Source organism: Gopherus evgoodei, chromosome 5 (genome assembly GCF_007399415.2).
Source record: "Gopherus evgoodei ecotype Sinaloan lineage chromosome 5, rGopEvg1_v1.p, whole genome shotgun sequence".
In the NCBI taxonomy this organism is placed as follows: domain Eukaryota; kingdom Metazoa; phylum Chordata; order Testudines; family Testudinidae; genus Gopherus; species Gopherus evgoodei.
This window is the reverse complement of record NC_044326.1, coordinates 50479703-50551791: the sequence shown is the minus strand read 5'-3', so window position 1 is coordinate 50551791 and position 72089 is coordinate 50479703. Positions and strand designations below refer to the sequence as shown.

The window sequence follows — 72089 nt, the reverse complement described above, 5'->3', positions numbered from 1 at the left end:
TTTGTAAAGAGACGTGTGTGGAAGGGAAGTTAAAGGGGGTGATGGAAGAATGGCATTCCTTTGGGGGGGCCGAGTTAAGGATGAAATGTGTGCCTGTGGTGCATGATAGTTGTAGTAAATGTGTGCTTGTAATTGAAGGGGTAGAAATTACTACTGCCAAGGTAGCATAACTTTTCATGTCCTTGCTTTTGTGTCAGATACTTTGTGTATAGGAACTCTAACTGCTTCACAACCAACCACATTGTTTGTGTATTATTTGCTTGTTGAAAAAAAAATGGGGGTGGGGGAGAAGCTGAGCAAGAAGTAGTTTATCAGGGCCAGGGCATGGGTGGCCTGGCATAGGGGTTAGCATCAGGCACAGGCTGAAGGGTAAGTGGGCCAGGAGCTAATTACCAGGAATCAGGCTGGGCTGGAATGCTAGAAGGTGAGAATCAAACTTGGAGGGCAGGGATCAAGAGTCAGTTACCATTAATCAGGCCGATTGAGGATACCAGGAGGTCAGGTTAAGGCAGGAGTCGGCAACCTTTCAGAAGTGGTGTGTCGAGTCTTCATTTTTTCACTCTAGTTTAAGGTTTCGCATGCCAATAATACATTTTAACATTTTTAGAAGGTCTCTTTCTATAACTCTATAATATATAACTAAACTATAGTTGTATGTAAAGTAAATAAGGTTTCAGAAAGTTTAAAAGCTTCATTTAAAATTAAATTAAAATGCAGAGCCCCCTGGACTGCTGGCCAAGACCCGGGCAGCGTGAGTGCCACTGAAAATCAGCTTGTTGCAGCCTCCAGCACCCATGCCATAGGTTGCCTACCCCTGGGTTAAGGTGACAAAACCAGAGGGCAGGAACCTGGAGGCAATTACTAAGAGTCAGGATACCAGGAGGTCAGGATCACAGGGCAGGATCTGGTAAACACCAGCCCAGTAGTCCACAGCAGGATGAAGTCCAGTTATATGGACAACTTAGTGTTTTGGCATAAATAGGACTGTGACCCAATCAGGAGCCTTGGAGCTCTCCCAGTCAGAGACTAGAGATTAGGCTTGTACCCCAGTTGGACTTCATGGACCTGGCTCCAAGCTGCTGTCTCTGAGCTGGGTGGAAGATTGGAGTATGGTGGCTCTCAGGAACCCCACAAACCTGGGGTTTGAGACTGGCAGGGCCTGATATGGATGGATCTATGAGGAGGGAGAAGTACAGCTACTGACAGGGAAGATTTTATCCATCAGCAGTTCCACATGAATGCTTAGGTAATTTTTATGCTGTAGGGAAAAGTCTAGCTCCTGACAAAGGAGGAGCTATGTGCACATAGCCAAAAGCAATCAGGTTTAGGTTCATGGCATATATATATTCAGCTATAACTAGTAATTGCTGAAAGTTACTTTAAATCCAGATTAAAGAAAGAAACTTCACCAGTTGCCCCAGATCTGCTCAGGATTCATCTCTCTACCAGCTTTTGTGTAGATAACTTTTTTTTTAAAAACAAGCCAGTCAACAATGAGAAGTAGAAATGCCACAGGCAAATTTCAGCCAGAGCCCAATTTTCAAGAGTTCTTATTAAATATTATAAAGAAAAACCAAACAAAAGCTACTCAGAAAATTCAAAGGACATAAAAACTGACCCTGGGCAAAATTACACATAGATAGGTCATCTACTTTTAGAGAAAAACATGAATTTATATCCCATTTTAGAATGCAGTCCTAACTATGGAGTCATATCCATCAACTCCATAACATATTTGGGTAGAAGTTATGTATAAGTGTCAATCTACATGTCTATTTATGGGATTTTGAGGGGGAAATGGGTGCTTCCATATTTTTGCAGCTATACCCATTGTGTCTCCTTTGAAAAATATGCCTTTACAGGCTAGTCTGTTGTTAAGGGGTATTTCCAGGTCCCTGAAAACACTAAAAGGATATTGCCTATAGTAAAGTTTCAAAATCAAGTTCATAGAGTATAAATGTTTATAGTTATCCAGAACCATTTTGGGGCAGAACTTATAATTTATGAGCGTCCTGTCTGTGGGAGAGCAGAGCCATTGTTCCACCCAGTGGTGTATGAATGACTCTCTCTGGTTTAATCTCTGGAAACATCAGTTACAATTAATATAGGAAATTCATTGATTTGGGTTGTTTCAATGTCAACTCCATGCCAGGAATGGGCATTTCCTGCATGACCACTAATATGTTCAGAAGTCGCAGGACCATTTGAGGTGTTCTTACACTTCTTGCACCACATTCTAAGGCACCCATAGAGCAGTACCATGGCTAGTATGATGAAAAGGACACTGCTGATGAGCCAAATAACCATAGCCAGGTCAATCATCTTGCTGGCTGGAAACACAGAATCTCTGGCCATTGTATGAAAAATGGTACACTGATGTCTAGAAGGCTCTATCCCCTGGCCGCGTAACACCAGGATATAGTTTGTAGATGGTGTTAGACTCTGCAAGGCCAAGAAGTCATGGCTCAAAAGGTATAAGTTCCTCCTGGTGAAAATTCTGTCGCAAAACACCAGACAAGATGCTGTTCCAGCTGGGCCAATATATGACTCTTTAAAACGCGTTAGGACAGGTATAATGGTCATGTGACCATATTACCGAAGCTGAAGTAAGGGTGACATTCTTAATGTTAATTTCATCATCATAATTTTTTTACATATATATTAGACCTGGAAAGAAGAAACACATATTTGGTATTTTAAAATGTTATACAATACACATTTACTTCTGTGCAGATGCATCTAAAGTAATTTATCTAATATACATTTTAAATACAGACCTAAATGTATTTCAACACTGGGAACAGAAATACCATAAACTATTTGTAACACTTAGCTGGCTAATGAAAAAGTCTGCCCAGTTATACAAAAGATACAATTTAATGCTCATGCTGGGTTTAGATTTAGTATTACTTTGATACCAATGTCATCTTGTGGCTACCTATTATATAAGAAAACATATGTTTTATGGCAGAAAAAGCTAGCTAATCCATCTATGACTGTCTCCTTCTTTGTGTAAGCAGTTCTATGTCATAGCATCTTTTCACATTAAAATATACACCACCTTTAAAGGTGACATATTTTTGCCAGTTACTTCTTTTATACATTAGTGGTTTTACTTATGAAACAGAAAAAAACAGCTGTGGCATTAATGCAGGAAAGTCCCCAACAGTCACATTCACACTTTAAAGCAAACACTACTACAATGCTTTATTATGAGCCACAATTAGACTGTTTAATGTTTGTTTTTATTAGGATCTAACAGGTGCTATTGTTATTGCTTTCCTGTTGTCTTAGAAACGCCCCTCTGCTCTACCATAGTCCATATCAGTAAAAAGCTAAACTTTGGAATGGATTGTGCCAGAAACTGGGAATGAGCAATGGGATGGATCACTTGATTACCTGTTCGTTCATTCCCTCTGGGACACCTGGCATTGGCCACTGTTGGAAGACAGGATACTGGGCAAGGATATTGGGACCTTTGATATGACCCAGTTTGGCCATTCTTATGTTCTTATGTGCAGTGAGCTGGACTGGAGCCATTTGCATCACACTTACCTTGACACACATGCACCACATAAAGAGATTATTTATCTCCATACAGCAGAGAGAGAGTGAGTGTCACAATAATTCAGAAGAGCAGGTTCCTTTTTCCTGGGTAGAATTCATGTCCTTGAGAGGACAAAACAAACAAACATACAAACAATAGGTTATTGAACATTTGTGGCTCAGTTCTGCCTTCCAAAAATACGACATCCCTGTCATAAACAGATAGTTAAGGGTTAATGTCTCTTTTACCTGTAAAGGGTTAACAAACAGGGAACCAAACACATGACCAGGGGACCGATCAGGAGACAAGATACTTTCAAATCTTGGTGGAGGGAAGCCTTTGTTTGTGTTTTTTGGGTTTTGCTTTGTTCTCTCTGGGCTCTGAGAGTGACCACACGTACCTACAGGCTCTCTAATCTTCTATTCCAATTTTGTAAGTATAAAGGTAGAAAGGCGGTATAGTCTTCTTATTTGTTTTCCTTTATTTGCAAATGTGTATTTGGCTGGAAGTATTTTAAATTGTATTTCTATTGGAGGAGGCTGTTTCTCCAATTTCTTAAGCTGACAGACCCTGTAACTTTTTACCATCTAAATTGCAGAGATAGACCTTTTACTTTTTTCTTTCTTTTTATTAAAAGTTTTGCTTTTCAGTCCTGTCTGATTTTTTTCCCCTTGTTGAGGCTCAAGGGAATTGAGTCTGTACTTAACAGGGAAGGAGAAGGGAGGGGAAAGGGTGGAATCCCTTTGTTTTAGATTCACGGAGCGTGAATCTGTCTCTCTCTCCAGGAGACCTAATTTCTCTGTGTTGTGATTCAAGAAGTTTGAATCACAGTAATCTTCCAGGGTAACTCAGGGAGGGGAAGGCTGACAAAGGCAATGGTGAGGAAAGGATTTTACTTTCCTTGTGTTAAGATCCAGGGGATCTGGGTCTTGGGGGACCCCAGGGAAGGTTTTGGGGCGACCAGAGTGTATCAGGCACTTGAATTTCTGATTGGTGGCAGCTTATCAGATCTAAACAGGTAATTAAGCTTAGGGGAATTCATGCTAGTACCTATATTTTGGACGCTAAGGTTCAGAATTGGGAAAGATACTATGACAATCCCTCACTCTACAGATTGCAAAACCAGCTGCCATACTCAGATGTCGGCACTGTAGCTGATTTCACAAGCTTCACGGCAATGGACACTTACATGATGGAGAAAACTGCTGTGTTAGAGCAAGACTTAAAAAGAGAGTACTTAAACAGGGGGTCCTAGGTCCATATTTAGATACTTAAATAAGTGACAATTTTCAAAAGTACTGAGCATCCAGCAGCACCCTCTCAGAAGTAATATGTGACCACTGAACTCAATGAGACTTTGATCAGGAACCAAAGAACAACTGAGAGAGTGAGAACCCAGCAACATCACTGAAACTTACTTCCAGGGCAAAGTTAAACTTATGCATGAATGCCAGCATGCAAAAGGTTACAAAAGGCAATATCACACCAAAAGATATGATCATGAATACAATGCCTTACATAGATTAGAGTCATTATTTTCAATGGGAGCTGGTGACATATGAAAGTGGATAGGCAAAATGGAAATATAATAGGTATACTCAAAGCCAGATCACAGCATTTGATAAAGACCTATTTGTCTCAGAGTCCAAACTATGTAAGGAATGGCTATTGATTTCTATAACTTTTATTATTTTTATTTATATTCACACTAATGGTTCCTGGCTATGTCATCACTTCCTTTGACTCTTTACTATTGTATCTGCTTCTGCAGTATCTGTTTTATCAAGCTTTAAGTGTAGAATATTTAATTTATCTGTTCAATGCCCCCTTTGTCAGGGGACAGGATTCATTATAAAGGAAATGTTTAGGAACAACATCTTGTCACAGGAGAGTTGCAATTGCCAGATAACGTGAGTCCGAAGTACATAATATAAAGCTACAAATGCAATTGGTTAATGGTAGCGAAATGGATATGGATGAGAGGACATTCAGGGTCCTGACACCCCAGGGGGGAAAAAAGGCAGTTGAATCAACTGATTACAATATAATAATATCGTACTACAAGTGTGTATTGAGTACGGTCTTTCATGAAAACTGATGAAACGCTTGGTCATGCATATTATTGCCTGAGGTATGTACAGGTAGTGTATAAATGGTTATGTATGTTTGCTGCAAATATGTTTCTAAAATATTTTGTGGAGAGAGTTGATAAACAAGCCTGCCTTAGACAAAGGAATATGGATGTATTTGTCGGGATCAAGCTTTGTAAGCCAGAGGACAATGAAAATACATTCACATATAAGGTAACAAAGCACTCAAGCTAACGAGCGGCAGCTTGGTGATCACACCAGGGGAAAAAAAAGAAGTCTGAATCTCTGGGAGGAGGTCTTCCTGGCTCTTGAGGAAAAGACAATGGACTTTGGGAAATATAAGAGGAACAGAAAGACATTCTGATAATCCAACACTTAGGGAACAAAGGGGACAGCACCCTCTGAGTTTGTGAAAGTTGGATCTTCTAGCCTGGAGGGCTACAGATGCTGGTATCCTGATGCAAGTGAAAAAACTGCTTAGGCAAAGATTGTAACTTGCTAAGATTAAGTTTTAGTCACTAGAAAGCATATTATGTTTTGTTTTGTTTGTAACCATACCCCTCTTTTCTCTTGGTTAGTATCGTTTACATCTCTTTTCTTTATTAATAAACATTCTTAGTTTTACTGTGTACCATCTCAATGCTGCTATACTGAAGGATAGAGTGAGTTCTCAGCTAAACTGGCAGACTGGTGTGTGCTCTGTCTTACTCTGGAGGCAGTAAACTTAATTTCTGAGAGCATCTAGTGATAGCGACTGGATGTTGCAGTCAGACATCTCTGGGAAACTCTCTAAGGAACTCGGGTTCACTGACTGTTACCTGCAAGGCAAGGTTTAGACTGGGAGAGTCTTGAGCAGTTTGCTGGCAATGAAGATAGACTGGTGTATCAGGGAGATGACACACAGTCAAGCCCCAGAAAAGCTCTCCCTTGATGAGGCAGAGGGGTAATACAGTGGCTTACAGTTCTTAGTGTCCTGAGAAGAGTGTCACAATGAGTTAAAGATTATAATCAGGAATATCACTTTAATACAAAGAAGGGCCATCAGAGATTTCTCTCAAGCTGTTCACAACAGTGGAAGTCAGTGATTCACTTTTGCATTTTATGGCTTTTATTGCCCTAAGAAAATTATTCATATTTCACCACTTAAGGTAAATCAGACAAGCATAGATGGTAGAAACTAACATGGGAAAATATACTCTGGCTGAATATCTTTTCTATATGTTTCATCAAGGTAAATTATTTAGCAACTTAATTTCTGTTATGGTTCATAGTTACAGAGCAACTGGGAAGCAATACCACTGATCAGCCAGTAAGGGTCAAGAAAAAGCAGGATGGGAAAAAGTTAAAATGAAAAATGTATATATTCTCTCATACCTTTGAATTTTCCGTGTTGTAAATGTCCACCTTTTCCTCCTGGATTGACGATTTCACAGTTATACTGAGATGTCTTAAAGGAAAGAAAATTCAGTCTGTTCTATATTTATCAGAAAGATTTTTTCTCTCCTTCTTTGAAAATAAGATCTTCTACCATGTCTGAAGGGCTGAATGGAACTCTAGTTCCTGTAAGAGACATGCAGATGTTTAAACATCCAAGACCCGCCTGTGGTGATATCACACAACAGCAAATTAATTCAATAGTAAAAGTTCTACTGGGGGAGGTGGAAAATGACTATTATTCATCCAGGTTGTCATTTACACAGAACATGCAGTAAATATAGACTTGAAATAAATACATGGATGGTTATTGCTACATAGGGGAATGAATTATTTTGATTTGTGTAGAAATGGCAAAATTTCTTGAACATTCTTTTAGATCCCAATATGAAACTAAGTTCTAAATAAAACAATATACAGAAAAAACATAGTATGCCTATGCATCCTCCTCACTCTCTACTCACTGTAATATCCATTTAGCGTTTCTCTAGATTTGGAAGAGAGCTTGATTTTAAATTGGGATTAGCCAACTCTGACCTAACCACTACCTGATCAACACATACCCTTACAGAACCTGGTGTGTCCTTACCTCTGTTGTCAATGCCTTCACTTAACAATGATTTCAGATTTTAATAGGGCAGCAGTTGAAGAAAAGATAAGACACGGGGGTTCGGGGAGAATAGAAATGTCCAGATAGGAGCAATGGAAGCTCTCTAAAAGTGTGTATGTGTGTGTGTGGGGGGCATGGGCACCCAAACCATAGCCTCGTCCCCTGCACCACCCCTCCCGCCGAGGCCCCGCCCTCACATCGCCCCTTTTCCCTGAGGCCCCGCCCTCATGCTGCCCTTTCCCCCTAGGTCCCTGCTCCCACACTGCCTCTTCTCCCAAAGCCCTGCTCCCATGCTGGCTCTTCCTCCCAAGACCCTGTTCCCTGCTCACTCCTCTCCACCCTTTCCCCCTGTCACTCACCCTTACGGCAAGTAAAAAGTGGGGGGGGGGCATGGCCCCCTAACTGCCCTTGTTCTGATGCCCTGTGTCCAGACACAAAAATTACTTAGGAGATGTAGACATACAGGATGACTCATGGGACAAGCTGATAATCCATGGCTTAGTCATGGGTGCACTACTAGCTAATAAATCATAATTCTACAACTTTTCCCTTTATGCTGAACTTTATCAGTCTATTAAGTTACAGCTAATCTCTCCCAATGATATACTACTGTTATCTTGGGTTTCTTGTGTTAAGGTCCTCTTGGCCTTAAAGAGTATGTACATTAAGGTGAGGTGGTAAAAAAGAAGATTATAATAGAGCTCAAGGGAGTTTTGCCTCCTCCATCTACAGAACAACAATTTTCTTAAACTCAGTTACAGTTCAACATAGATATATAAAAAAGTGCTTTGGACCAAATATTATATTATTATTATTAGTAGTAGTAGTAGTAGTAGTAGTAGTAGTAGTAGTAGTAGTAGTAGTAGTATTACCATACTGCTGAGGAGCCTTAGTCATGGAGCAGGAACCAAATATGCTAGGCACTGTACAAACACAGAACAAAACAACCTTCTCTGTCCCAAGGGATTTACAATCTAAGAATAAGACAAGAGACAAAAGTTGGATATAGACAGATGGGGGAGTACAAGGAAACAATGAGACAATACTGGTCAGGATGATAAGCAGTGGTCTTAGCATACCAGCAACCTAACTGTTGTCAAGTTTGTATTTGTATGTGTTACAGCAAAGGAGAGTTTTGAGGAGGGATTTGAATATGGTAATAAGGTAGTTTTGTGGATGTTTACGAGAGTGTAGGGCAGCCTGGTATAAAGCACTGAGGTGCTTTTTTGAAAATTTAACAAGTGGGCAGTACAGGCTGGCATTATGGCCCAATCAGAGGCAAGCATTGGCAGCTTGATAGCAAATGACAGAGGATAGGTAGCATGGGAACTGATTGTGAAGGAACTTGAAACTAAATACAAGCAGCTTATGTATGATGCACTAGAGAAGAGGGAGACAATGGAGGGATTCAAAGAGAGAAGTGATAGGTCATAGCAATGGGCTAGGAAAAAACAGTTACTAACCTGTTCCATAACTGTTGTTCTTCAAGAAGTGTTGTGCATAGACTCGTAGACTTTAAGGCCATAAGGGACTATCATGATCATTTAGTCTGATATCCTGCACGTTGCAGGCCACAGAATCTACTCAACCACTCCTGCATTAAGTAACCACTAGCTGAGTTACTGAAGTCCTCAAATCTTAATTTAAAGATGTCAAGTTACAGAGAATCCACTGTTTGCTCCAGTGCAAACCAGCAAGTGACCTGGTCTCCATGTTGCAGAGGAAGGTGAAAAAGTCTCAGTGTCTCTGCCAATCTGCACTTCTTCCCGCCTCTAAACATGGTGATCAGTTAGACTCTGAGCATGTGGGCAAGACCCCCCAGCCAGACACCTGGATAATAATTCTCCGTAGTAACTTGGAGCCTTACCCGTCTAGTGTCTCATCTTTGGACATTGGAGATATTTGCTAACAGCAGTCATGGATGGGCCATATGCCATTGTAGGCAGTCTCATCATACCGTCCCCTCAATAAACTTATCAAGCTCAGTCTTAAAACATACTAGGATTTTTGCCCCCACAACTCCCCTTCAAAGGCTGTTCTAGAGCTTCATTCCTCTGATGGTTAGAAACCACCATTTAATTTCAAGCCTAAATTTGCTGGTGGCCAGTTTATATCCATTTGTTCTTGTCCATTCCAATCTTGGTGTCTGTGTTCCCAGCACACAGTTGTTGGAAACCTTTTCCCTCAGCGGTACCCACTGGGTGCCTCGAGTGCCCTCTGTGGCCACACGCCACTGTGTGCAGGTATAAAGGACAAAGCTGCCCCCAGTCCCATTCAGTTCCTTCTTGCCAGAACTCCAGTGCAGAGGGGTAGCAGGGTGAGTCATGAAATGGACATGTGCAACACATCTAAAAAAATAACAATTACGGAACAGTTCAGTAACCGTTTATCTTCTTTGAATGGTTGCACGTGTGTAGTCCACTCCTGGTGACTCACAAGCCATGAATCAGGAGGTCAGATCAGAGTCTATCTAAATAAAGACTGGAGGACAATTCATTCAACTCTAACATTGTCTCTTGAGTCCTGAGTGACAGCTTAATAAGAAGCAAACATGTGGACAAGGACATTGGAACATGTGCCAGAAAAGGCACAGAGGCTGACTGCGATCTCATCAAATGAACTGTGAGTCTGCTCGGTGACGTGACATTAACCAGGTCATAGGACAGGCATATATATGAAGCTATCCAAGAAGAAATTATCTGAGTAGAGACTGATTGTCCTTTCATTCTACTGCCTTTGGGATAAGCCTTGGCTGAGGGTGCAGGTAAACTTTTTCCTTAAAGAAGATAGTATAGGGAGGCCCAGACATTAACATGTGCCGCTCTGCCATCATCTCTGCCAGAAAGGTGGCAACCAATAATGCCACCTTCATTGACAGATGTAGCAGACAGCAAGTAGCCAAAGGCTCAAACGGAGGGAACCATAAGCTTGACAACACTAAGTTTAGATCCCACGGGAGAACAGGGTCATGCACCTAATGATACAATTTCACTAAGCCTTTCAAAAAACCTTACTGGCATGTTGTTGGAAAAAACAGACTGATTATCCTTCTGCAGGATAGCTGAAATAGCTTCTAGCTGTACCTTGATAGAATTAAGAGTTAATCCTTGATGTTTCAGATACTATAAGTAATCTAGTATGGACTGAATTGAAGAACAGGACAGTGAGACTCCAGAATGGCATGACCAGATGGAAAAACATCTCCACTTAGAGAGGTAAGTAGCCCTACTAGCTTTCTACTATCTAGCAGAACATCTTGAATCTCTTTTGAGCAAGACTGCTCCCTAAGGTCTAGTCATGGAGATCCATACATTAAATGAAGAATGTGCAGGCTTGGGTGGAATAAACAACCATGATTTTGGGATATTAGGTCCGAGCCCAGTAAAAGTGAAATTGGAGGTTTCACGGACCATGCCAGGAGAGTGGTGAACCAATGTTGACAGACCCACGCTGGGGCTATGAGTATGACTCTGGCCTGGTCTCCTCTTATCTTCAGTAATACCTTGTGAATGAGTGGAATTGGCAGGAAAGCATAGAGAAGCCTGCCTGACCATGGTAATAAGAATGCATCTGTCAGGGAACCCAGGCTGTGACTCCACAGGGAACAGAACTGCTGACTTTTTGTCGATGAGACCTCCCCATCATTCAAAGATGTACCTGGCCACATCCAAGCAAAAAGACCACTTGCGGTGACTCATAAATGATCTGCTCAAGTGGTCTGCAAGATTGTTTTGGAACACCCATAGGAAAGAAGCTTCTAGATCTATTGAGCTGGCAATGCAGAACTCCTAAAGCAGAGATGCCTCTTGACAGAGCAGAGCAGGGCAGGCTCCTCCCTGCTTGGTGAAGTACAACATTGCCGCTCTGTTGTCTGTGAGGACTAACAGGCTGCTTATCTTGATCTGTGGCAGGAACACCTGGTATGCCAACCTCACAGCTTTCAGCTCCCTGATGTAGATTTGTTAAACTAAGTTCTCTGCAGACCATAGTCCCTGAGTCTGTAGAGAAGTCAGATGGGTCCCCAGCCCAGGGCAGAAGTGTCAGCCACTAAAGTGAGCAATGTTTGTGGGTGGCAGCATCCAGCCCACCCTGCAGTGAAGTCCTCACCACTAATCTGCCCTTGTTCACCAGTGAACAGAACTGCTGCCTTGCATTCTCCGGGAGCAGATCTTTGAATTTCTCTAGGGATCCCCGCAAACTAAAATCATAATGCCCCAGTAGAGCCTGGTGGTTGGCAATTCTAAGCTGCAATTCCTCAGTCGAAAAAACTTTTCTACCAAATAAATCCAGTTCTTTTGCCTCTTTTGATTTGGGGGTTGCAGCATGATGCCTCCGGTGCACCCTCTTGTTAGCTATTGCAACCACTAGTGACCCTGGAGGACCTCAGGCGATGAGACGAGTCCCTGACCTCCTTGACCTGAATGCCCAAGTCCAAAAAGTCACTCTTTTTAACAATTCCTGATAAATCTTGTAGTTGTCAGGAGGGAGTGATGTTGTCTCCGAGGAAACCACCTTGTCCCAAGAGGACAAAGATGAAGATAAAACTGGTTGTGGTGGAATCTCTTCTGCAGAAGGCTTCTTCCTGATGCTCGGCTCTGGGACTAGTACCAGACACTGGAGTCAGGGCAGCTTGGTGCAAGGACTCACCCCATCTGGACTAGGGCACTTTGTAGGAATGACAAGAGGAAGATCTAGAAGCTGGGGAAAACCCTTTGTGGTTCCAAAAGAACCACCGATAAGGGACCAGGCCCCCATGACCTCCTGGCTGCATTCCCCTTGGAGATCCCATTGTGTAATTGCGAGGGTACCTGGAGAGGAAGGATCTAGATGTGGAGTCACAGGTCCTATTCAGAGGTTGAGACACATATGATCCCATCTCAGAATCCGATGAAGACAACTCCCTTTCTGCCAACCACAGGTATAAACTGCTGAGGACCAGTTCTGAGAGCCTGGTGACGGCTGGAGACACACCATCATTGCTGTTTTTCTCTTAGCCAGTACCAATGGGCAGACTGTCCAGGAAGTAGGCAGCTGGTGCGGTATCGAGTGCTATACTGCAAGTGTCAGAGTTGAGTGGTCTAACAGTACCAAGGGAGCCAGTTCCTGTATGATTAGCGATACCAGCTGACAGAGTAAATTCCTTGCCACTGTAAATGCCGCTGGCATAATTGGCACCAAAATTGTATCTGATTGATGCAGAGCCACTGACATTGACAATTCAACGGTGTTGTCTTAGACACTAATTTGGAGGAGGAGTGCCTGGATCTCAGTTGCACTCTACTTGACACCCCTTTCCTATCTTTCCTGGATTTTGGGGTGGAGATCTTCCACTTGTTCATGCCTTTGTGGAAGGCTTATGCTACTTCCTCAGCATAGGTGAAGGTAACCTATCCTGGGACTCCCAACAGTCTTCAAAGGCATGCTTCTGATTGAAACTGCAGCACTCGGCCTCAACTTGGACCAGGACAACTCTGAGGGTGCTCTCAGCACTGCCTCCATTAGCAGGAACTTCAGCCTAGTCTCATCATTTTTCATGCTCGGCTTGAAGTCCCAACAAATCTGGCACTGGTCCTTCAGGTGTGCCGTGCCTAGGCACTTAAAATAACTGCCATGTGGGTGGCTCACAGGCAGAGGTTTTGAGTAGGAAGCACATGGTTTGAAGTCCAGTAATCGAGGCATGCCTTAGAATAGGCAACAGAACCCTCAAATAGGAAAAAACAAATAAGTTTTGCTTTTACCTACTAAAACTAACTAACCTACAACTAGACTGTGTACACAAAGGCTGAGAGAAAACTGCTCTAGCACTTGACAGAGGTTCCAGTGACCATCCTGGGCAGCAAAAAGGAACAGAGTGGGCTGGGCCAGCTCTTCGCTTTATGCTTTCATTCCGTGGTGAAAGGCGGCAGGGGCCACTCAAGCCATCAAATGAGTACTGCTGAGGGAAAAACTTTCCGTCTGTTGTGTGCTGGGCGCACAGACCTCAAGAATGAAATGCATATGTGTAGTCACTCAAAGATGAGAATGATCTTTGCAGCAGCATTCTGAGTGGGCACAACTGTATGTATGAAGGCCACTCAGAAGGATGTTGCAGTAATTCAGACTATTATTATTTTTACTCTCCTACCACAAATGACTATCGCATTCCTGTAGAGTCCAATTCTTTCAGTGCTTCTTGTAGCTCCAGCCTTTAATCCTTCACCTTTACTGTCCTAGCCAGAAAAAGCTCTTGAAATATTTAGGACCTCATGGGGAAACTAGTACATGGGATCTGATTGTGCAACTCATATTCATGTTGAGTAATACCTTAGTGACTCATCCCATTTTCTTCAACGAGACGTCTCACAGCATAAGATACTAATCAACATGCATAAATTTGGAAGAATCTGACCCTTCAGAGGGATTTTTTTCAGTTTCATATTGAGCCCAAACTAAGTAATACAATTATTCTTTTTGTTGTTAAAGATTAATTTCACAACCATTAGCAAATCACACAGTTGAAATTCTGATTTGGCTATAATGAATGATGCGCACACTCAACCTGCGTAGATAATGCATCTTTGATTGCCTCACCTGGACTCTACCTACTAATCAGGTTCTCACATCACATGTTCTAAGATTTCAAACTACTGAACATCTTCAAACACCCCCCAGCAATCACTCAGAGAAAATGATGTTATTTTTGTCATGAAAGAAAGCAGATATTACTCTAAATACACACAGAAAGCATTTTCCCAGGTGGAATCTCCTTTTGTCATTGCCTGCCTGTTTCCAAACTTTTCCCAGGATATTAGGTATTATTCCTGTCTTCACTGGACATTTGTTTCTCTCTCTCTCTCTCTCTGTTCAGACATGTGATTTCTTTCTAGGAGTCCCTTTCCTGATTTCTTCCATATTAAGTTCAAGCTCCTTATTATCAAGGCTTCACACAGCTCCACTTCAGCCTACACATCAGATCTTGGATCCTTCTAGATTTATTCTTGTGTTGTATGCTCCATTTGCTCCTCTCACCAGTCTGCCCCATTAATATTCTCCTTGTACTCATGACTTTGTGCCTTTTCCATATTGCATTCTGTGCTTAGACTAAACTAAACCCGTCCTTTTCATCAAGTGCTATCCTCCCTCTCCCTTCCAACTCATTTCTTTCAGCTTCTGATCATTACTTATGTTACAACATTCTACTTCTTCTCAAAGCCATGAGAATATTAAAAGGGGTGGAGGGGAAATTGCAAAGCAATCATGGTATCCCTAGCCTCTCTTTGCCAGAAGCTGGGAGTGGGTGAAAGGGGATGGATCACTGGATGATTACCTGTTCTGTGCATTCCCCCGAGGCACCTGGCATTGGCCACTGTCAGAAGACAGGATACTGGGCTAGATGGACTTTTGGTCTGACCCAGTATGACTATTCTTATGTTATCTTCAGGGCCAGCTCTAGCCATTTCACTGCCGCAAGCATGGCGGCATGCCACAGGGGGGCGCTCTTCTGCTCGCCGGTCCACCGGAGCCACCTGCCACCCTCCCGGCAACTGGCAGAGCGCCCCCTGCAGCATGCTGCCCCAAGCACGTGCTTGGTGCACTGAGGCCTGGAGCTGGCCCTGGTTATCTTCATCTACAATTTATCTGTAAGAAGAAAAGCTTCAAAACCCAGCTCTACATGTAAACAATGTTACCAACAAAAGCAGTTTTTCCTTCCCTCTTGGTTTTCTGTTGTCTCTCTCCTCCTCATTGTCTGTCGATTATTCATTTGATTTAGATTGTAAGATCTTTGGGTCAGGGACCTTGTCTTGTTGCTTGTCTGTGATCACCATCCCACATAGGTTGCTTACCACATAGTTTTCAGGGTAAAATTAAAAAAAAAAAGGAGGGGGGGAGGGGTGGCCTGTGTGTATAATGTTTGCAGTAACTTCCATTTAGTATAATCTGCAAGTTTGATTAGCATGTTTCTCTCCTCTCCCTCTAACTGAATACTGATCACTGAAGTCCACCACTAGATGCATCCCACAGACATGATACAATGCCATTTACCTTTCATTTGTGGTTATTTAACCAGTGTTCATTCTGTGTGTCAGTGGAACCATACATATCCTGTCCTTACATGGTCCACATCACCATGCCATCTGTGTCTCCTTGTGCTGGTGAATGTTATTGTAACAATATAAAAGGCAGTAGCCAGCCTGGCATGATGGAATGATAACTTACTGAAGCAAGTTTTACAGTATGTACTAATAAAAAGTAAGTTGTTGACTCATTCTGAATCATAATACTTCATTGCATATTTAACGAAGCAGGCTGATGAATCTGATTCATCATACTCAATATTCTGTATTGAGTAATCTTAAGCAGAAGAAATGCTCTTTCCTAGTCCTTGTACTATAAAGTGTAATTAAAGTGCCCTTGGATAATATACCAAAGCAATATCTGTTTTATCAGCAAGTTTTGTGGTAAGATTTATAAAAAAAACTGTAGCACATATACTTGATGAACGTTAAATTTAAAAATAATAGGCAGGTGAAGTTTTTTATTCCTCTCTTTTTAGAATGAATATATATTGCCCTGATCCTGGAAGGTATTGAGTGACCTCAACTCCTATTGACCATCTTTGAAGATGTTGCCTGTCTGAGTTAATGACTCGAGATTGACGAAATAACAGGCTCAATTGAAATAATTTAATCTAATATTATCAATCAGAGATCAGGACAGCACTATACAGAATATAGAAATAGATACATTACCACCCTTTGTTGTCAAACTAAGAGCAGGATATGTGTCTGTCCTGCATCTGGAAGGGACATGCAGTTTTCATTCCCCTCAATGTAAGTTTTCATATCACTATCTTTATAGAGGGTTTTAGACAAAGGAAATCTAGTTGCCAAGAATATTCTCCCAGAAACATGTGTTGTGATGTCATTTCTATACAGTCTCAGTTTACCTGACTCACGTGAGAAGGCATGATTACTTACAACTGACAGGACTAACAATTCTTCAAGTTAATCTCTCTCAGTGGGTCTTTCTTACCCCACAATCATTCTTCCATGTTGACTTCCCCAACAGAAAACATCTGCTATAACAATAACCTCTTATTAGTTTCCCTAGTCTATATATGCTAATGTTAGCATTATATATATTTGTTAAGGAGATGGTTTCCAAGACTATATAGAGTTTTACAGACATGAAAGTGCCCTAGAGTTATTAAATACAGCATAATGAATAAATTCCTGAAAAGTCTTACACATTGGTCAAGACCAGTGTTTTGGGCCATAGACTTCAGACATTCTCTGGTGAAGATAAAGATTCTGAAGAATAGTTAATGCATATAAATGAATTAAATATACAGAAAGAAAGAATTAAAGGTATTAATATTTACTACCAGATACTAACAGAAAGATCAGCTCTCTGGTGCTCTTGGAAAATAGAAGACTAAAGCCTGTATTGCTAGTGCTGTTGTGTGGGTGAATAAAGATCTCCTTTTTTCTATGTACAGAATGCCTAATTACAAAACAAGAACCATTTAGCATTACTCACAGTATGAGTAAAGGGCTGGTAGGAGGACATAGGAGGCATACTAATATTTTGGATGTAATTTTTATGTTGGGTTTGCTGGAAAAATAAGCACATTTAAAGTTACTATTGAAAAATATATCTCATCTGTAAATATCTAATATTTATATGTACAGTATTTTCATAGTTGCCTGGTATCAAGTGAAAAATATTTTAGAGAGTAAATTGAATCTATGTGACAAAAATCAGAATCATTAGACATTATTTCCTGACAAGGCAGATACAGCTTACTATTAGACTCCATGCCTCAGATGACTAAATTACTTATTGTTAACTTTAGCATACAGGACATAGGGAGTTCCTAATATTACCAAGAATTTATGTTAAAATTTGATTTTCCCCATTTTGTTATATTTTATCATTTTGATTTACATGGATCTAATCAATCTCTACTCACTCAGTGCTGTCTGACGTATCTGAGCTCCCTCAAAAAGTCTACAATCAACTAGAGGGGTATATTTTCCTTGTAGCTTTAGATCCTTTAAACATTAGTTACTGTCAATCCCAACACAATGCACCAAACCATAATGTATAACATTTTTTAAAGTGCCTAACTGACCTAGGAACCAAACTTAGGCCCCTATGCCAGTTAGATGTTTTTGAAACTTTTACCTGATATGTTTATCATGAAATATGTTGTACTTGGCTAACAAGTTTTATGTCAATAACAACAAAGTCTGCACTATCATTCACTAGCTGTATATATAACTTACTAGTTAATTGGCATTTGGCACCCTGGCACTGTATTGTATTCTGAATATCTTCTATACAGATTAGCTTACAGCCCGGTGATATCTGGCTCCTTTCAAATTCTGACACAAACCAATATATCACTTTCTGAACTCTTTAACCACCCCCCACCCCTCAAAAACGCTTCATGTTACTTTATAAATAGCATTCTCATATTTATCGTATTAGGTATTTGAGGAAAAACAACTTAAAAATCAGGAAAGAAGAATCATAGAAGCCAGAGGTGGGAAAGACCTATTAGATCATCTAATTAGTCCAGGGGTTCTCAAACTGGGGGTTGGGACCCTCAGGAGGTCACAAGGTTATTACATGGGGGGTCGTGAGCTGTCAGCCTCCAGCCCAAACCCCACTTTTCCTCCAGCATTTACAATGGTGTTAAATATACAGAGGGTCCCCGGGTTACACAAGACCCAACTTATGCAAATTCGCACTTAGGGAAAAAGTTCCATAAGCCAGAAATAGGATTTTTGAATTGCAGAAATTTTTGTGTAATGTACTTTGAAAACTCATGGCGATCAGGGTAGGTCCTGGATGACTGGAAAAAGGCTAAAGTAGTGCCCATCTTTAAAAAGGGGAAGAAGGAGGATCCGGGGAACTACAGGCCAGTCAGCCTCACCTCAGTCCCTGGAAAAATAATGGAGCAGGTCCTCAAGGAGTCAATTCTGAAGAACTTAGAGGAGAGGAAAGTGATCAGGAACAGTCAGCATGGATTCATCAAAGGCAAGTCATGCCTGACTAACCTAATTGCCTTCTATGAGGAGATAACTGGGTCTGTGGCTGAGGGGAAAGTAGTGGATGTGTTATTCCCTGACTTTAGCAAAGCTTTTGATATGGTCTCCCACAGTATTCTTGCCAGCAAGTTAAAGAAGTATGGACTGGATGAATGGACCATAAGGTGGATAGAAAGCTGGCTAGATCGTAGGGCTCAATGGGTAGTGATCAATGGCTCCATGTCTAGTTGGCAGCCAGTTTGAAGCGGAGTGCCCCAAGGGTTGGTCCTGGGGCCGGTTTTGTTTAATATCTTCATTAATGATCTGGAGGATGGCGTGGACTGCGCTCTCGGTAAGTCTGCAGATGACACTAAACTGGGAGGAGTGGTAGATACGCTGGAGGGTAGAGATAGGATACAAAGAGACCTAGGCAAATTAGAGGATTGGGCCAAAAGAAACCTGATGAGGTTCAACAAGGACAAGTGCAGAGTCCTGCACTTAGGATGGAAGAATCCCATTCACTCTTACAGATTAGGGACCCAATGGCTAGGAAGCAGTTCTGCAGAAAAGGACCTAGAGGTTACAGTGGATGAGAAGTTGGATATGAGTCAACAGCATGCCCTTGTTGCCAAGAAGACTAACACCATTTTGGGCTGTATAAGTAGAGGCATTGTCAGCAGATCGAGGGATGTGATCATTCCTCTCTATTCAACAATGGTGAGGCCTCATCTGGAGTACTGTGTCCAGTTTTGGGCCCCACACTACAAGAAGGATGTGGAAAAACTTGTAAAGAGTCCAACGGAGGGCAACAAAAATGATTAGGGGGCTGGAACACATGACTTATGAGGAGAGGCTGAGGGAACTGGGATTGTTTAGTCTGCAGAAGAGAAGAATGAGAGGGGATTTGACAGCTGCCTTCAACTACCTGAAAGGGGGTTCCAAAGAGGATGGATCTAGACTGTTCTCAGTGGTACCTGATGACAGAACAAGGAGTAATAGTCTCAAGTTGCAGTGGGGGAGGTTTAGGTTGGATACTAGGAAAAACTTTTTCACTAGGAGGGTGGTGAAGCACTGGAATGGGTTACCTAGGGAGGTGGTGGAATCTCCTTCCTTAGACGTTTTTAAGGTCAGGCTTGAAAAAGCCCTGGCTGGGATGATTTAGTTGGAGATAGGTCCTGCTTTGAGCAGTGGATTGGACTAGATGACCTCCTGAGATCCCTTCCAACTCTGATATTCTAGGATTCTATGTTTCTGATTTATGCAAAATTTGAGTTACACAAGGCTTTCAGGAACAGAACAATTGCGTAAGTTGGTGGGGTATCTGTATAAAAATGTGTTTTTAATTTATGGGGGGGGGGGTCACACTCAGAAGCTTGCTTGATAACCACTGCACTAGTCCACATCCTGCTAATGTTGGGTTGTTCCTCACGGTGCATTTCCAGTGTTTTGCTCAGCTAAGTTTTCAGATGTTTTCCATGCAAATAACAAAATAACTTCAACAAAACTACCCTGACTGAACAGGGATCATCTGAGATTTGCTGCTTAGTTAAAAGCATTGTACCTAAAGCGTACCCTCCTCAGGTCATTAGTCAACATGCTTTTTAGACATGCTTTGTTTTTCTCTTTCCCACTCATGCCACCTCCCCACCCCCAAATTATCTCCAAAGCATTATAGAATTTTATAGCATTAGCTTGCTAAATATAATTAGTCAATATCAATTAGTCTAATAGCTAGCTAGCTTGCTTTCCTTGCAGTGCAATTTGACCTTCTTCACCATCACAACAATATAACCAAGCTACTAAAAGAAGAAATATTTGAGGCCATCTTCTGTGAATACAGTTCTTTTTGTAGTATTATTTGCCTATCTTGTAGTACCAAGAGCAGAGAGATTCCATTCCTTTAATGCCATTGTAGTAAGCAAGTTGCAAAGTTAGAGAATGGATGGTAATTGCTACCACCTCATGAATTTCCATTTTATTTCTACTGCAGACCAAGAAGTGAGGACTCCACAGAATGGAGTGTATGTACAGTCTGAATACAATGCCAAGAAAGCAACTGAGACCCCACCTCCACACATAGGAAGAGGTAACCCTCTATGTGCGGATATCTGGGGGTGTGATCTGGTCCTGTTTCTATCCTGTTTTGGTCCATCATCTTTTGTATCATTCAATCTCTTTCAACCATTGGTCTTCTGCTGTGCAAAGTCCACTGTAAACCCCGACGACATCCACAGCATTTCTCAGACCTGGTCTTATTTTCTAACTCTCTGTCTGCTCTGGTGGTGAAAGCAGCTTCAATACCTTCTTTGGTGTTTTCTCTCCACTCCGTATACCATGCTGCTCCCTTAAAACTTGGAACTGTCCTCATCCCTACACCTATACACCAACCTCCCTTACCACATAAATGGTTCCTAAAATCAATCTATCTATATCTCACTTTGGCTGTCTTGTCTATGAGAAACAAGATGAAAGAAAGTTCCTTTTTTTAAAAAAACAAACAAAAACTCCACAACCCTAACAACCTATACACATGCCTTGCTGAAAAACTATATGAACTTGTTACTGTCATCCTCTTTTTCCTCTCCTTATGCCATTTTTATCTGGAGGGTATTTAATCTGTCTTGTAAGGTGCCTTGCATGGCTTTGGGTAATCAAAAATATAATTATAATAAGGAATGAGTTATAATAGGGTAATTGTACTGATTAAAGCTTATAGGCTAGATTCTGATTTCAGCTGTACTGGTGCAAATGCAAACTGACTCCCCTAAAGTCAATGCAGTTAACACTGCTGCAAAATTGATACAGGTGAGTTCATGATCAGGCCATTATCTACACTGAACTCAGCCCAACAATTTCCTTCATTTAGATGAGCATGTACATAAATGATACACATGATGGGCTACAGAGTTCTGTTCAGATTAATGATAGGTTAAATGCTATAGTAAAACCACAAACATTTTTACTGCATTTTCTCTTAAAAACATTATCTAATACATAATTAATATACACTTTTTATTATAAGACAAAACAGTGGAATATTTTATACTCAAATTAAAACTTAAAAATCCTTCAAGGGAAGCAATCACTAAATATAAACATTTCCAACAAAAATATAAGATCTCTTATAGTTAAGTAATTCATTCAAAAACATTTTAAGAATCAAATCTCACAATAAAAACAATTATTTCCTTTATTGACATTCTAGAGTGTTCTTGACATAATGAAAATAAGCATTAACTATGGGGTTCTGATACTTTACGAAAAACAAGTTTTACGTCCATTTTTCTTTACAAAGTTAACTTTGTATGAATACAAACTAAGCAGGCTCACCAGGAAAGACTTATTTCATGCTTATTACAACCAAGCAGATTTTGTCAGAGCCAGGTTTAAAAATAGGCAGCCCATGTGCATATGCAAAAATGTACAAGTATAAGTTCATTTAAAAAACTTTACCTTACTGAGGAGTAAAGCTAGACAAACCACTTCAGTCAAACTAGTATTTCACAGGAGGATGGTTTAAAGGCAATCTGCAAATGATTGCTATAACTGATAGAGTTTGTGTGAATGTGTGCCAGCTATCCTAATAACCAAGCTAAAAAGGTACATTTAGTTTAAAACTTGGGATTAAAATGGTTTTAAACTAGTGTTCTGAACACCATTATTAGTCTGTTTTTTGGTGGTTTCCAAAACATTGTTATAATAAGGGGAAATGATCATCATTAGCAAATAAGACACATTAAGAATTCCTCCCCAAAATAAATAAAATACACAACCGTATAAGTTATGCAGATATACAAATACTTGTGAAGAACTGAAGTCCATTTTCCTCTTGTTAGGAACTCTTCAAAGTTAGTAAAGCAACTTTCTTATGCATCTAAACTAAAGTGCACTTCACAGCACTGGCTTACTTTATAGAAGTAGAAAGAGCAACATTTCATTCTCTAAATTGCAAAAGATTAGTTTGTGTTTCCTTGTTACACACAGTCAAGTTTTACACATCCCTTTGAGCAAGTCCTAAAATCACCTCCTGCTGAAGAGGCTTGGAATTCAGTAAGGGAGCCACGCTGTGCGGTGATGTTGTGCTGAGGAGAAGCTATAGAACTTGACCATATTAGTCTATTGGACCTACACCTTTGATAGCTGAAGTCACTTTCTGGCTCACAATACGCAGGAAAAGAGGTGTCAAATAAGTTAAACAGAAATTGTACAATAAAATAGCATCTGTGCATAGATTAGTTGTCTTTTATAGGTTTCATGGTCAACACTGTGACCTAGAGGCTCTTACAACATAGGCAATAGGCCATCAAGACACAGAGTTTTAAAGAAGTTAACACATTTGTGAGGCAAATACTAAGTAGCTGTAGAAAATAAGGGCTAGACAAATCACTTAATGCAATGATTTGATGCTTGATCACTCAATACAGTAAAGATAGACTATAGTATTCCCTTTGCTTAATACAGTCAGCACTATAGTGCATTAGAAATAGTTTAAAACTCCATGTGTAGCTTTTATATAGAAAAAAATCAAGACTCAGAAGAACTGGACTTTAACATCAAGAAACAGGAACTAACAAAGGAAAAAAGAAAAAGCTTGGAGACTAGATATCAGACAACTGCTACAGAAGTATGCTTTTTATAAGTTTCAAAATATCTGTACTGGGCTCAATGCTCACAAATGAAGTTCTCATTTAAACAAATTAAGTTTTAGTATAGAACTGTTAATGGGAGAAGGCTGTGTTTTCTTCAGGACATCTGCTAATAGATAGCCTTCAAAGTTGAATGTTATATATGCATTTATCTTGACAATATATTAAGCATTTCAATCTTTGAAATACTCATATTCTTCTAGTAATGTCTTTATTAAGATACTTATAAAGTGCCTGTCACTTAAAGTGTTTACTACCCCATATCATGAAGGAAAATTGCACTTTATCAATATATATTGCACATATTGCAATTCTTTGCATGAAGAAGGAAGTCTTTCAATTGATAAAACCACAATAAGGAGACTGAGGAAATTCATATACTGTCAGAGATATGGGCAATGAATTGCCCGGGTTTCTATTTGTGGTGTTGAATGGAAAATTGTTGTATGTAATCAATAACTAACATCCCAGTGACTTATCTATTTCTCCAAGCACACAGTGTTGTTGCCAACATTTATCTCACTTCATAAATGTTTTTTTCTCCCCAGGAAAAAAGCAAAGATAGTTCCGATTGATGTAGGTGGATGTAGTTTGCATTTAAAAATTTTAATGGAAAATAGCTCCCTGTGCATTTCCTCGACTGAACAAAGGATTGTCCTCCTCATATGCCAAGGTTGGGCTCTCCATGTTCTCCAATAAAGTATGATGAGCATCATATCCATGCAGAGGCAATGAGGGTTCTTTTATAGCTGCGGATGTCAATTGCTTCAGGGTGATATTAGTACTTTTAAAAGCATGCAAAAGGAAAATGCCTATGATTATGGTGAGGAATCCACTGAGGCTGCCAATGATATCACCCAGGTCCATGCTATTCCATTCTTTAAACAGGATGATGGAACATGTAACAACTGTAGTAGTGAAACACACATAATAAATAGGTGTCACTAGAGATGTATTAAACATGTCCAATGCTTTGTTAAGATAGTTGATCTGAGTGCTGACTGAGAGCACTAAAGTCCCCACCAAAATATAAACCAGCGGATGTTGGTAAACCGGCTTCTGCTCCAGTATTTCTTTAATGGCAATGCCGAGGCCCTTGACAGATGAGACAGAGAAGGCACCAATCACTGAACAAATTGATATGTAGACCAGTATATTCGTCTGACCTTTCCTTGGAGCCACAACAAAAATCAGCACCAGGGAGACCACAGTTATAACCACAGCAAATGCAATAAACACTGTTTGGGAAGGAGAAAAAGAAGTTACACACAATGAATGAGGTACAGTTTCACATCAGATTCAGTCAGGTACAAAAATTTAGATAGTTTTTCTAACTGCAATATAAACATTGACACAAATTCACATGGCACAATTCCACTGCAATCAATAGAGTTGCACCCACTTACTCAAACAGTGAAATTAGCCCAGTATTTAGGGATAAGAATCTAACCTGCTTTATGCTTACATTAAGGCAGTAAGTATGAAGTTATTCATTTACTTGCCCATTTAAAAGACAACTAATGAACTATATCAGGTACACACACACACACACACACACACACACACACACACACACACACACACACACACACACACACACACTATAAAAACGATACTGGTGCTCTCTCTCATCTCCCATGGGTGGTTCCATTGCATTAGCCTAACCAAGGGATGCTCACTTCACTGAAGCAAATTCATAGCTTTTGATTGGCCTTGATAGTCTCACGTTTTCAACCTCTCACTCTGGGCAATCCTTTTTTCCACACTATAATCTGTCAAGCCCTCCTACTCTTTTTCACAGCAGTGCTTGAATATAACAGGGTTCTGATAGCTACTTCTTGTGCTTATTATATAGTATTTATTATTCCAAAATACCTCCACTCAGTCTAGATGCTAGTCCTAGTACCACAAATTTTGGAGAGTTAGAATAATAGAATATCAAGGTTCAAAGGGACCTCAGGAGGTCATCTAGTCCAACCCCCTGCTCAAAGCAGGACCAATCCCCAACTAAATCATCCCAGCCAGGGCTTTGTCCAGCCTGACCTTAAAAACCTCTAAGGAAGGAGATTCTACCACCTCCCTAGGTAACCCATTCCAGTGCATCCCCACCCTCCTAGTGAAAAAGTTTTTCCTAATATCCAACCTAAACCTCCCCCACTGCAACTTGAGACCATTGCTCCTTGTTCTGTCATCAGGTACCACTGAGAACAATCTAGATCCATTCTCTTTGGAACCCCCTTTCAGGTATTTGAAAGCAGCTGTCAAATTCCCCCTCATTCTTCTCTTCGGCAGACTAAATAATCCCAGTTCCCTCAGCTTCTCCTCATAAGTCATGTGCTCCAGCCCCCTAATCATTTTTGTTGCCCTCTGTTGGACTCTTTCCAATTTTTCCACATCCTTCTTGTAGTGTGGGGCCCAAAACTGGACATAGTATTCCAGATGAGGCCTCACCAGTGCCAAATAGAGGGAAATGATCACGTCCCTTGGTAGCAGCAGCCAGGAGCCCTGGGCCCTTTTAAATCAACAGGGCAGGCCGCAGGGCTCCTAGGCGCACACAACTGCTCCAGGCCCCGTACTTCGGGGGGTCCTGCAGCCAGTGCGGTCAGTTCTGGAAGTACTGGCGTCCTGGAAGTGACAAATTGTGCTCAAGTCAAGAGAACTGTATAATCTCTAACACAGGATACTAAAACAACAGTCACATGAAATTACAAGTCTGGTAGCAAAGATTTTTAATAGACCTATAAAATCATGGGTAATACCATATGATTCGAGAACAGCAAATGTCGTACCTTTATTTAAGAAAAGGAAAAATGTGATCCAGGCAACTACAGACCTGAGTAGTATGCCAAGCTTCAGAACAAATTTTGAAGAAAAGAAAAATAAGATACAGAGGTAAAGGAAAAAAAAATCGAATAAAATGCAACATTGGTTTACCAAAGGTAGATTGTGCCAGACTTACCTGATTTCTTTCTTTGATAAAATAACTGATTTTTTAGACAAGGGAAATGGGTTAGATCTACTCTATCAAGACTTCAACAAAGCATTTGACATGGCACCACACAGCAAATTATTAATTAAGGTAGAGAAGATGCAGATTAGTTCAAGAATTGTAAGGTGTGTAAGAAACTGGCTAAAGGGAAAATCACAGCAGATTGTGCTAAAAAGAGAACTACTGGGCTGGAGGGAAGTTACTAATGCAGTTTCTCAAGGATCAGTCTTGGGACTGATTTTATTAATATTTTCATTAAATGACCTTGGCACAAAAGGTAGAAGTGTGCTAATGAAATTTGCTGTTGACACAAAGTTGGGAGGCATCATCGAGATAGAGGAGGACTGGAATACTATACAGGAGAAACTGGATGATCTTGGGACTGAAGTAATAGAAATGGGCTGAAATGTAACAGCACAAAGTGCAAAGTCATGCACTTAGGGACTAAAAGGATTACTCACCCTGTGCAGTAACTTAGTTCTTCAAGATGGGTCCCCCTGTGGGTGCTCCACTTCAGTCACACATGTACCACACAGGCCTTTGATTAGAGATTTTCCATTAGCAATATCAGTTTGGCCTCTGCATACACTGCTGATATCCTTGCGTCCGACACCAAGGCTAATACAGGCTGTACAGACGCACTGCCCTTTACCACCACTGAATCTCAGAAGGAAACTGAAGCAGAGGGCAAGGAGGATGAAAGTGGAGCACCCATAGGGACACATATCTTGAAGAACTACAATTACTGCACAAGGTGAATAACCTCTCTCTTTTCATTGAGTGGCATCCCAATGGGTGTCTCACTTCAGGTCATCCCCAAGCAGTAACCCCATAAGGAGGAGAGTGCTTCAGAATTGAGTCCAGAATGGAGGAAAGAAATGCATTGTCACATCAGATCTAGAGGCATCGGACCAAGGCATAGTGCCTGGAAAAGATATGCACCAAGGACCATGTACCAGCTCTGCAGATTTCAGATACTGAGACACTTTTCAGTAGGGCCATAGACCTGGTAGAGTGAGATGACACACCAGAACGAGGTGGAATGCTGGCAACACTGTAAACAAGCAGTAATCAAATACCAGAAACTCATTTCATTAGTCTTTGAATAGAAATATCAGGATCTTTAGAGCTGTCCGCAAAAGAAATGAACAGTGTAGGAGATTTTCAAATGATTTAGTCCTATCTAGATAGCAGCCTAATGCCCTCCTGACCTCTAGAGTATGGAAAGCAGTCTCCAGATTGGAATTATGTGGTTTTGGAAAGAAACTCGGAGGTAAATGATCTGATTCAGATGAAGCTCAGAAGACACTTGAAGAAGGAACCTGAGATGTTGTCATAAAGAAACTTTGTCCCTGTAGAATATTGTTAAAGAAGGATCTGACCTTTAGGCCCCCAATTTCTCTGACTCTGCAGGCTGATGTAATAGCCACTAAGAAGGCTGTTGTCACAGACAAATTCAGTAAGGAGCAAGCTGCCATCAGCTCCAAAGGAGATTTCATGAGATTTTTAAGAACCAAATTAAGGTTTCAAACTGGGGCAGAAAGTTTCACTTGTGGGAACAGATTTCCCAGACCTTCCATGAACCTTACAGTTGTAGTGTGAACAAAGCACTACTGAATTGTGGTATGAAAAACTGTTAAGGTGGCCAAATGAATATTAAGAGAACTGACAGTCCTGTTTTCTTTAGTTGCAGCAGGTAATCCAGGACAAGTGGAAGAGAGGCAGATTCAGGAACAGCTTTCTGGAGTTTGCATCAGTGAAGAAATTGCCATTTTTGAAAGTAAATATTACTGGTAGAATCTTTCCCACTTTTTAGAAATATCTGCTATATTTCTGCAGAACAGACTGACTAAGTCCACAAACAATCAAGGAGCCATGCCTTGAGGTAGAGAATGCTCAGATTGGGATGTAGCAGTTTACTGGTGTTTTGGGAGAGGACCTGAGGAGTGACTGGAAGATTTATCACTAGACAATGAGCTAGGTTGAACAGGTAAGGAAATCATGCCTCCCTCAACCATGTTGGGGCTAGTAGAATAACTGTGGCCTTTTCCTCTCGGAGTTTGTTCACTTTTCAGAGAATCAGAGGCATCAGGGGAAACACATAAAACAGATTCTTCACACAAGTGAAGAGGAAGGGATCCCACAAGGAACAGAAACCTGACCCCTCCCCCACCTCAGACAGACGCGATGGCATTGTGTGTGTGTAGCTGTGGCAAAGGGGTCCACTTCTGGAAATCCCCAAGCTTGAAATATGCCAGCAAGAATCTGGGAGTCCAACTTCCATTTGTAATCTGGGAAAAAATACTGAGAGTGTCAGCTATGACATTTTACCTACCCAGAAGATACATTGCCAAAATTCTTATGCAATGTTTTATACACCAGTTCCATAACCTTATTGCATTGATGCAAAGGAAGGGGATCTTGCTCCTCCCTGCCAATATATATAAAACTGGCAGGCCATATTGTTGGTCATGACTCTGACAGACCAGTGTCTGGGGAGAGGCAGAAAATGAAGGCAGGCACTTCTGACTGCTTTGAGCTCCAACAGGTTGATGTGGAGTGTGGTTTCCTGGGGTAATCATCTGCCCTCTACCATTAGGGTGTCAAGATGTGCTCCTCATCCTAACAGAGATGGATCTGTAGTTATGGTTACCATTGGCATCAGTTGGAGGAAGAGAACTCCCATCCCTACATTGTGATGAACTTTCCACTAGAGAGTGTTTCGCCTGTTGAGACACTGACACCTCTCTGTTGAGGCTGTGACTGTTTGGCAAGTAAACTGATCTGAGCCATTCCTGGAAACAGTGAAGGTGTCATCTAGCATGTTCTATTACAAATGTGCAAGCCACCATATGACCTAGAAGTTGAAGAGAGTTTCTGACAGAACTCTGAGGGCTCCCTTGAATAGTTCTGACAAGGTTGATAGTGTCATGAATCTGTCCATAGGAAGAAAGGCTCTGGATGCCAAGAAATCCAGGGATGCCCCTATAAGTTGTATGTTCTGTATGGGAATCAGTGTGGATTTTCCCACATTCAGCTGAAGACTCAAGTCTAAGAACAAAGAAAGTGCTTTCTGTTGGGTAGTCAACACCTCCTGCTACGACCAACCCTTAGCCAGCCAGTCACTGAGGTACAGGAACAACTTTAGATAATGTTTTCATCCCTCAACCATGAGGACGAGAAGCGAAAACATTATCTAAAGTTGTTCGGGTACCTCAGTGACTGGCCAGGCTACAATTACCTGATGACTAGGGCCCTACCCACAATGCATTTTGATCAATTTCACACAGTCATAAGATTTTTTAAAAAATCATAAATTTAATGATTTCAGATATTTAAATCTGAAATTTCAGCGTTGTAACTGTAGGGGTCCTGACCCAAAAGGGGGTAGTGGAGGTGTCCCAAGGTTATTGATGGGGGTTCATGGTATTGCCACCCTTACTTCTGCACTGCTGCTGGCGGTGGTGCTGCCTTCAGAGGTGGGTGGCTGGAGAGTGGTAGCTGCTGGCTGGGACCCCAGCTCGCAAGGCAGCACCACCACCAATAGCCACGCAGAAGTAAGGATTGCATGATATGGTATTGCTATCCTTACGTCTGTGCTGCTGCCTGCAGAGCTGGGCCCTTGGCCAGCAGCCACCACTCTCCGGCTCTGAAGGCAGTGCAGAAGTAAGGATAGCAATACCATGACCCCCTTACAATAACCCTACAACTTGCCATAGCCCCCTTTGGGTTGGGCCCCCCAGGTCTCCCCTATGAAATTATTATAGGGGTAATAGTACACAAGAGATAATATTTCACTTTGGAGACCAAATTTCACAGTCTGTGACATATTTTTCACGCCTATGAATTTGGTAGGGCCCTAGTGATGACACAGGTAGGCAGCCACTACTGACAAAACCTTTGAAAATGCTCTTGGAGATGAGGAGAGACCAAACAGGAGTATCTGGTACCAAAAATGATCCTGGGCTATGATAAAATGAAGGAAGCTTCTGTGGGATGTGTGTATCGCTATGTGGAAATATGTGTCTTGAAGGTCAAGGGCTGAAAACTAATCCCCTGAATTTAGGGAAGGAATTATAGCTGTTAGTGTCACCATCCTGAACTTTTGAGACTTCAGAGATTTGTTCAGGGAGTCTTAAATCTAAGATTAGTCTTCACCCTCCTTTTTTTGTGTGTGTTTTGGCAAAAGGAAGTACGTCAAGCAGAAGCCCCTTCCCTTGTGCTGAGTGGGGACCAGCTCTATTGCTCCTAGGAAATAGACAAAAAAATAAGTGTATCTTAGTAAGAACTCATGAGAGGGGTCCCTGAAGAGGGATGGGGAGAGAGATTAGAAGGAGGGATGGGGGTAAAATGGATGGTGTAGCACACATCAGTCTGAGGTGATATGTTCCTGTGCTTGTCAGAAATGGGAAAATTGGTCCCCAAATGTGGAGAAGAGAGCAAATGTTGCAGCTGACAGGCTAAAGAGAGTGGAGGGTCTGAATCCTCAAGTATCCTGTCAAAACTGGTGCTTTGAAGATGAAGCCTGCTGCAAACTTGTGTCGGGTGGGCTGGAGAATATTGTTCTCTGGAATCTGAGTCTTTCTTGAAGGCTCAGTCTCTGAAAAGCAGAGAATTACATTGGCTCAAAGATTCCACCCATTTGTGATCTACTGAATTTTCTTTTGTTCCTAGGAATGTAAACGGCTAATGAACGTAGAGTGGACCTGGAGTCTTTAAGGGTATGCAATGACTCATCAATATTCTCTGTGAACAACATCAGTCCATCAAATGGGAGATTCTCTACCATACTCTAGACTTCTCTGGAGAAACTAGGCAACTGGATGCTGGATGCCTTGTGCATTACCAGCTGCTATAGTAATAGAACAGGCTGCAGTGTCTGTGGTGCCCAAACCACCTAAAGAGATGCTTTGGCCAGTAACTGCCCCTCAGCAATGTAAGCCTGATATTGCTCCCTTTGGCCTGAAGGAAGGTGTTGAATAAGAGAACCACATTTTGCATTATTTGTAAAGTTATATTTGGTCATCAGCACATGATAATTCACAATGTGAAATTGTAGGTTTGCTGATGAGTAAGATTCCAGATGCTTCTGGTCACTGTTATACCGGCTGGATTTATATCAATGTTGTTTGCCCAATTCATTCACCACATCAACTACCAGACAGTTGGATGGAGGATGAGCAAATAGGAACTCAGAGTCCTTGATGGGAACATAATACTTTTTATTGACTCTTACATATAGGTGTTATTGTGCCTGACATTTGCCAAATGGTTTTTGCAGGTTCCACAAGAGCCTCATTGTCAGGAAGGGCAACTCTGGATGATATCGCAGAGTAAAGAATATCCAACAGTTTGTGTTGAGATTCTTTGACTTTGTCAAGAGATATATGTAAATCATCGGCCACTTGTTTAATGAAGACTTGGACCTGCTGAAAATCAGCTCTACGTGGAGAAGGCACTACTGCCTCATTTGGTGATGAGGATGAGATGGTAGTCTGAAGAGTAGCTTCTCTGTCTGCCCTAGCCTCCTGATCTTCAAATGTTTCCTCCTGTAGCTGGGAAGGAGAAGCTTGAGTCTCCTTATCATCCTGATGGGAGAGGGTTGGGGCTCTGGAGAACTGTTGGTGATAAGCTACCCAGAGATCCCAGTATGGCCATTGAGGGCCATAGGAGGAGGAGGTGGCATTCCACCAAGAGTGACAAGTTCCCTGGACACCCTCCCTGTCTCTTCGAGAAGGGGGGTTCCTATGTGTGTATGTGGGAGAACCCTGGACAGAGACTGAAGATACTGAAGGAAGGTCTCCATCATCATCGTCCTTTTCTTTCTCTAACAGGGGAGCTCCAACCAAAAAGGGAGGTGAATTAGATGATACCAGGGATGCATAAGAGTTTGGAGACTGAGTAGTTCTCAAGCAACAGTCCATCTGGTTCAGCAGTCACCAATAAGTTTTTCAGGTACCTGAGGTATTGTGGTACCAAGCAGAGTTGTGGCACCGAGTGAGGTTGTGATATTGACAGACCGGTATGCGTGTCCCTGGAGAATGGTTTTGAGTGCTTCACAGATGCTGCTAATACAGATGGAAGCTTAGTCTTACATGACCAAACAGCCTAACAGGGATACCAGGAGAGGGGTTAAGCCTGACAGTACCAGTCTTCTGTGTTTGCTCTGATCATCTGAATGTACTGGGGCCTTCTCAGACCCATGCTTTCCCTTAGAAGATCTGTGGGATTTTCCCACCTTGCCAGTGCCAAAGGAGCCCTTCACCTGTATGGTACCAAGCCTCGAGGTCAAAGTCTCTGAGCTTGCAGAGTGAGGTCTTTTTGAGATGGATTTCTTAAAAGTCAAATTAGAGCTCCTCTTTTTGGGATCTTGAGAAGAGGTCTCTGAGGCTTTTCTCTTTTTAGGAGAGTGCTGTGCTGAAGTTGAAGGGGCATTACAGACCCCCAGAGACTGGTGCACACATGGGTTCTCCTGACCTGTCTCTGAAGCAGGGTGAAGGACGTGATCCATCATTAACTGCTGCAGCTTAATTTCCCAGGTTCTTTTGTGCCCTGGATTTGAGGGCTAAACAGAAGTTGCACTTCTGTTCAACATGCGACTTCCCCAGACAGTGAATGCACAGTGTCCCATCACTGACCAGGATGAACTCTCTACAGGTGAGGCACGGTTTAAACCCTGCCGAACTAGGCATGCCCCTCAAAGGGACTATTTCCCCAAAGGAAAACAAACAAACTATAACTAACAAGCTAACTAAACTAAAATAAGCTAGGCCAAAAAGTCAGCAAGCAGCCAGGGCATGCACAATGCAGATACACTAAGATCCGTTTCAGGACAAGGCAGTTGAGAAGAAACTGAGAGCAGTTCACCTTTGCAGCCTGATATAGCCTTGGTGCAGGGCACAAAGATAACAGCAGCATATACACAAGCCAAATGGACACTGCTAATGAAAATCTCCAATTAAAGGTGAGTGGGGTGCATGTGCACCTGAAGTGGAACACACTTGGGACACTACTTGAAGAAAAACAAAAGTTCCTGCTATAAGCTACTGTGACCCTAAGAACCCCTCAATGCCAACTGTTTGTGTAACTGAACCCCCTAACGTGCCTGAGAAACTCACAACATCTAGCACACAGCTTTCATAGTATTTATCCATGAATAATGTCACATGAGGTCTCTAAAAAAAACAACTTATCATGCTGATTCTCATGATTGTCATGAAACGTATGTATGGATGATATTTAGGGAGTTGTGCATCGTACTGCAAATATGTTTTAAGTTGGTCACCAATCAAAGAGAAAAACAGGTTTCTTGCAGATCGTGTAAGATGTGTCTCTCTCTATTGAAATGTAAATTAAGTATTGTAAGCCAACATAACACAACCCATTTACATACAAAGTAAACAGGGAAACAAGACACCAGAGCTTGAACCAAAGGGGGTTTCCCTGTCTCTGGGGGCAGATAATTAACTTTGGAAAGTATAAGGGGAAGGCAAAAAGACACCCTTAGGTGTTAAACAGAGATTGTGTTTACATTTGTGAAAAACGGGACCTCAGCCAGGCTTGGCTGAAATACTGCAAAAGACATTTGGGGTAAGAAACTTCCTTAAAAGAGAATTTAAGTTTAGTCTCTAGAAAGTGTGTCATGATTTTGTTTTATATGTAGCCTTTCACTTTCCATTATCTATATACTGTCTCTGATGATAAACTTATGATTGTTTTCACTATAAATATAACTCAGTGCTGTGATGTTATACAAGAAGCTGATCCTAAATCGAATCATCCAAGCTGTTGTGAACACTATTCTTTTGGGGACAGCTGACCTGGAAATTCTATCAGTGTTCAGTGGATGAGGGGCTAAATACTACAAGGGAATGCTTCAAAGGGGCTTGGATACTGGGAGGAAAAGCAAGGGCTGATATTGCCTGAGAAGACTGTTTGGTGGCTAACAGGCTGGCAGTGTCAGGGAGATGACACCCAGTTAAGCACCAGTAAGTCTCTCTCACTGGAGGCAAGGGGGTAACAAGGTGACATAGTCCTGAGCATCCCCAGAACTATCACAACTAGGGGCTCATCAACTGGAAATGACAGAAGAGGACAGAGACATAGGTGTACTACTCAATCACAGGATGATTATGAGCCATCAATGTGACACGGCTGTGAAAAAGGCAAAAATGATCTAAGATGTGTCAGTCAGGATATTTCCAATAGAGATAGGGAATTTTAATGCCATTGTAAAAGCACTGATAAGACTTCATCTCGAATACTGTGTACAATTCTAATCATCCATGTCTGGAAAGATGAATTCAAAACTAGAACAGGTGCCAAGAAGGGCTACTACAATGATCAAGAGAATGGAAAGTCTATCTTATGGGAGGCGAAAGACTAAATGAATTTGGATTCCAGCAAAACTAAGGCTGAAGGAGGATATGATTGATCTCTATACATACATCATAGGGGTAAATGCTAGAGAGGAAATTAGAAGGTTTCTAGATATCAGAGGAGAGACTCTCTGGAGCAGCCTTTCATTAGGACTAGTGGTGGCAAAACAACCTAACCAGTTTTAAAAATGGACCTTATGCTAACAGGAGGTCAGGTACCTGATGCAGGAGGTAGTGGAGATGCCTCTGCCAGCTTTTCCTGACAGACAGTTTCCTTGGACCAGGGGTACCAGGTTGCTCTGTGTATGAAGAATCTAGCTTATGAGAATGTTAAGATTTTTTAAAAAAGAAAAGAAATACCCTAGATAAATTGAAAAGTTTCTCCTGAACTCTTACTAATGTGGAATCACAAACAAAGACAGAGAGAAACACAGACCACTTAATATGCATATCTGTTCTGAAAAGTGACTCTGGAAATATGGAGTTGTGGGGTTCCAGGATTATTGCCTCAATAGATTTCCACACCATTTTATTTTCAATTTACAAAAAAATACCCCAAATTTTTCCTTATCTCAGTCTCATTTTCAGATGTGCTTAGCACCCAACTACTCCACTGAAATCAATGGAAACTGCTGGGCAGTTAGTTATTTTGAAAATCAAGCCAGGTGCCTAGCTTCTGACATCCATTTTTAAAAATCTGGGCCTAAATATTTGTTTCTATTATAAAAGTGAGCAGATATGAGTGAATTTTACCTAATTCATTTTCAGAGTAGATCTGCACTCTGCATAGGTCAATCATGGCCAAAATTGTGTCTATGTAAAAAATATTGATGAAGTATAGGATGAGGGGGATATGGGGCTACCAGGAGCATCCAGCGCTCTACAGAGGAATAAGAACCATGCTTGCTGTGACATCTGTGAGGCAGTCCCCTAGGGACTTCTCAGCTGAACAACATTAAGGAATACAAAGGAGGCAGCTTAGTTGTTAAAAGAGAAGCTGCTCAGCAGTTATGGGGCATGCTGAAGCAGCACTAGAACAACCCACTGGTAATGGCAGGAGCGGGGATGCATGAACAAACAGCACCACTCTCAAATCCTGCATTACTGATTGACAGGACAGATGCCAATACCACACTCCCTTCCCTAGATTATCTCTCATGGTCTCTCACCAGAAAGGGGTAGATGAGAAAGGGAAAGACAAATATTCATCCTCATCCCCACCTCCCAAAAATGACTCAGTTGCCTGGGACTGGGCACAGGAAAGCTAGTGAAGGGGATAGGGAGAGTGAAGAGCCTCTGGAGACTGAGCACTAGACCCTTAAAAAGTCCTTCCAACTCTCCCAATTTTTTTTAAGAAAGCATATATAAATATTAGCTGTTCTGTTTAAATAGGTAATGTGAGGATAATAATTATAGTAGTAACTCCCCTGCTGCCAGCATAGCACTAATAGAACAGAACTCTGGCTGTTGTCATAACTGGCTCACACAAAGAATAAGAAATTAAGTACAGCATACAAACCACGGGCAGTCCTCGGACTTACGACACAATTGGAACTGCAATCCACTCCATTGCAGGACTGAGCATCGTAAAGTCGAAACCAATTGTCATAAGTCAAATCGGGGTGTCAATTCAGAAACGTTGTAAGTGCTGTTCGTAAGTCGAATGTCGTAAAGTCAAGGACTGCCTGTATTATCATGGTCTTCATGTGATAACAGACACAGCATTTAGAGTCAACTATGCTTTCTTGCAAATACTGATTTTTCTTTGTTTATTTTTTAAATACTAGTGTAAAGATGCTTCAAGTAAGTCTTGCTTGCTTACATTCACAGCCTGATTTTTGCCTTCAAGGTATGCTACAGTAAAGTAAAGCATCAAAGTGATATCAAATTCTACTTCATCTTCAGGTAGAAGTGAATGGGGTGATGGTGGTGGTAACATATAACACAGTAAAACCTTCCAATTATTCACTTATGGACAGGTCTAGTACTAGCTGACATATCTATGAAAGTAAGAGACATTGAGAGGCATTTTTTCACTTATGACAGATGATTTTAGTTACAGACCTGGATCTTTCAATTTTATTTCCATTTCATCTAAAGAAGTGACCTCCTCTTCTTCAGGGGCGTGAATAACCATCACCGTTGACCCCAAAATGCTCAATATGCAGCCCAACTTCCCATGAACATTCAGCTTTTCATTTAAAAAATAGGAAGACAATATTGCACTGCGGATTAAAAAAAAAGCAATAAGTTCAGCTGCACAAATCACTTTATAATATAGTAATAATGTTCTTATGTACAGTCATACTAATTCAAAAAAAGAGTTTTCAATTAGGGATAAGGAAACCAGCTGAGAGTAAATAAAACCCAGTCAAATCATCAACCTTATTCCAAAACTTTTTTTAATTCTAAAAAGGTCAAATAAATCTTGCCATGTTTTCTATGGCTTCTTTTTTTTTTTTTAGTGTTGGAAGGGACCTCAAGAGATCCTCTAGTCCAGCCCCCTGCTCAAAGCAGGACAATCCCCAAATTGCCTCCTCAAGGATTGAACTCACAACCCTGGGTTTAGCAGGCCAGTGCTCAAACTACTGAGCTATCCCTCCCCCCAACAGGCCTTGACTCTTCCCTCCACATCCTTCCCCATAAACTACAAGGTCAGGCAGAGCTCTAGTTTTTCCAGTCATTCTTCCTTTTGGTTACCTATGAATGACCAGAGACAAGCCTTACTGAAACACAAACCCCAGAACAAAAAAAGACTTAAAGACTCAATGGCCCGCAGATTTAGAAAGCTGGAGCTAGTGTGGCAAGGAAAACATAGGATGGTAGAGTAGGAGACAGGATGTAGTCCTTTTGGACCGCAACCATTTGGAATTAGAACTAGGTCATTTTCACATGTAATCCAAGCAAGACTGGTGCCCCAGTCAACTGCCAACATTTTAAAATTTAGCTTTGTTTCAGCACAATATTATTATGCTACTTTAGCATTTAACACATCACACATACAAAATACCAGTGCTTACAAACAGATAAGCACTTCAACTTTCTCATGTGAGATTAAGGATTTATATGCAGTCAGATAACACGGTGATGGAGTGCAGTATTCATATGTAGATACATCTAGAAATCATTTTATCTGCTTCTGAAACTGTGCATGCACAATAACATTTACAATAAATTTGGACAGAAAAGGATATGATCCAGTTGAAATGGCAAGGGGACATTTTAGGTAAATGGAATGTAATTAACTTAATTGGAATCTGCCCAGGTCAGAGTCAAGCATCTCTCCTCTTACATAAAGAGGCATGGGATCATTTAATGTTCATTTGATTACCAGTGACCAGGATCTCTTCCTCCACCACCACAGTGCCTTCCCAACACAATGCTGGGAACTAGTACAATACTGATTTGGCAGGAAAACCATCACCTACTTAATCACTTCTTCTATCACTTAAATATTCCCTGGAGTCTCCTATCCAAGTACTGACAGCCTGATGCTTCTAAGCTTGTCAGATCCAACATGATCATGGGCCAAAATGGTATGGTTGCAGACTACAATATATTAATTATACAATTTTGAAACATCATAACTAGATGAAGTGATACAATATTAGACAATTTCAAAATGTGTATTATGTCAACACAACAGCTTGTTTTAAGTACACACTAATGCAAACAAGCAAATCAAGAAGCGTAGGGCTATATAGAAACTAGAAGCTAAGAAAACGGATATAATAATTGCTAGATTTTAAGGCCACAGGGAACAATTTGATCATCTAGGCTGATCTCCAATATATCACAGGCCATTAAATTTCACCCATTTATGCTTATCCTGATTCAAGTAACTTGGCTTTGAATAAAGCATACCTTCCAGAAAGGCATCCAGTCTGGATATGAAGACATCAGGAAATGCAGAATCCACTACTACCCTTGGTAGCTACCTTCTTCCAATGATTAATCACCCTCACTGATAATAATTTGTGACTTATTTCTAATTTGAATTTGTTTGGCTTTAACTTTGAGCCATTGGCTTTTGTTATGAATTTCTTTGATCAATTAAAGAGCCCTTTAGTACCCACTATTTTCTCCCTGTAATCAAGTCTCATAGACTTTAAGACCAAAAAGGACCATCATGATAATCTAGTCTGATGTCTTGCACATTGCAGGCCACAGAACTTCACCTACCCACTCCTGTAATAAACCCATAACATCTGGCTGAATTATTCAAGTCCTCAAATCTTGATTTAGGACTGAAATTACAGACAATCCAACATTTATTCTAGTTCAAACCAGCAAGTGACCCGTGCCCCACAGTGCAAAGGAAGGCAAAAAAGCCCTATGATCAATGTCAATCTGACTTGGGGGAAAATTCCTTCCCAACCCCAAATATGGTGATCCTGAGCATGTGGGTGAGATCAGACACGTGGGAAAGAATTCTCTGTAATAACTCAGAGCTTTCTCCGGCCATTGGAGATAGTCCTAATAGCTGTCATGGATGAGCCATATGACATTGTGGGCAACCTCATCATAACACCTCCTCCATAAACTTATCAAGTTCAGTCTGGAAACAGTTTTGTTTTGTTTTGTTTTGTTTCGCCTTCACTACTGCCCTTGGAAGGCTGTTTCAGAACTTCATTTCTCTCATGGTAACCTTTGTCTAATTTCAAGTCTAAACTAACTGACGGCCAGCTTATATCCATTTCTTCTTGTGCCAACGTTGGCCCTCAACTGAAATAGCCCCTCTCCCTCCTGGATGTTCATCCCACTGATGTATTTGTTTAGCCTTTGTTTTGTTAGGCTAAAAAAGCCAAGCTCATTAAGTCTCCTTTTGTAAAGGAGACTTTCATAAGAATGGCCACACTGGGTCAGACCAAAGGTCCATCTAGCCCAGGATCCTGTCTTCTGACAGTGGCCAATGCCAATTCAGAGGGAATGAACAGAACAGGTAATCATCAAGTAATCCATCCCTTGTCGCCCATTCCCAGCTTCTGGAAAACTGAGGCTAGGGACACCATCCCTGCCCATCCCAGTTAATAGCCATTGATGGACATATCCTCCAGGAATTTATCTAGTTTTTTTTTAACCCTGTTATATTCTTGGCCTTCACAACATCCTCTGGCAAAGAGTTCCACAGGTTGACTATGCGTTGTGTGAAGAAGTACTCTATTTCTCTGATCTTCTAAGAAGCCCTTCTCTGCAGCTGTTCCAGTTTGAATTAATCTTTTTTAAACAGGGGAAACCAGAATTGCACACAGTATTCCAGATGAGGTCTCACCAGTGCCTTGTATAATGGTAATAACATGTTCCTATCTCTACTGGAAATAGTTTGCTTGACAAAGCCTAAAACTGTATTAGCCTTTTTCAAGGCCACATCACATTGGTGGCTCACAGTCATCCTGTGATCGACCAATACATCTAGGTCTTTCTTCTTCTCTATTGCTTCCAACTGATATATCCCGTTTATAGCAACAATTCTTGTTGTTAGTCCATAAGTGCACAACCTTGAACTTTGCACTAATTAAACTTCATCCCACTTCTAATTCTCCAGTTTTCAAGGTTGTCAAAATCTTCTTGTATGATATTCCAGTTCTCCTCCATACTGGCATCATCTCCCAACTTCATGTCATCTCACATTCCCACTTTCTGTGTCAAGGTCATTCATGAAAACGTTAAATAATATTTGGCCCTGTTAGACCCCCAAGTGGGGCCCCAGGGCCAGACTACGGGTGCTCCGGCCTCCATCCCCCAACGGATTTCTCCCCCAGCCCTCAGAACTGACACTGGTCACGTAGCTGCTCTGAAAGCAGAACTTGCAACAGGAAAAGCAGCCTTGTGGTCAGCCAGCCTGAAGAGACACAGTTCCCCTCGCGACGGTTGCTTCCTGGGTAGAGATGTTAGGGCCCGTCTGCCTCCCTTGTATGGGCATATGCCACTCGCGACCCCCCAATTGGCTTATCACAAACTATGACGACAAATTTACTATATATTGCCGGTCCCCTCCCGGGGACGGGCGGAGAGCCCCCGAATTCCTGTCGAAACCGTATCCAGGCCTGATCACCCTGCATGCTCTCTCGGCTCACGCGTTTCCTGAAGCCTAACCGGTTGCCGGCCGTAATGAAACTTTTGTGGTTTATATGTGTAAGTATAATTAGCTGTTAAGTATTCTGTACTGGTAGATAAGAGGCAAAGACTGATTCTAGCCGCCCCAAGATTCCTGCTAGGGGAAACCCGTTGACCAGGAACTCTTGAAAGCAAGGGGGATCAGTTAAGCCTCACAATTTATTTAGGGAAATTAGTTGCTGCACTTATGATTACTAATAGCACCAATATCACTTCTACTAACCCCTGGAATGATTTAGATAACTATTGGGATTTAGAAAAATACCAGGGCCAGCTTTTATTTGTAATTGCAGTATTTGTATTATTTGCTTTGGTAGTGTGTTGTAAGCCCCAGATGTAACTGATCGTGTTCTCCCTTATCATTATCTGTGATTCATTTAATAAACCCTTATTCTCTTAAACACTAAGAGTGATTGCTTGCGTGCTCTCCGTCGCTACCCGTGGGCACTTGACACCCCCCCCAGGGCATCCAGTGATCGAACTTCCGCCCTACCCCAACGCTCATTACCCGGTAGATAACGGGCACCTGGTGGCCATATTGGTGGAGCAAGGGGCGAGAGTAATCAGTAATCAACATGGCGTCACGAACAGGATGCCTTCGGGAGGGTCAGTGCCCGTGGTGTAGTGGGGACCGTGAACAATCTGAGTTCGAGCAATTTCAACACTTACAATTTCACCAAGTGGCCAGCAGACAGTCTGCGAGGCCCACCCTAGATTGGGTTTGTACTATAGAGTCAGGGTCAGGGTCGAAAAGCTATACTACCTCATTAACCCTGCCTGCCGTAGGATGCCTCCTCCACTGCCATCCCACCTTTAAGTGTCAGCCGGCCGATGGTTCCCTGCAACCCCAGTGCACGGGGGTTGCGGAAACTAGTCGGACTGAGACACCGTCAGGCATTTGGAAGGAGTGTAGCCGTATCCTAAAGAAATCCGGGGCCACCGTTTCTAAGCTCATACCCCCGCCCCGGGTACAGCCAGGTGATCCTGCCCACGGGTTGCTAGCCCAGTTACTGCAGGAATTAGAGCAGACCAGGCGGACAAAGAAACTTAGACCAGACGAGTTTAAGTCGGAGGACGTGTCCACGGTCTTGTTCAGTGCACTTAACAAAGCGCTGGACCTCTGTGCGGTCCTTCATGGAAGCACTATGTTTGCTGCTAAACAAGCCGCTGCGAGCGGTACCGACAGTGCAGAAAGTGAGATAAGTGGCAAGGAGCAGGAGGACGGGAGTCAGGCTGGTAAAAGCCCACCCCCCTATGAAGCTCCCCCTTCGATCTACCCTGCTCTCCCCCCTGCTCTTCCCTCAGCCCCACCTGCGCCTGAGCAGGAGAGGCAGATGGAGGCAATGCCCGTTGCTATCACTAAAAGTAAGGTGGATTATGAGACAGGTCAGACAGTTACGACTACCAAGTATCGAACTCGCACCAAGGCGGAGATGAAGGAATTTTTGGCAGACACGAGGCGCAGGGAGGGCGAGGCACCCCTAGTGTGGCTGGGTCGTCTGGCCCTGGATCACGGGGCAGAGACGGTAGACAGGGAGGAAGCCGCTGTTCTGGCAAAAACGTCCAATTGGGCGTCGGGGTTCCCAGGTCATCATCTCTTGGGAAATCAGCTATGGCCGATTACCACCCCGGCCGCGGCCGTCTTGACCATGAAAGGCAGTTTTAGGGGACTGTATGTGCCTCCTGGCAGCGTAAATACACCCCATGAGATCATCTGGGCTATTGCCGGAGCGTCCATCGTAACGTGGGATGCACAAGCGGTGCCGTTAAATTTAAGCGACGAACAGGTTCAGACAGGTGTCCCCTTTATTTATGTCACAGACCCCACTGAAATCCCGGTCCACCGGGACGCGGTGGACTTGGCCGTAGAGGGCGCCCCACCGATTGACACAGGGGGACTCCTGCTGTTGCAAAGTTGGGTGGGGCAACCCCTTATTACCTTATATGAGGCCGTGTCCCGGCTCCGAATGCCACCGACCCCGAAGAATCCCATTTCAGCCCTTCCAGCTGGGAACCCTGTTAATAAGGGTCAGCCTAAACACCCTGAACGAACCAAGGCTGAAAGGGCGCTTTTTGGGTTCCTATTACATAAGGGGATCCCCAAGGAGGCACTGCGGAAGATGTCTGATACCCAACAGCAAGATTTGGGAAAACAGTTAGGATGGAAGGATTGGGATGACTATTTGAGGACAAAAAACGAGTAGAGGCCGGGTGCGCCCCGGCCTCCACAGAGACTTGGGATGACCGACCATACCACACCCTATTAGTAGCTGGTCCCAAACCCCCTTACACCCCTGTATCCTTTCTGTTGGACACCGGAGCTCAAATCTCCGTTATAAAACCCGATGTGCCCCACGTACCCACAAGTTCTACTATGTTTGTCCAGGGTCTTAACAGTATTGAAGAAAAGCCTGTAGTCAGCTTCACTTTAATTCATAAGGGGTACAAGCGAAAGGTAAAGGCTTTGTTGGGAGGAACAAATTTGTTGGGGGTTGGGGATATAAAACGATTGCGATTACAAAAACAGGTCTGTCAGGCCCTGCCCGTCGCCCTGTCACCCGATGACCCCCCCCCTTATAGCCCCGAGCTTGTTAATAACAGTTCATGGAAATTTTCCCCTATTCCCACGAAGCCTGAAGGCATCCCCCTCATTAAGCAGCTGCTCGACCAGTTGTTAAAGGAGGGACGGATAGCACAGGCGACCGCGTCCAACTATCTATCTCCCGGCTGGGGTATCCCCAAGCCCGGCAACCCCTCTGAATTTCGATTGGTCATTGATTATAGACAGGCAAATAGCCGAGTCCGACACCTCCCGTTTGCAGGCCCAGCCACCATTCCAGAAATACGGCAGCAGCTAAGCGATGCCGGTGGGAGGTGGGCCTGCACCCTAGATTTAAAGGATATGTTCTATCAAATTCCTTTGGAGGACAAACCCCAAATCTTAAATTTCGCTTTCCAAGGCGCGCAGTACCAGTGGAAGGTGTGCCCTCAGGGGTTCTGTAATTCCCCAGCCTTGGCAACGGCCGCTCTCGCGAAAACCTTAAAAGGGGTAGAAGCCACTGGGGGCACCACCATTTTAGCCTATGTGGACGACATAATTGTAATTGGGCCCAACGAACACATAGTTCAGCACGTAACTAACGCCGTGGTAGCTGAACTAAAGGCCAATGGGTGGCGAATTAATGAGGCAAAAAGCCACCTTGTGCCCTCTCAAAGCTTTTCCTTCTTAGGCCAACATTATGACCCCTACGATTGTGGCCAACCCACCTCGGGGATTCTAGATCCTTGGGTAACAGACCCGCCCGAGAATAAAAAGCAACTACAGAGACTTTTAGGCCTAATTAATTATCACCGACACTTCATCCCAGATAAACACCTCGTGGACCTGGAAACGATCCAGGAACCCCTCTCGTCCAAACGGAAACGGGAAATATGGAGTCCTGAGGCCCAAAAAAGCCTGGAACGAATAGCCACTTGGTTTGCCTCTAACCCACGGCTGGCCCGATATAAAAGGGACTCACCTTTCACCATCACCCTTTTCTTTACACAACATCACTATGGGTACTCAGTATCACAGGACGGGGAACCGGTCTATAACTGGGCCCGACGGCTCAAGGGCCCTCAGTATCGATACGGGCCCATAGGACTCATGTTACTAGCCGCAGGTGAGGCACGCATTTGGGCCCCGCTATCTAGTAAGGGAACCCTGATTGGCCCTGAGGTACACCTCATTCCTTGGCTCACGCGGTTGCCCCCTCCCAGTTTTCATGGAACCAGCCTAACGTGGCAACAGCTGTGTTATGTGGGGGAGATCACGTGGCGGGAATGGACGCTCAAATCGCTGCCAAACGATGTCCGATTCCCAATAGCCTCGGAGCCCCTGTGTATAGAAACAAAATATGACCCCTGGATTGTATCTGATGGGGGCACTTCCCCGACCCCCCGGGCAGGTGTCCTCTGTGCTAAATGCGACCACTTCCAGGTTGACCTCCTTCCCCCGGGTTCATCGGCCCAGCATAGCGAAGTTCATGGGGTCCTTCTCGCTGCCCAGCACGTTACCCAGGCCCATTCCATTTCTGCTCAGGTCGTGTTGGGTATAGACTCACAATTTTGTCTCAGCATCCTCACGGGAGAGGCTAACCCCACAGCATTTACGCCCCTGTGGGAGACTATTTTTGACCTCGTACGTAAGTTTCCACGGCCCTGGTTTGTAACCCATTGCCCGTCACATCGTCCTGACTCTAACCCCCTCCACTCCGAATTGGATCACAGAATGAGGGAAATTCAGGCACCACCCCAAGTGTGCCTGGGGCAGCAGCCCCAGCTTAACACCGACCCATTCCTCCAATGGCTTCATGAGGATTGGGGGCATTTGCCTAGCGGCCGCCTATACAATCAGTTAGCCCTTGGTCCACCATAACTGGATAAGCAAACGTTCTGAGTCAGGAGCGAACTAACGGGGGCCAATAAGGCCGCCTTCTGTTCTGTCTTACAGTTTGCCATAGCAGCAGGGAGCCAGAACGACGATCGGAGGGGCCCACCTCTGCTGAACCTGAGACGGTATCCTGTGGGCGAAAATGCCCATCAGCTTCTGTTTGCAGCCTATTGGATCCAGGAAGCCCTGGGAGGAAACATCGACTTATCTTCGCTGACCTCTGATAATTGCCTTGCATGTTCTAACAAGCTGTCTGTAAATAGGCCTTTGTTTGATTTATTACCGTTAGTGTTTAACTTTAGTAGTATTAATGGTCCCCTTAATTGCTCTTCCCCCTCAGCTCAGTGGCTCCCTACCGCGCAGTGGACAGGTTGCACGAATGACCTTTTTAACCCCATTTCCCCTCTTGTTTTCTCTATTTTTAATAGAACTAGAGCACGCTGCAGGGACCCACTCCCCTTGTCACCTGCACAGAGACCCATGGCGTCCCATTGTTGGGCATTTTACGGCAGGGAGGGGCATAAAAACCGGTCAGACTCACCCTATTGGGTCGGCACGTATCCGAATTGTTCCCAAACCCTTGTCTATGGCAACGTGTCTTACGGTGACGTTGTTATGGATCGGGACACCCCCTTGCCAATAATCAATGAAACTGTCGTGGAAATAGATGTCTGGGCCCCACCCTTTAGCACCTTTTTTAACCCTCTTAAGCACACCTATTTTTATTCTAATTGGGTTTTAAACAGATTACGACCCGGTCATTTTTGGCTATGTGGCGAGGTTGCCTTTGCGGCACTCCCCCCCAACCCCAAGGGCATATGTACTATTGGCTCTCTCCTGATAAAAGGGGGCGGTGTTTATGTTAAAACCTGGCAGCCCAGTTCAGCCGGGAGGGTTCGACGTTCTTGGGGATGGTGGGAGAGGGCGAAGGGGGCGTTGTCCTCTATGGTTTCTTCAGCAGTCTCGTTTAACCCCGTGGCGTACATGTTATTGCGTGAGCAAGTATTATTCCAATCACTGGCTATTGAAACGCTAGCTAATACTACTGCAAAAGGCTTTACTTTAGTTAATCAGCGGCTAGGTGAATTAGCAGATTATACTTTTCAGAATCGCTTAATGATACAATTTTTGTTGCAATCACGGGATTTTTGTGAAACCCTTGTATCTATGTATCCCCAGTTTAAAGATAAGTGCTGTATCTCTCTTTCTTCTATTTCTGGAAACTTAACTGAAGTAATTGATGATCTTAAGGCCTTAGGAACCGCTGTGCGTGAGTCCAGAGAGACCTTCCGCTTCTGGTCATGGCTGGAGTGGTTGGGCCTTGGAGCCTATAAGGCTTATTTTCAATCCCTTTTTGTGTCGCTTGTGGTGGGCCTCTGCCTCCTCTGCCTTGGGTGTGCTTTTGTTAAGGCCTGTGTTCGGCGGATGGTGGGAAGTGCCCTTATTGCCTCGGCTACTGAGAAACGTCCGCTCGTAGGGGCGGATGCTGACTCAGACATTGAGGTTTAGGTACGTGGGGTGTTGTCGGCCGGAGCATGGGGGCATGTTAGACCCCCAAGTGGGGCCCCAGGGCCAGACTACGGGTGCTCCGGCCTCCATCCCCCAACGGATTTCTCCCCCAGCCCTCAGAACTGACACTGGTCACGTAGCTGCTCTGAAAGCAGAACTTGCAACAGGAAAAGCAGCCTTGTGGTCAGCCAGCCTGAAGAGACACAGTTCCCCTCGCGACGGTTGCTTCCTGGGTAGAGATGTTAGGGCCCGTCTGCCTCCCTTGTATGGGCATATGCCACTCGCGACCCCCCAATTGGCTTATCACAAACTATGACGACAAATTTACTATATATTGCCGGTCCCCTCCCGGGGACGGGTGGAGAGCCCCCGAATTCCTGTCGAAACCGTATCCAGGCCTGATCACCCTGCATGCTCTCTCGGCTCACGCGTTTCCTGAAGCCTAACCGGTTGCCGGCCGTAATGAAACTTTTGTGGTTTATATGTGTAAGTATAATTAGCTGTTAAGTATTCTGTACTGGTAGATAAGAGGCAAAGACTGATTCTAGCCGCCCCAAGATTCCTGCTAGGGGAAACCCGTTGACCAGGAACTCTTGAAAGCAAGGGGGATCAGTTAAGCCTCACAATTTATTTAGGGAAATTAGTTGCTGCACTTATGATTACTAATAGCACCAATATCACTTCTACTAACCCCTGGAATGATTTAAATAACTATTGGGATTTAGAAAAATACCAGGGCCAGCTTTTATTTGTAATTGCAGTATTTGTATTATTTGCTTTGGTAGTGTGTTGTAAGCCCCAGATGTAACTGATCGTGTTCTCCCTTATCATTATCTGTGATTCATTTAATAAACCCTTATTCTCTTAAACACTAAGAGTGATTGCTTGCGTGCTCTCCGTCGCTACCCGTGGGCACTTGACACCCCCCCCAGGGCATCCAGTGATCGAACCTCCGCCCTACCCCAACGCTCATTACCCGGTAGATAACGGGCACCTGGTGGCCATATTGGTGGAGCAAGGGGCGAGAGTAATCAGTAATCAACAGGCCCCAGCACTGATCCTTGAGGAATTCCACTAGTAGCTTCCCTCCAGCCTGAAAGTTCACTTTTCACCATGACTTGTTATAGTCTCTCCTTTAACCAGCTCCTTATCCAACTTCTGATTCTCAGTATTAATCCCCAACTTCTACAATTTCACCAATAATTTTCCATGTGGAACTGTATTAAATGTTTTACTGAAATGCAGGTAGATTAGATCTACTGCATTTCCTTTGACTAAAAAATGTGTTATCTTCTCAAAGAAAGATCAGGTTGATCTGGCACAATCTCTCTTTTGTAAAACCACGTTGTATTTTATCCCAATTACTGTTTACCTCTTTTCTTATGTCTATTTTATTTATGTCTTTAATTACTCTTTCAAAATCTGTTCTGAGATCTTGCATACAACTAAAGTCATATGGGCCTGTAGTTTTCCAGAGCATTTTTCCCCTTATAGCTCTGTTCTCATTAACCATCCTGCCATTGCCCCCAGCTCCTCATCACCCTTATTTAAAAAATGAAGCAAAGTATTCATTTAGGTGTTGGTCAGACCTAGATTATCTTTAATATCCACCATGTCCTCAGAGTTTAACAGTCCCACTTCTTCTTTCCTTCTCTCTTTTTCACCTCTCAAGTTTCTTTGAATAAGCTAAAAAGATTGAGCTCTAAGCCTCTCATTGTAATACATTTGCTCCAGCCCTTAGCTTATTTTTGTGGCTCTTTTTAGCACCTTCTAATTTTTTCACCTCTTTTAAATCATGGACGTACGAACTGTATGCAGTATTCCAGTACCTTAATAAAAAATAACCCCACCATGAAAAGGAAAAGGTTTTAGAAATACATTTAAGTGACAGATCTTATATTTCATTTTTTAAATAAATGTATTTTTAGTTTTGACAAATAAAATAGGGAGAAACATATTTAAAGCATTTCAGTTATTAAATAGTTATTAAACATTTGGGGTGGAGAAACCAAAACCTAACAGCGTTCCCACCAATATGTACTAGCATTATTAACACCACTAGTGTGCAGTGATTTGGAAATACACCTCTACCTCGATATAACGCTGTCCTCGGGAGCCAAAAAATCTTGCCACATTATAGGTGAAACTGCGTTATATCAAACTTGATTTGATCCGCCGGAGCGCACACTCCCGCTCCCCCGGAGCGCTGCTTTACCGCGTTCTATCCGAATTTGTGTTATATCGGGTGGCGTTATACCAGGGTAGAGGTGTCCTGTTTATCAGATGCTGGAAAGCCAATAAGTAAGCACAAATCTATTTTGTTTTTTTCAAAAAAAGTTGTTATTCTCTCTCCCCAACTCAAAGTAAATTCAGTTAAACAAAGGGATCATTTCTATCAAAAGACAAAGGGAAAAGGCAAGGGTTCTGAGGAGAACCATGAGATTGATTACAGGGGGCCTTATAGTGACAGACTCAGAGAGCTCAATCTAGTTTAACAAAGAGAAGACTCAGGGTGACATGATCCTCTATAAATACGTATCTGGGAAGAAATATTTAACAACAGTCTCTTCAATCTAGCAAAGAAAGGTATAGATAGCACAATCCCATAGCTGGAAGTTGAAGCGAGACAAATTCAGACTGGAAATAAGGTATAAATTTTTTACATTAAGAGTAATTAACCGTTGGAACAATTTACCAAGAGTCATGGTGGACTCTTCATCACTGTCAATTTTAAAATCAAGACTGGATGTTTCTCTAAAAGATAAGCTCTAGGAAATATATGGGAGGAGTGCTATGGCCTATGTTATAGAGGAAGTCAGACTAGTCAGAGGTTCTCAAACTGTGGCCTGTGGACCACCAGTGGTCCACAAGCTCTATTCAGGTGGTCTGTGGATAGTTCCCTCTAAGGTGCATGCCTGGGTGGCCACACATGAGAGAATGAAGGGCCACCTAATTAGTCGAGTCACGACTGCATGGCTCCACTAATTAGGGGCCTGGACCCTGGAAAAGACACCCATATAAGGTGAGGTGGTGGCCTTGACAAGAAGGGGGGGTAGGTGGGAGGCGCAATGGGGTGAGAAGAGGGGGTGGGATGGGAATTTGGGACGTGCAGGGCTGTGGCAGCCAGAGAAAGAGGCGACTTTCCCCAACTCCAGGGCTGTGACTGCCGGGGAGAGATCCCCCACTCCTTCCTAGCCCCAGCTCAGGGGCTGCTGCGGTGGGGGAGATAAGGCGCATCCATTGCATTAGAAAGGTAAGACTACTGATATTAAAATATGAGTTGTGTGCTTTTTTATTTGTAGAATAAAAACACCCAGTAATAATTATAAAGTTTTTTTAATATAGCGCTTTTATCCAAGGCACTTTTCAATAGTTAGCTAATGGTACAAACAACATCTGGAAAGATTATTAAGTGGTCTGCCAAGCCTCTCAGCAATTTTCAAGTAGCCTGCAACATTTTTTTTGAGATCCATTGGACTAGATGATCCCAGTGGTCCCTTCTGGCCTTGTAATTTACGAGCCAAATTTTGACCTGGGTTTGCCATACAGAGTTTTCTTTTAAAACTACTCCCTGTGCAATAAAAACAGTACTTTCTCATATAGTAAGACATTCACTTCTCAGTGGCTGCTTTTGACTCATACTAACCTTATAAGAACACTCAGTGCACCCAATGGGGTAACCAAGGTTGCAGGTGCAAAGGCATAGGCAGCAAAGTTGGCAGCCTCCCCTATTCCCACTAGAAAAGAAACAATATTAGTACAGAAAAAAAGATCTGTTAGAAGTGTGAAGGTGATGGGCAGAAGATAAGATGTTTGACAAGAAAAGTAGGTAGTACAATAATATTTCTTATTATCTACATCAATGTCCAAATGTATTCAAAATTATATATATCTACCAATTACTGCTGGACATAACCAAAATAAAGATATTACAGAGTTAATGCACACACAGGAACAGTTTTCAAAGTACTTTATGGGTATATTAAAATGTAACAGTCATGGTAGTAGGGAGGAGAACTTTTCCATGTACTGCTATTTTCCTCTTTTCATCCAACTCCAGTTTGTATTCCTAGGTTTAACAGAATTGGGGGCAGAAGGGACGAGAACAACAGTCAAACAAGCCTCAAAGTAACCTCAACTAGTCACCAAAGAAAACTCTTAATTCCTCAAGAGGCAAAAGAGTTTTGGAAAGCAAAAAGAGTATTTCATGAAACTGGGGAATCCTGGGTACCAGAATGAAATTTGGCATAGAGTTTTTTGGCAGGGGAAAAAGGTTGTCTTTTTTCCCTTGAAGTTTTTTTTAATTAAAAATGTGAACACCGTGTAACAGGGTAAGCACACACCTCTTGGGGGAGCCTCTTTTCTCTGGCCACTATACCAGCAATCATTGTCCTTTCCACAGGGGGCACCCACCTCTTGTGGATGGCCCCCTTTCTTTCTGTTAGGTGTGAGCCTGCTTTTTCTTTTTTTGGTCTTACAAAAGAATGGGGCCAACCTCTCAAGCATCCCCCCAGCTACTGGTTCTTTCGGCTGGTCTTCAGCAGCTCAGCCTTCCAGCCAAGCTGAACACACTGTCCCCTTCTGGGGTACACAGTCCTGAGTTCTTATCACAGCCCTGGTATAGGGTCACAGCAATTAGGAAGCTGGTGGGGTTTCTGCAGGCCTCTCTGAGCTCAGTCTTCAACTAGGCCAGCAGAGCCCACCATCTTGGTACTCTTGCTGACCTGGCCAGGTACTGTGCTCAGTCCCCTGGGCTTCAGCCTGCCTGCACTGACCTTCTGCTGGTCCTGCTGCTCTTTCCACAAGCCAGGAACACAGCCTTAAAAAACCTTCCCTGGGCTTCAGTCCTGTCTGCTGTGAGCTCTCCACAGTACTGCTGCTCTGTTCAGTCACCCAGTCTTCACTTCTCAAGCTCCACCCAGCAAGTGAACTTCTCTGCTGCTTGTCTTATACAGGGCCTTTCTGGCCCCTAATTGGTTGCTGCAGCAGCCCCTTTGATTGGCCACTCTTCTGCAGCCACTCTAGGCTGCCTGGAGGATTTCTCACAGCTCTATTCTGGGGCAGAGTGATGCAGGGCCATGGGGCCTTCAGCAGGGGCCTCCGGACCTACTCCTCCCTGCCACACACCCCTTTTAAAGTTATACACATTGCTCAGTTTTAGATGTAGTTTAGCAGAGAAAGGTAGAAACATTTTTACTGTGACTCACTTGAAAGTAATCCTGCCCACCAGAGCCATTCCTTCAAGTAAGAATATCCACCCTGCCCTGAAAAAATAATTTTTAATATTAGAAAAAAAAGTTAAAATGATGCTTCAAAATTCAGATTTGTAATCAATATTTCAAATTCTACAGATTATAAAACTTATTCAAATTGAAGTAGTTAAATTTGCATGTGCAATGCTCAGTATGTAGAGGACATGGAGAAAGTCAGCTACTCCTAATTTTGAGTTATTCTTAAAAATGTAATTGTTTAATATTAAATTCTATTATTTCAAGTCCTGTATCTTGAACATGAACTTTCAGTAGACACATGAAGGAATAAGAAGACTTCATTAATTAGGATTACTCATATGCATAAAGTAAAGCATAGGTTCACTACATCAGAGCCTACATAGCTATCTATACCAAGACGCATCTGGAACATGCTTGAAGTTCCGTAAAACTTGTTTTTTTACATAAAAAGTAAAGCTGCTACAGCTATCCAAAGCTTTCTCATCCAAAATACAAACAAGTTATATATTGGGAAATCCATTTTTCCTCAAATATTGAGAATATCCAGAATAGTAGGGTATTATACTTTGCAGGAAACATTACAAACAAAATCAAAATAGCAAACCAAAACAAACTCAAAACCTTCAAAAAAGGATTTAAGTGCTAATTCTAATAGCAGCATGGTGGGATTTTCAAAAGCACTTCAAACTAGTCTAATTCTATTCCTGTTGACTTTGATTGGCCAACTTACTCTTACTGTAGAGATAATTTCTGTACTACACAGTTGTTAAAAATATTGCCAGCAAGTTAGCTAGTAAGTTTTTATTAATATTCATTTTGAAGTGACTTGTCCTGATAGCTCTTTATTTACAAAAATAGAGTTCAGTTTTCTTCAGAATGCCCTTATTCCCATCCTGCAAATCCACAAGCTGGACACGTATTCAAACACCTACTTTTATAACTGCATTATCATAGAATCACAGATAATTAGGGTTGGAAGGGACCTCAAGAGGTTATCTAGTCCAACCTCCTGCACAAAACAGGACCAAATCCCAACTAAATCTCCAAATGGCCCCCCTCAAGGATTTAACTCATAACCCTGGGTTTAGCAGGCCAACGCTCAAACCACTGAGCTATCCATCATAACTCAAGTGTTTCCCTCACTCATACTGAAAGGGAAGAAACAGCAAAAATCTTTTTTGGGAGCGGGGCAGAGAGAGAATTTTTTATCTGGCACCTAGATATTATTGTGGTGGATGCATTAGAAATATCTTGGATACACATAAAACCCACTGCCATCTGCATCCCCTAAAGGTTCTTAAATCCAATATTACCTGTAGTCAACTACTGAAAACATCAGTTGGCCGTAACCTTGAATTTGCTGGTTTATGATAAAAAAATATAGATTCTGTCAAAGATAAGCAAGTAAACATTTCTTACCAGCTCTGGTGACTCCCTTGTCAGCCAGTTGCAGAAGGCCCTTCTTTTTCAGTATAAAGCTGGAGCCAACAAAAATACTGGAACCAATTGCCAGGGCCACACCCACATAGAGCCTATATTTGCTTCCCGCATATGTGGAAACACTCAGGTTTGTTTCATTGGAATGGTTGTCTGGATAGGTAAAGAAATGGGCCTGTGTTTCTGACACATTGATGATCTGGCACCATGCTTCATAAGAGTCACGGCAAACCAAAGAAAGAACAGCACCTGGGGAACAGAGTGAGGGGGAAAAGAAAAAAAAAAAAAAGACTTTTCCTCTGTAAGATGCACGACAAAAACAAATGTAGAAAGCATGATACACAGTATTTAGAAAATCATCTAGTCCTCATATTGGTATTTTATATATAAAAGTAATTGTAATAAATTGTGACCTGGTGAATAGGCACTGACAGGCCACTAACAAAAGTTTAATTGCAGCTTGACTTGCTCCACCCTTAGGAAAAGAATGGGGGAGGGCTGCAAGGTGCTGGCCAATCACGTTCTCCAGCAGATGGTGTAAGGAGGATTCCACAGGTAACTACTACAGGTATGTCTACACTGCAATTAAAAACCTGAATCTGGCCTATGGCTGCTGATTCAGGCTCACGAGGCTAAGACTAAGGAGTTGTGTACTTGTGCTATAGACGTTCAGGCTTGGGCTGCAGCCAGGGCTCTAGGACCCTGCAAGGTGGGAGGATCCCAGAGCCAGGGCTGCAGTCTGAGCCTGACTGTCTACACCTCAATTAAACAGCTTGTTAGCCCTAATCCTGTAAGCCTGAATTAGATGGCAGGGGCCAGTCACAGCTGTCTAACTGCAGTGTAAACAGACCTTACAGGACTGAAATGGTAGCCCTGTTTCTTATTTTGTTCTCTGGTAATTTAACACCAATTTATTTTGGGGTGGGTTTTTTTATTATTGTTTTTTTTCAAGTAAATGTATAGAACAAGTGCCATAAGAAAATCTTAAATGGTCAGGATTTTGGGTGGGGGTTGGGGGGGAATGGCAGAGTGATGGAAAGAGAGGTACTAATCACAAATGGTTCATAACTTTGTCTTTTTACAATGATGCTAAGTCCATTTTATTTGTTAAAGATTTAACTATTTTTGGAATGCCGAATACAGTACATTTACAGCAAGCTGTATTTGTTAGAAGCAATATTGACATCCACTGGGTACTCTGGATAATGTGAAATGATGAGACAAAACTCCGAACATGTTAAGGATGCACAGTCTCTGTGATCCACTAAAGAAAAATCCCTATTTGAACCGTCACTAAGCAGATGTTCAGACGATCTCTCCTGACCTGTAATCAAGTTTAATTGCTAATTTTAATAAGTGTTGGCCTTACTGAAGGGTGTCTCAGGTTACTCACCATTCTGCAGCAATATCTAAACCCCTGTTTAGGTACAAAGGCACATAGTATAAATGGACAGTAAACTCTCTTTTTAGCAGAGGCTCAAAAGAAATATACCATTGTCAAAAGAACTCCTACCCAAACAGAATGACATCTATCTGTATCAGTTTTCAGTTGATTCTTTAGTTTCCCACCCATGAACAACTTTCATAGCATCTAACAATGAACTTTTAATCATTCCAAATATATTAAGTCACTTAGGTCAGTATAGAAGGATCCCATGTGAACAAAACTATTCCTTCTCAATGACTACCATGAAAATTGTCTTTCATTTATTAAATCAAACCTTTGTTGAGTTTGTGAGATCATAAAGTGTATGAAGGGAAGTTGGAATCACAGTATGTGCCAATGAGCAATTGTGAAAATAGATATTAATATCAAGGCAATTATGATTTCTGATCTAAGTTTAAAAATGTGTGCAAAAAGAAGTGCCACTATATAAATCAAAAGGTCCTTTGAGGGCTGGGGAAAGAAACATCATACAATCATGATTTCTTAGTGACTCAGTATGCATCACTATTCTTTTACCCACCGCTAGTGATCTAATGCTGGCAGTGGGAAGGAGGAAGATTAGACTGAAGGGGAAAAAGTCAGACAAATGGAGTAATCTTACCAGATCCAACTGATAGGCTTCTTTTAAGAAGTATTTTACATTCATTAAAATGGGTCTCTGAATAGCATCTAGTTTCTTTAATGTCCCCACTACCAGGGCCGCCCGGAAGCGGGGGCGGGCAAGTGGGGCAATTAGCCCCAGGCCCCGCAGGGACACCCATGAGAGTTTTTCAGGGCACCTGGAGCTGAATCCTTCACTCACTCCGGGCCTCTGGAAAACTCTCGTGGGGCCCGGGCCCCCGGAGCATCTTCTGCTCCGGGTCGTCGTCATCAATTCGGCGGCATGGAGTCCTTCCACTCCGGGGTGTAAGGAACCCCTGCTGCCAAATTACCGCCAAAGATCCAGCACTTCGGTGGCAGGTCCCGCTTCAGTGGTAATTCGACGGTGGGGGGCCCCCGCTGCGGGTCTTTGGGGCATTTCGGCGGCAGGTCCCGGAGTGGAAGGACCCCCCACTGCTGAATTACTGCCGAAAGGGGGGCCCCCCGCCACTGAAGACCCCAGACCCCCTGAATCCTCTGGGCGGCCCTGCCCACTACTGGACATTTGAAAAGTAGCCATATGCATTTGCCACCAATATGCTTCCTCACACATAAATACAGGCATCAAGCTTTTACTTAAAGCTCATGACAACATTAAAGAATTTCTGGGTTAAGCTGCCACTTCATCCTTAAGTTATCTTATTGCTCTCAGATTTCAGCTAATCATGTTATATTAATGAATGTTTAAGCATTTTCCACCTGACCTACTAGCCTCAAGTTAGTTCAAACTGTTAATCCTACTTTTCAAACTGGCATCAGTCACAGTTGCTGCAGGTTTAAGAATCAGCAGTACTACACAAGCTCAAGAGTATCACATGCTCTGTTTCAGTGCTCTTGGTCACCCTACAAGCTGCTTGCTTTATATATTGTTTTAGAAAGGTACTTTTTTCAGATTGTCTTTGTCAAGGTCATACATTAGTGTGCACCTAACGTAAGTGCTATATTAGAATTCAAATTTGATCTGTTATTGACCATTCAGAAATCAAATACAAGACAGAAATATTGCTTTTGCTTTGCTGATATCAAACAGTGAATCATTTCTAGGACCAAGAACAAAAACATCCACTATAGTTCAGTACTGGCAAGGAACTAATCATTTTCCAATCTGCTGAAAATTTCCAGCAGATGTTAAACTAGGAGAGTTTATCTTTAGCAGATCCCTCTTTGAAGGAACGGAGACATTCTTATGCTGATGGATCCTTATTTTTCATACAAAATTATGGAAAATTACTTTTGCTCATCCTATTATAAAATATTAATGTGTAGTAGCTGTTATTACCTAATTCATTTCTCTTTAAATTAATGCTAGACTGTTTATAATGAAACACTTTTTGCTTCATTTGTAAGACCTAAAATTTACTATGATTTGATGAAATTAAGCAATTCATTCCCCACTTCTCAACTTTTAAATTAGATGAAGAAAGCTCAATTGTTATTGTATTGATTTATATCATTTTATCAGCTGGCTACTTTCCCAAAGCTGAAGAAAATTAGGAGCAAAACTGATTGTGAGAAAAAAATTAGACAGAAAAATGTGATAAAAATTGGGAGTTTTTTAAGAAGAGTTTATTAGATGGCCAAAAAGCCACAATTCCATAATGAAGAGAGAACAACTTTAGCTAAAAGTCCATCCAGATTCAGTGGCAAAATGAAGGCAGCAATTAGAAATAAAAAAGTAAGATATAACAAGTGACAAAGAAGAGAAATAGGTAGCAATCAATATAAATTAGAATTTATGAAGTGCAGAAAATTGATAAAGAAAGCTAAAAACAGGCAGATCCCTGTTCAAATCCCTTCTACAGAGGCTTCAGAGCCCAAACTGCAATGTTTACACAGCTATTTCAGTGTGGTAGCACAAGCCTGACTTGACCCAGACTCAGACTTCCTGCCACTCATTGAGTACATACACTGTAACATGCCTGCCTCTCCCCCTCCACTTATAGGGAGACTGCCTGCTTAATTCAGGCTTTGTGAATTGCAGTGTTATTCCTGTGAATTTTTAGGTGTCTAAAAGTTAAGTGCTGCGACACTCAGTGTTGTAATGCTTAAGTCCTTCTATGGATCTGGGCCCTGGTGTACACATTTTAAAAAGGAGGTTGAAAAATTAGAGATAGTGTAGAAAAGAGCCACCCAAATGATTCAATATGCCTTATTGGGAGAGACTTAAAGAGCTCGTTCTGTTCTGTTTACCATAAAGAAGATTGAGAAATGAGTTGATTACAGTCCATAAGTACCAACATGGGGAGAAAATACTGGGTACTAAAGGTCACTTTAATCTAGAAGAGAAAGACACAATCAATGGCTGGAAGATGAAGCCAGAGGAATTAAAACAAGAAATTTGGCCCAAATTTTTAGCAGTGAGGAGGATTAAGTATTGGAACAAACTACCAAGGGAAGTGGTGGATTATGCATCTCTTGATGTCTTCTAATCAAGACTGAATGCCTTTCTGGAAGATATGCTTTAGCCTAATATACGCTATACTTTAGCCAAACAAGGCTTCAGGCTCAGTACTGGGTGACGGAGTGAAATTTAATGCCCTGTGATGTATAGTCCAGACTAGATGGTCTAATGGTCCCTTCTGTCCTTAAACTATGAATCATTAATAGCATGTCCCTCCTCTTGAAACATAACATCAAATTGGGCTAGATCAGGACTTTTTTTTTTCTTTTAAGCCAACCCACCCTGAAGTCTGTGGATTTAACTATTTAATTTTAAAATCAATTGAACAGAAATTTGTGTATCAGATTTGCTTGTTGATTAGAAGCTGGTAGAGTTTAAACATATTAAAATAGCCTTATTAATGTTATTTAACAATCCTATGTTCAGAAAACAGGATTTAGATTTACATGACCAGTTTGATGCCTAGCTTGCCTAAATGGAAAAAGGAAATCAAACTAGAATAACATCACAAGTAAGAGAGGAAATTTGGAAAAAAACAAAATATATTCCATCATCTTACAGATAACAAATTAAAATTCAGCCATTGGAAAAGAATGTTACAACTTGCAAGATTACTTGTTAGAGCTAATTGTAACATGACTTACTTGTGCTGATATTAACATGATTATTTAAAAAAAACAAGTTTAAAAAACAAATGTAGAAATAGATTAAGTGAAAATAACAGGATAGATACTTTTTTTAAATAAAACTTGTAAAATCCCTGTAAGGTGAGAAAGATTTCAGTAAGGCATTTGATATGGTTCCACATTGGGAATTATTAGTTAAATTGGAAAAGATGGGGATCAATATGAAAATTGAAAGGTGGATAAGGAACTGGTTAAAGGGGAGACTACAACAGGTCATACTGAAAGGTGAACTGTCAGGCTGGAAGGAGGTTACTAGTGGAGTTCCACAGGCATCGGTTTTGGGACCAATCTTTTTATTACTGACCTTGGCACAAAAAGTGGGAATATGCTAATAAAGTTTGCGGATGACACAAAGCTAGGAGGTATTGCTAACACAGAGAAGGACTGGGATATCCTACAGAAAGATCTGGATGACCTTGTAAACTGGAGTAATAGTAATAGGATGAAATTTAACAGTGAAAAGTGCAAGGTCATGCATTTAGGGATTAATAATAAGAATTTTAGTTATAAATTGGGGACACATCAGTTGGAAGTAACAGGGGAGGAGAAGGATCTCGGAGTATTGGTTCATCACAGGATGACTATGAGCTGTCAATGTGATACGGCCATTAAAAAAGCTAATGCAGTTTTAGGATGCATCAGGCAATGTATTTCCAGCAAAGATAAGGAGGTGTTAGTACCATTATACAAGGTACTGGTGAGACCTATTTGGAATACTGTGTGCAGTTCTGGTCTCCCATGTTTAAGAAGGATGAATTCAAACTGGAACAGGTTCAGAGACGGGCTACTAGGATGATCCGAGGAATGGAAAACCTGTCTTATGAAAGGAGACTCAAAGAGCTTGGCTTGTTTAGCCTAACCAAAAGAAGGTTGAGGAGGGATATGATTGCTCTTTATAAATATATCAGAGGGATAAATATTAGGGAGGGAGAGGAATTATTTAAGCTTAGTACCAATGTGGACACAAGAACAAATGGATATAAACTGGACACTAGGAAGTTTAGACTTGAAATTAGACGAAGGTTTCTAACCATTAGAGGAGTGAAGTTCTGGAACAGCCTTCCAAGGGGAGTAGTGGGAGCAAAAGACATATCTGGCTTTAAGACTAAGCTTGATAAGTTTATGGAGGGGATGGTCTGATGGGATAATCTAATTTTGGCAATTAATTTGGAAACTGATCTTTGATTATCAGCAGGTAAGTATGCCCAGTAGTCCGTGATGGGATGTTAGATGGGATGGGATCTGAGTTACTACAGAGAATTCTTTTCTGGGTGCTGGCTGGTGAGTCTTGCTCACATACTCAGGGTTTAACTGATCGCCATATTTGGGGTCAGGAAGGAATTTTCCTCCAGGGCAGATTGGCAGAGGCCCTGGAGGTTTTTCGCTTTTCTCTGCAGCATGGGTCACAGGTCACTTGCTGGAGGATTCTCTGCAGCTTGAGATCTTCAAACCACAATTTGAGGACTTCAATAACTCAGACATAGGTTAGGTGTTTGTTATAGAAGTGGATGGGTGAGATTCTGTGGCCTGCATTGCGCAGGAAGTCAGACTAGATGATCATAATGGTCCCTTCTGACCTTAAAGTCTATGAGTCTAAAGAGGTAGATAACTCAGGAGAGGGGTCTCATTTGCCCACATACAAAAGTTTATTTTCCTATTTCTCTATCCTTTCATCCATTCTTGGAGCCTTTTCCTATACGTACAGGAAATGGATTGCTAACTGCCACGTACAATTGTTTATTGTACTTTGTACAGGTCAGGTATACTGCCAGGATCTGTTTATTCAGATACAGGTAATGTTTATATTAGTTGAGTTGAAAGTGATGACAATCATAAAACAATGCGAGACTAAAGGTTTAGTGCCACTGTGAGAAGTGAATATAAATTTAGATCCCAATCCTAGACGCTTACACATGTGGGCACTCCATGTAAAGTTGAGCATTGAGTATTAGTGTTTAAAGCAGTGTTTTTCAACCTGTGGTTCACAGACCCCTGGGAGTCCGCAGACTATGTCTAAGATTTCCAAAGGGGTCCACACTTCCATTCAAAAATTTTTAAGGGTCCACAAATGAAAAAAGGTTGAAAACCACTGGTTTTCAGGATTGGGTTCTTAATATTCAGTTTCACAACTACATACAGTAGCTAACCAACAAATGCTGCTGGGCAGGTCCTTTTGCTATCTGGATTTTGATCCACAGCTTTGAACACGCTGTATGGAAAAAAGTAAAAGCCACTGAAGAAAAATGCTCTTTATTTTGAATTAAGAAAAAAAAAGACATTGATCAGCTGGGAGGTAAAGAAAGTCAGAACATTTTTAGTAGAGTCAGTGGGTTGATATCAATCAGCAGAAGTGGCATTCTTTATCAGTAAAGGGAAGCACAGCCTCAGTAAGCACTGTACATCCAAGCCAGTCAAGTCAAAGAAGGAAACTGTTAAAACTACTACAAGAGCAGCAATGAGGGCAGGAAAAAAAAAGTGGGAGAGAGTGGAACAAAGTTGAAGAAGAAATGGTTTGTCAGCTCTCTTAATTGTTCCTAGGAATGTGTTGCATTTGTCCATTACACTACGTGTGCATGTCTTGTGCACTCGTGCCAGAGAATTTTCCCTAGCAGTACCCACAGGGATGGCTACGCCTGTGCGTTGGTGTCCCTTGTTCTCAAACCTGAAGGTAGAAAGGGACAGAGCTACTTTGCCCATCCCTCAGTACCTTCCTACCAGACTCTTAGATGAAAAACTCTCATGCATTGGGGAAGGAGGGTGGGTCATATAATCGATATATGCAACTCATCTCAAAGAAAACAATTATGGAGAGGTGAGTAACCATTTTTAATTCTTTGAGTGATTGCATATGTCCATCACAGTAGATAACACCCAAGCAGTTTCCAATAGAAGTGGGGCTAGGAGTCTCATCAGAAGAGGGACTACAGGACTGCTTTCCCTACAGTTGCATCTTCTCTTGATGCAGTGATAAATGCATAATGTTTAGCACAAGCATACACTGAAGACGATAGTGCCACTCTGCAGATGTTCACAACAGGGACATTTCTCACAAACACTGTGGTGGCTGAGTGTGCTATGGCTGAAAGTACAATGGGTGAAAGTACAGAGTGCTTTTCAGGAGGTGCAATGCCCTTCATCTTGTAGCACATGACATTACTGTGGTGATCCACATAGACAGTCATTGTGCTGTTCCAGGATTCCCTATCATTCTTTCTACTTAGGAGACAAGCAGCTGTGAAATGACGCAAAACGGCTATTCTATCTAGATAAGTGGCCTGTGGCTCAGTGAACATCCAAAGTGTGGAGCTTTTGTTGATCTTTATAACCATGTGGTTTTGGAAAGAAGACCAGTAATATACTTACTCGTTGAGGCAGAAATCTGATGCACTTTGGACAGAAATTTATGGTGTGGCCTAATGCCCTGTTTAAAAAAAACCAAACAGTGTATGGAGAATCTGTTAGCAAGTGTGATGGGGTGTCCACTTGCCCTGAAGGGGTTAATGTAGACCAGGGGTCAGCAATCTTTCAGAAGTGGTGTGCTGAGTCTTCATTTATTCATTCTAATTTAAGGTTTCGCGTACTGGTAATACATTGTAACGTTTTTGGAAGATCTCTTTCTATAAGTCTGTAATATATATAACTAAACTATTGTTGTATGTAAAGTGAATATGGTTTTTAAAATGTTTAAAGAACTTCACTTAAAATTAAATTAAAATGCAGAGCCCCTTGGACCGGTGGCCAGGACCCAGACCGTGTGAGTGCCACTGAAAATCAGCTTGCGTACCGTCTTCAGCACACGTGCCATAGGTTGCCTACGCCAATGTAGACTAAGAAGGACAGGGCCAATTAAGCAGACAGGCCACAGCTGAGGGGATCAGGTGGTTTAAGTAATCCCTTGACTGAATGAGGGAGCACAGCTGAGGAGGAATGAGTTGGGCTGGGGTTCTAAATGCAGGAAGCTGATGATACAGAAGGGTGTGCCACTTCTTAGGAGACAGGAGAAATGTTTGGGGCTTTACAGGGAGGTAGCCTACAGTTACTCCCTGGGAGGAGAGAGTTGAGAGGCCAGCAAACCCAGAGAGGGTAGGAGAACCAGATGGTAAAGAAAGGGCTCAGGGAAAAAGGCAGTAAGGTCTAGGAGGGAACAGAACTTGGCTGCTGACTAGAGGGTCCCTGAGCTGGAACCTGAAGTAGAGGGTGGGCCTAGATTCTCCTGCCAGTCACTGGGGAAGTGGCACCACAGGGGCAATGAAAGGAAAGACTGCCAGAGACTGCTAGTGAGGAAAGACTTTGATACTCTGGGAGGAGGAAACACCCATAGTGATTTGGCTGGAGGGCCAAGTCATGATACAGAGGGAATACCTGAGTTGCAGAGAGAGTGGTAGTGATATGTGCAGTGAGCAACAGAAGGGTGCCTCAGATCTGGAAGGAGCTAACCTCTGGAGAGGCCAGGAGGAAGCACTCCTAGTGGTAAGTGGACCCTATGACATCAGGGCACAGAGGTCTCCTATTGTCCTGGAAGAGGTGATGGCTGTTAAAAAAGCCACCTTTGCTCTGAGAGGTGTAACAATGAATAGGAGACTAGTGGCTTGAAAAGGGGACCCATAAGGGCTGAGAACACTATCTTCAAATCCCACTATGAAGTAGGGTCTCTGATAGGTGGGAACAGACTTTTTAGGCCATTTAGGAACTTGGTAGTCCTAGGAATAGAGAATACAGTCCTGCTGTAATATAGGGGAGAAATGCTGAAATTGCAGCCAGATGCACTTTAATGAAGCTATCAAACTTGACTCTTTGAAATGTAACAAATAGTCCAAGATCTTTTGAATCGTAGAATGAATAAGAGACATCACATGGCTAGCCTCTCAGAGAAACGCTTCCACTTATTAAAGATAAGTAGCTCTTGTTTCCCACTATTAAGCAAAACACTCTGGACCGCCTCTGAGCAGCGAGCCTCTTCTGGTTTTATCCACTGAGGAACCAGGCTGTGAGGTGTAGTCACTAAAGGTTCAGGTACAACACCAGCTAGTGATTCTGCAATATGAGGCCTTTGACTAAAGGCAGGAGTCAAAGTTTCCTGATTGACTTTTTGTGCAAGTCTGAGAACTACAGCTGCCTTGCCCATGCTGGTGCAATGAATATCATTTTGCCTTCCTCTTGCTTCAGCTCAAAAATGATCTTGGGAATCAGCAACACTGAATGGTAGGCATATAGCAGGCTCCTGTCTCAGAAGAAGAGAAACGTTTCCAAGATGGATCTGGGGTTATGGCTGCCCTAGAAGAGAAAAGAGGGTATTTCCTATTCTAAGGGGTTTGCAAATAAGTCCACTCTCGGGACTCCCCCCTACATGAAGTACTGATCTTTGAACAGCCATGTTGACAGGGGCGGCTCCAGACACCAGCACGCCAAGTGCGTGCTTGGGGCAGCAAGCCACTGGGGGCGCTCTGCTGGTCGCCGTGAGGGCGGCAGGCACGCTGGCTGCCTTCGGTGACATGCCTGCGGAGGATCCGCTGGTCCCGCGGCTTCAGTGGTCCGCCGAAGCTGCAGGACCAGCGGATCCTCCGCAGGCAAGTTGCCAAAGGCAACCTGCCTGCTGTGCCTGGGGTGGCAAAATGCCTAGAGCTGCCCCTGCATGTTGAGACAGCATTCATGATCCAAGCTGAGTAACCTGCTCAGCAGGTCCACTAATCAATTTTGAACTACCAGTAGGTCTGATGAGAATCAGGGATTTCCAGATACAGAAGTGCCAAAGCCTGACTGCCTGCTGGCACCCCTGCTCTCTCCCCAACTTGCTGTCTTGTTGGTATCCAGGAAGTACATGAGATAGAAACTGACGGTGCACTGTGACAATTGCCTGTAATCAAAAAATGTTTATATACAGCCAGCCTCCTGAGTGGACAAGACTCGAGCTTGCAGATCTCTGATACACTTCCCACCCCATGACTGAAGCCTCTGCTACCTAAATCATGGGGGAAAGGGTGGGGAGAAGGGGACCCCACCTGCAAACACTATCTTGGTTCATCCACCAATTCAGGGATAATAGGACCCTGTCTTGGATACATACTAGTCTGTCCTGGTGATGTACCTGACGGGCTACATTGACTTGAGCCACATCCATAACCTCTGAGATGCAGCCTGGCATACAGGCAAGGAGTTCCATAAGTGCACACTGCCATAGGCCCCAGGATCCTGAGGCAGTTCTTCACTGAGGTTTGGGGATGTCCCTTGAAGGATGCACAGAGGCCTTGTATAGATAGTAACCTTGGTAGCACTAGAAAAGCCTTGGTTAGGGTTGAATTCAGGACTGCCCCAATAAATTCTTTTCTCTATGAGGTGCAAAGATCAATTTCTCTTTGTTTACCTCCAGTCCTAAGCATGTAAATAGACCATGTTTGGATAACTTCCTCCATATGCTGATGGGAGTGACCCCACATCAACAAACGTATACCAGGAAGTACCAGTGGGAAGTTGGCTGTCACACAATTGACAAAAACCTTCTGTGTGGATGATAGGCCAGAGGGTAGACTGTCAGCTGGAAATGGTCTCATTCTCTAATAAACTTTAGAAAGGTTCTGTGGCTTAGGTGGATCAACAAATGGAAATACACATCCCTCAAGTCGAGGGCAGCATTTCAATCTCCCCAGATCTAACAAAGGGATAGCAGTTGTGAGGGAAACCATACAGAACCATAATGGCTTCATGTACTTGTTCAAGATTCAAAGGTCCAAAATGGGTCTGAGACCCCCTTATCCTGCTATATGTCATTTAAGGCTAACTCAGGCTAAGCAGCTGGGGATCCCTTACTTATGCTTAAAAATCTTGCCAGCTCCAAGCCCAAGCAGCATAGAGACCCAGTTTCTTCTTGACAGGGATTTTTATTCCCTCTCCACAGAGTTCAAGATGATGGGATGAGTCCTCATGCATGTCTTTCACATGGGTGTGGGGGGGAGCAATCAACAAAGTGTTCTTTTTTTCACAATGGCTCATTTCACTTCAATGAACTTTTTCTGTGTGCAAGGCCTAACACCTTCTCTAGAAAGCCAGTCTTTACATTAATTAATGCTGCTTTCCTGTTTGGAAAGTTATACCATTTGCACTGTAAACCTCTAACACTTAATAGAATCTTATTACCTGGGTACATATATTAAGTGAGGTTAATATATGCAGCATCCTACAAGCATTTTGTAAATACCAAACATATTTTTATAAATCTAATGCTTATTTTATTAATACTAACACACAGGTGAGTCAGACTGGTTTCCAGCTATGTACTGGCCAGTGTTCAGATGAAGCCTAGGGGCCTTGGCATGAACTGGCACCTGATCACCACCAGCATCACAGCCACATCATACTCTGAGAAGAAGTAGGAATACTCCAAAGGCCCAAGGGGAATGGTACAGAGTGTCATCATCAGAGATTAGGACTGTGACTTATTGCAGTACTGGCAGCAACATCAAGGAGTTCTTGGCTATCAGTACCATGCACTGAGTTGGAATAGTTACCATTGGCCTCTGAGTTGGCAGCAGGCACAATGGAAATGCTACCAGACCTGAAGTTGCTGGCAGTACAGCAGGCCCCAGTCAGGAAGCAAACATGTACACCACACGCGATAGCCTCAGCAAGGCATTATCAGTCTGATCGCTCAGTGAGGACTCTACCAAGAGGCTAATCAATTTCTTCACAGGTTGCAGGCTTATGGAGGAAGAGGAACTCTAACTGACTGAGGGGGTTCTGATGCCAGACCTCCTTGAAGATGTACCTGAGGTGTTCTTCATTTTGCTCCTTAGTTCTTGTCTTGAAGCCCTTACAAATCAAACACTTATGCATGATGTGACCCTCACCCAACCAGTTCAGGCAGTGGGAATGAGGGTCACTCACAAGCATCAGCTTGTGACACCTGGAGCAGGGTTTGAAACCAAGGGACTTTGGGATAGGCTCCACTGCTGGGCAGAGCCTGAAGTCCACTGATTATTGACAGTCAGAACAATAGGTAGGAAAGAAGAAAGTGTTATTCATTTTGGGTCCTTGGATCCCCTTTTCTTTCTAAGTACTACTAGCAACAACTAACTGTAATGGTTTAGTCACATAAGGAGTGACCTCACAGCATGCTTTGACCACTGACAGTAAGAAGGAACTGAAGGATGGGCAGAACTGCTCTGCCCTTTTATTCCCTTGGCTCAGAACACCAGGAAAATTAGGCTGCAGGCACAGCGACCTCCGTGAGACATGCACATGTAATGGACACATGCAATTGTTTGAAGAACTAAGGCATTTAAAAAAAAATCTTTCTATACTATCTCACTTTTTATTCCACATATTAAAAATGTTTGTGTGGATTTCCAACTATGCTTGACCCAGCAAAAGATTTTTATTCAAAGTGTATGGATGCCACAGAGGTTGCACAAGACTTTATCCTCTGATCTTTGCTGGCACTGTAACAGAGAAAGAGGAACCCTGATGCATATGCTAGACAACTTTTCAACTGTCAGGAAGCTGTGGAAAGAGGAAGCCATAAAAAATAAAACGGTGCTTGGCTTCAGCAGCCAAACCTCAACTGAAAATCATATCCCAGGTTATTTACCTGCTAACCTGTGTTTAACTCCACCAGAAAGAATCTGGTTCTTGAGGGCTGCAATGATCACCAAGCACATGATTTTACATAAAATGGAAGAGTGGGCTTATGCACAAGAATAGAACAGTGGTATTTGGAGTAAGGTATTTGGTCTGAGTTAGCAACCAAACAAAGAATATCTTATCACTGTAGACCCCATACTTTTTCAACATTTTTAAAAATCCAAATGTATCTAATAGTTAAAAAATGCCAGACCTCCATTCCACTAATCTTGTCCTTTTTTCCCTTCCCTCCCCGGTGTTCTACTCCCATTCAAATACATCTTCTCCTACTTTATTACTGTTACCCTGACCCTAACATGTTCTTTCTATGTAGTAGTGTCCAGTTTTCTATTGTCTGGTCTTACAGATTGGACGAGTTGTACAATTGTGTAACGGCACAGAATCATAGAAATGTAGGACTGGAAGAGGTCTCCATAGCTCATCTAATCCAGGCCCCTGAACTGAGGCAGGACTAAGTATTCTCTAGACCATCCCTGTCAGATGTTTGGCTAACCTATTCCTAAAAATCTTCAAAGACAGATTTCCACAACCTCTTTAGGTATTTCATTCCAGTGCTTAACTACCAATACATTTAAGAAGCTTTTTCTAATGTCCAGCCTGAAACTGCCCTTGCTGCAATTTAAACCCATTGAGTGCAGCTGCAGTGGCATGAGTGGTGGGTGAGGCTAGCCACCTCAAGCAGATGCCTAGCATCTCAGATAGGTATGAACTTAGAGCAGCAAGCTCCTCCTGCTGCAGATACTACTGCAGCTATGCTCTGTTTTTGGCATACTAGCTTGATCACAGTGAGCCTAGGTATATCTCCTCAAGATGGAATTCATACCTTCCAGCTCTAGTGTAGTCATACCCCTGGGTCATCCAATATGTTCTCCTACAAGACGAGAAGTATAGATTGGCATTTCTGATACTTTTAAGGGTTTTTTTTATCATTATTTTAAAATCACTACTACACATCTTGCAAGCCTCTTTTTACACATTGTAGAAAAAGTAGGGTACAAACCCAAATTCCCTCTTCTCCTGCAACTTCAGTGGTCACCTTCAAATATGCAAAGAAATCCATCTAACCTTTTCACAGCACAAGTCCTCACTCATTTCACTATGCAGATACCACAGGACCCTCAAATTAGTGAGTATTCTTACACAGTTCAACCTTTGATGAGATGGATCCTCTGTGAAATCATCTTTCACTTCTGCTCTCCCCCCATTTTATTTCTCCCTTAGTGACAAGGGCCCTGAATTCTGGCTATTTTCACGTTGGTTGACACAATTCATTTGGAACCACTCAACCTTACTTGATGTTTGATCAAGAAAAGTGATGCAACTCCTTCCTTTACCATCTTGTTTTATGTAAAAAAAAAAAAGGAGGGGGGTTATAATATTTGGACATTGCAGGGCAAACAGGACTACTCTTTTTTTAATAGGAAAAAAAGCTGAAGCTAAAAAGCCAGTTTAAAGAAACATTTGTTCAGGGAATAAGGCTGAAATACTGTAGTGTTTATGAAGAGTACAAAGCCCAACCCAGGACTTTTAAAGAGCTTCAAAAAATAGTTCCAACTTTCTTTCAGAGGTAGTGTGGCCTAACATCCTATGGCAGTATCAGTACAGGATCCTTCCCTCCATACTAGTTACTAAACACATGCAGCTCTGATATAATGAAACATTGATGTTGACATCTTGTAATGGGCTAACTTTTATAAAAAAGTTTTAAATGGCAACCCCAAGGGTGAGATAAGAAAGAAGCAGAATACCCTTGACTTGGTCAGCTTTATCCAGCTACTAAGTTACTGCCCAATACAGCAGAGCCTATTAAATAAATTTTAGTTCAGTAAAATAATTCTCTCCTCCAGAAGTTTTGGGAGCTTGGTCCAAAGATAGTAAGATCAGGCCCTAAGATATTAAATAAAGTTATATGTTCAATATTTGTAGAAATTGTACTGTATCAGTAGCTACTTTCACCCACTCTCATGTCAATTGTGCCAATAGACAAGGTCACCCTCTCATTGCTTTAATATACAGAGAGCAGATTTGTGAAAGTGACATTCTTACAGTCATCTTTCAGGGAAGAACTTCACTTTGATGTATTTATGATTGTTTTGCAGCAGCAGCAGCAACCAAAAATCCCACTCAGGATCAGAGACCTAGGATGCTAACTACTGCGCTCTCTCTCTCTCTGTGTGTACTCTGTTTAAATTATGTGACTACTGTAAAAACAGCTGAGAGCTAGGTATGCCTCAAGTTAGCTACTCTTGATTTCTCCACACACAGTTTTTGCATCAATGTAACTCCTGTGAGCACAGGCTGTATCATCTGGTGGTATGCCCTGCTTGCTGAATGTAACAGCTACAGTGAAATCAATGCTACACCAACTTCGTAGAACAGAGCTCAGCCTGGGTAGGTGCTGCCCTAGAGACAGGATCTTTCTCAATCCGCCCCACTACATTTGCTGGCTGTTCTATTGCCAGGAAAGTCGCACCAGCGCCAATACGCTCCTGCTGTGAAGATTCAGCTTCCAGGGCGGGCCCCACTCCGCCAGCAGCGCCTCTTCCCGGCTGTCCGCCCTCGCCTCCCCACAGGCTGCTCTCTCCCGAGACCGCCCGCCGCCTCCCCAGCCATCTGCCCGCTCGGGGTGCCCCTTTGCCCTCCCTCAGGCCAGTGCTACCCGGGCGCGCCCTCCTCCCCGGGCCACCAGCCAGAGACACCCCAGCCCCTCTCGGCCCTTCGCTGCCCCCCGCTCCCAAGCTACAGCCCCCGGGCGGGTGTGACTGACCTGCGCGGCAGGGCTCCCGGGCTGGTACCATCACGGGCTCCCCCATGCCTCTGGGCTCTCCCTCATCGAGTGCGGGGCGCAGCGTCTCCTCACAGCCTCACCCCGGCCCCCGCCCGGCGCTGCACCGGCCCGCACCTCCCTCAGCCACTCCCAGCCCAGGTGCGGAGGCCAGCGCCCTGCCCGTGCCGGCCTCATTGTGGTGTCACAGTGACGGTAGCGTGGGGAATCCAGGGCAAAGGGGAGCTCAGAGGACAACTTCCCGTCACCGCAGGGTTGTAGGAGGAGAGGAGGCAAATGCTGGCTCCTTTCCCGGCTCAGGCGGAGCGTGGGTAGTTTGGGAGGGGTCCCGGGTTGGACACACAGTCTAGTCTCATGCCCCAGCTTGAGGGGATGTTCTTAATCCGTCCCTGACCTGAATTCCTCACACGGCCCCCTGTATCAGCAATGGACAGGTTTCCAAGGGGGTGAGGCCCCAATTTACAATCCCTCAGAGCCCCACGGAAATCCGAGCCCCACGGAAAGCAATGGGCGTTTTGCCCTTGATTTCACCCCAGGGCTTGCTATTGCTGGTTTCAGGTATGATGCCGCTTTCAAGGAGAGTGGGTGGCCAAATCATTAGGATTCCAGTAGTGGATTTTAGACTGAAAAACCTTAAATGTAATGTAAGTGTAAGCAGGGGAATGGTCCTGCTATTGTGGGGAACTTCCCTGGCTTATACGCTACCCCAGTGCAATGGGCTAGCGAAAGGGCTCCTCTTCCACTCTCCAGTGTGACAAAGTCCTTGAAACCCCAACAAGTCTGGGCCCAGGATTCCTGGGGGCTCGCCCCCCAACTTTGTTATGGTCACTTGGGGCAGGGGCTAGGCTGTCCCCGCTCCGGGGTGCTCTGTCCACACCGGACACTTCCCTGGCCCTGGATCATTACATACAGTTCAAAGCAAATACAATTTATTAAACAGCAATCTATTTTAAAAAATAAGGAAAAAATGGGAAAGGTAAAAAGAAAATGCATAACCCCGCTTTGTGGCACAGGGACATCACAACCAGCATCTCTGGAATGTAAGGGAAGTTCACAGTCTGTTCTTCACACATCCCAGATCTCCATCTCAAGTCCTGGCTGTACTGCAGGGCTGCTGCTGGTCAGACACTTGCTCTGACGGTGGCTACATGCATTCAGGCTCTAGGTGGCAGGACCCTTCTTCTCAGCATCAGCTCCCCCTGTTGGGGTTACAATCCCTCTCCAAGTCTGGCCTGCAAGGCCTCTTGGCTGGGGAGGCATCTCCCTGGACAGGGCCTGCTGCCCAGGGTCCCCCGTCCTGCTGCCCAGCTGCTCACCACACCTGGCTCCAGACTGCTCCAGCCTCAGCTCCACTCTGCCTCAGCACTGAGACTGCTCCAGCCTCAGCTCCACTCTGCCTCAGCACTGATGCTGCTCTGGCTCCAGCCCCCTAGGCTGCTTTTTCTGGCCCCTCTGGCTCTGGTTGCTGCAGTTCTCTTCCCAGCACAGGTCTGCTCTCTGGGCTGCTACTGTGACTCTTCTCCCAGCACAGATCCGCTTCCTGGGCTGCTTCTCTGGTCCTCTGACTGGCGTAGCCTTGCTCTCCAGCTCAGCTTGGGCTCCTGCTCTCTACTTAGCTTGGGCTGGCCCCACTCTGTCCCAGGCAGTTCCAGCTCACATGGAGAATGGGACACTCCGGGCCTCCTAACTCCCTCATTAGCCTGCCCACCCTGTCAATCAGGCTAACCTGGAGCATTGTCAGTCTCAGGGTCCTAATTTTCCACCAACCCCTTCCCCTTTCTTTTGGTACTAGAAGCTAGCCAACCAAAAATAATTAAATAAATAAAATTTTAGAAAAACAACCAAAAAACCCCCAAACTATTGAGTTTTAGTAAGGGGCCAATAGTCCCCTTACATAAGTCATGATGAAACCTAAGCCTCACATGGGATAGAACACCTGAGTGTACAGCAAGCATGCAGGAAGAGGGCCTGTGGGCCTCTGGAACACCAGATAAAGAGTCTGTGTTCTGGCTCTGCATAGACTGGTACTGCAGACCTTTGTGGGATTAAGCCTGGGGAG

At 42.9% G+C, this 72089-nt stretch overlaps 1 protein-coding gene across 1 annotated transcript; it reads right to left on the bottom strand.

Moving 5' to 3' along the window:
* Positions 1-21821: 21821 nt before the first annotated feature.
* Positions 21822-70101, bottom strand: NIPAL1 (NIPA like domain containing 1). Its single transcript, XM_030565491.1, has 6 exons — positions 70013-70101; positions 53421-53687; positions 51978-52034; positions 50417-50507; positions 36774-36934; positions 21822-24580 (listed from the first exon to the last, which is right to left on the bottom strand). The coding sequence occupies exons 1-6, from the start codon at positions 70056-70058 to the stop codon at positions 23949-23951; spliced, it is 1254 nt and encodes a 417-aa protein (XP_030421351.1). The 5' UTR covers positions 70059-70101; the 3' UTR covers positions 21822-23948.
* Positions 70102-72089: the final 1988 nt, after the last annotated feature.

Bases quoted from the DNA above. Each gene is read 5' to 3' on its own strand.
- NIPAL1 (XM_030565491.1), bottom strand. From the start codon at position 70,058: ATGGGGGAGCCCGTGATGGTACCAGCCCGGGAGCCCTGCCGCGCAG. The intron at 53,688-70,012 runs GTCAGTCACACC...TCTGTTCCCCAG, and splicing joins CCGGGAGCCCTGCCGCGCAG to GTGCTGTTCTTTCTTTGGTT. The intron at 24,581-36,773 runs GTCTGTAACTAA...CTTCCCAAACAG, and splicing joins AATAAAATTGAAAGATCCAG to TGTTTATTGCATTTGCTGTG.